Consider the following 72,089-nt stretch of genomic DNA (forward strand, 5'->3'; position numbering starts at 1 on the left):
TGATCACAGACATGCAAGCCACGTTCCAATGAGAACAGGGATGTGGTTGATACAGGGCTGGTAGGAGAGAAGGCTTTTTTGTTAAAGACCAGGAATGCAATGATGGATCAAGGGCCTTCATGCAAAGGAAGCTTCTTGAAGAGCCTCCCTATAATCCGTCCTTCTCATGGGACCACAAGCACCAAGGTTGATTGGTAGTACTACACTCAGGGATGAACCTGAGGATGAACCACCTAAAAAAGAGCAGGATGCCCCAAGACTCTTGCATCCCATCACAAAATCCAAAATGTGCCTGCCCTTTAAAATTATATCTCAGTCTTTTGGAGGTTTTGGAAAGTCTTTATGTTTTGGAAGAAAGACTTGGTAGTGTTTTAGGCCATCTCTAGAGAAGATGACCCCCATTATGAGTCATTTTAGTTAGCTTCATCCTAACTCTTTCCAACTTTTTCCTCCACTCCTCTTCCCACTCTCTTTTCTTCTTTCCTTCATTCAGTTGGTCAATGTATAATTACTGAGTATTTAATTATGTGCCTGATTATCCTGGGGCACTGGGGGATATAGCAATATATCTGTCAGAAATGACTGTGTTATATTGCAGTAACAAAAAATCCCAAGAACTTAATGTGTTAAAACAGCAAAGGCTTATTCTCCCCATGCTTCTTATCCATCGAGGATTGCAAAAAGATATGCAAAAGCAGGAAAATAAAAAGGGTGTGTTGATTATGTTCTATATACCAATAGAGTATCAGCACCTCTACCCACATTATCTCACTTAATTGTCACAGTAGCCCTACAAGATGGGAAACTTAGGCTCAGAGAGAAATTGGTAACTTACCTAAGTTGAGACCTGCCACATAGAAGATGCTCTATAAACATTAGCTGCTTCTTATCATTGTTCGTATTATTATTATTATTATTGAAAAGGAGTGAGAGGGGTTTGGGGCAGTATATTCCACACAGGTGGAACAGAATGTTCAAAGCAGGGAGGAGAGCTCAAGTTAGGAGTGCTCTAAAAATGGGAAGGAGATCCCCTGGGGTAGAGAGCCTTCAACTCTTAGGAGGTCTGGGGCCCCTTTGAGACTCTAATGAATATCATGGACCCACACCCGAGAAACCTGCACATACGTACAAAGTTTGCACAGATCTTCAGATTTACAGATACACAAAAGCCCATCCATAGATTCCAGAATAATAAATATTAATGGTGACCATATAACGCTAACTATGTGCTCAACTCTAGTGTAAACACTTCACACAAATTATTTCATTTCATCCTTAGAGCAACCCCAAGAGGTTCCTTCTTCATAGACAAGAAAACTGAGAGTGAGAAGTTAAATAACTTGCCAAAGTTCACACTGAAGTGCGAGAGGAAGTGACGTTGCTGGGATTTGAACCAAGCTGGTTCTAAAGAAAGTGCACCCACCCACCACACCCCATTGCCTCTCAAGACTCTGCGTCCAGAGGAATACTGAGCTCCGCTCCTGCATCCAAGGAAGAGACCTGCTCTTTCTAGAGCAGACACTCTGACCAATCAAACAAGAGCATGAGCCACCTGTCCCTCTTACCTGACACCTGCAGACCAAGACCCTTTCCCAGCATGACCATGAGGCCATCCTGGGTGAGAAATAACTGGTTCCAGAGGTGTTACTAAGACCCAGGCAAACTCTTTGAAATAACGAGCTGCCTCACTCAAGCAGAAACTTCCTCCCCACAGTATCCTCATCCCCTCTGCTGAGGAGTGTGCAGAAATTCCTTTCCACCTCAGAGTATCAGATGTATTAATGGCTTAAGCTCTCACTCACACTACCCCTTCAGGTATGCTACCAAATCGTCTCCATTAAGCCCAGCAGTATAACAGGGTAACAGAGAGGAGAGGCCCAGAACTGTGGGAAGGCCTCAACTAGCAGAGACAGGTAGCATACCCACAATTAATTATACACATTTATTGGAGAGCTGGTAAGCAAATCAACGTCATTGATGATTTATTCCCTAATTTGCTTTGAGCATGCACCTCATAAATCAATAATAGAAAATGGCATTAAAGCACTGGTGTTAACTGTCAGCAGAAGGCAGTGTACCGATTCTTTTAATTAAAAGAATGTGTGTGGTGAATACGTCCATGTGTTATATTAGATATGGTACATTTTTAAATTGGTTTTTCACATCAAAAGAAACACTGGGAGTTTGGAAGAGGATGAAGAACTGTAAATTCACAGTAAGCGGCAGGAGTCCTGGCATTCCTGGGTAATGTGTGGTAATTTGACATGTAGTCCCATCCAAGAGCATTCTGGGAATGGAGATAATGTTCTCTGGCTCCTGGCCAGGCTAAATGAATCCTGAATAAGAGCCACTGCTGACACCTCATCAGAAAGATGTAGAAAACAATGAGATGTGGCACCGTATTCTTTAGGGTACCAGATAAAATTGATTCTATCTTTCCCAAGGAAGTATCTATGGATTATGGACATTAAGTGGTTACTCAAAATTAAGATAGCCTAGGTTAGCAATGTTTCCCCCTCCCTCCAAAGTTCTGAAGATTAGATAACCTTTTTAGATCAGACATCAACAAAAATTAATATTAAAAATCCCACTATTTGTCCAGGTGAAGCAGAGAAGAAGCCATGTCAATATAGCATGAATTTCCATTTTAGTCTTGTCTGAAAACACCAGCTATTGTTACAATGTAAGGTACATGGAGGAAATACACTTATAAAAGAGGAAGCCTGTTACTTGTGTGCAGAGACCCCCTTGTCTCAAGCAGAGTATAGACCGATAGCCAGTCAATGCTTCTAGCCAAAAACTAATCAGGCTTCCATGAGGAAGAAGTGTGGGTAAGAGGCATTGTAGCTGACTAGATATGAGTACAGGCTTTGAGTCAGGTAGACATGGGTTGAAATCTTGGCTCAACTAAATACCCGGTGTGTGAAGTGGAGAGGAGCCCTTTAGTCTCCCAGTGTCTCTGTTTTTGCATCTGTAAAAAGGGCATAAGAATACCTACAACTTGCAGGTTGGGTGTAGGATTACAAAAGGTGATGCATGGAAATCAATTAGGAGAGTCTCTTGGCCCATGGTAATGCTCAATACATGGTAAAAAATAAAATAAAATAATAAAATAAAATACAGCAAAACAAACATTCAAACATACAAAACCAAAGGTGGTGGTAGGGAGAATAGATGCACATTACAAAGCCACACCATGAGGTGATGAATCAGCAAGCCTGCCTGAGGATAAAGAAATGTATTGGAGTTGTTGGGTTAGAAGAACGGAGAAAGAGGCTGGGGGAGGGAATAAAATTTCTAAATAAAAGACCACATGACTTTGGGGTGCTCACTTCCCATCTTGAGCCTCAATGCATAGGCAGTAAAATGGGAGCTTTAGGCTGGATGATCCCTGGGTCCCTCCTACCTCTAAAGGTCTAGGAGTGTATTAACCAGATATCACAACAGGCTGAGGAATTCCCAGCTTCCAAGGGGTAATACGTTCTGTCCCTGCATTAGATCAGTGTTAGGCACCCATTTCTTACACTAGATTCCTTTCCAAAGTCTCACCCTTCAAACTAGGACTAGGAATGGGCCAGGAGGCCAGCAGAGACATACTGTTCCCATTAGGGGATAAATGCTGAATTTAGTTTCTTTGCTGCTCAAGAGTTGTAGAAATGGGAGCCCTAATGAATATTCAACAACCAGCTACAGTTCTGTATGTGCGCATGCCTGCAAGTACACCGTGTGCTGTTGAGGATGTCAGGAAGAAATAGGCAAGGCAAGAGAAAGAGCTGGCAAGGTCCTCTTAAGTAACTACTTTGCCTTGTTCTACACAATCTTCTCTCTGCCTGGAATGCCCTTTCTACCCTTCATCTCTCTTTCTCTGCAGAAATTCTACCATATTTCTTTCAGGGTCTCAAGGAAATGGCTCCCTCCCCAAGAAGTCACTCATCTTTCTCTCAGATAAATGCAGTCTCTCCCTAATGTCCGTCTACAGCACATTGTACTTCTCTGCTGGCATTCGTTGCATCCTCATTTGTTACAGCTCCTGCCCAGACACCTCCTCTAGGGTCCAGACATTTATCCAACTGGCTGCTCTATGGCAAACCTGGAGCTCGTGATAGCTCCCTGCAGAGTAGAGTGGTTAAGAACTCTGGAGAGAGACAGTCTGGCTCCGTGATGCCTTACTGAGTGATCTTAGGCAAGTTAGTTAATTCCTCATGTGGTTTCTCATCTGTACAATGGAGATAATAGTACCTCCAATTTGGATCTGATCCTTTGTTAGCGTTCTTGTGGTATCCTGTACTTCTTTCCTTTGTGGCACATATCGCAAATGTAGTTAAGTCATTGATTAGGTAGTTAATGCTTTAATATATGTCTGTGTTAGAATACAAGCTCTGTCGAGGCAGAGACCATATCCCCATTTTCACTGCTTTATTTCAAGTCTCTAGAAGTTGGTTGAATGAAGGAAGGAATGAATGAATGGACATATGTATGAATGAATTACGTACTTGTCATATTCTCTGACCAGATGATTAGTCCCATGAGGAAAGACTGCATCTTTCTGATCTTTATACCCTTCACAGTATCTAATGTGGAATAGGTGTTGAATATTAAGAAGAATTGAATTGAAGGGCCAGCTCTGTGGAGGGGCAAGTACACTCTGGGGAGCAGTGAGAACCCCCCCCCCGATAAATCCTCAGTGTTATTCTGAGGTAGACCAGTTGTCTCACTATTTTTGTCTCAGCTTCTCCACCTGTGAAAGCAGAGTAATTGGCCCATGATATGCAAACACCAGATCACCAGACCTCGGGCTGTCAGCTCAGAACCTAGGGCAAACCTTGTCCAGTTCCCATGACATCGTTGAACAAAATCATGGGGCAGGGTGGACCCCACCCTTACTTTAGGTCGCTGGCATGAACACACAGCAGAAATCAGGGTTTGGATTGTCCTTGCTTGTTCAGTGGAGTTGTAGCCTCAGCCACACTCATAGGGTTTTATAAAAGATACTTGTGTTGACTTATACTATAGGCCATTGCTTTAAGTAAACCTACCTCAGACATACTCAATCTGAGAATCTGGGCATAAAGTACATGGATTTTAAAATTGGGGTCCTTCTAAAAATTCTGGATCTGCCACATCCAAACATTTGGAAGTAAGTTGATATTTATTATTCTCTTCTATAACTATATAAAGTACTGAATCTGAGATCTGCAAAAAGTCTAAAAGATCATATACATACAAAGTTACAAATATATGGGTGTAGATACATTTTCATTGAAATATGCATTCATTACCCACCCTATACAAACATGGTGCTATGTGTGCCAAGAAGTACAAATACAAAAATAAACATGAAACAGACCCAACTCCCAATGATCTTACTGATAAGCAGGGGAAATGGTATCATAAGAATAACTCATATCAATTAAAGTATCTTTGGATGCAAGTAACAGAAACTGCTAATTCATAAAGGCTTCAATAATTTGGAAATGTAGCAGCAAGTCAAAAGGTGGGGTAGGTTTTAGAGTAGGGTGAGTTTGTGGCTGACAACATCATCAAGAACCCAGATCCTTTCCATTTCTCTGCTCTGCATCTTCAGTGCTGCCTTCTTCCTCAGTGTAGGAAGTTACTTAATTCCTCTGTCCTGATTCCGGATGTAAGATCTGGACATGGCAATTTCCTGAAGCAAAAATGAAGCCATCTCTTCTGTTGTCTCCTTTGTAGAAGAAAGGATACCTTTCTCATAAACCCCCTCTCACATCTCATTGCCCAGACCTGGGTCACATTCCCATCCCTACCCCAACCACTGGCAAAATGGATATGGGACCACCATGGTGAGGATTTATTCCTGAGGCTATGGATATAGTCAGTGTTCCTAGAAACACGTGGGAGAGGTAGACACCAAAACAAAATTGAGGCTCTGGAACTCAGGAAAAGGGGAGGCTAGAAGGCAGGAGGGCAACCAAGAACATCTGCTAGAATGTTTAATGTTAACTTGGCATTTTATGGTATTCAAATCTTTTTCATACACATTATCACTTGAATACAACCTTCACGAGCTCAGGGATCTTCTGTATGCTTTGTTCTAGGATGTAGCACAAACATATAGAAAGTACCTGACACATAGTAAATACTCAAGAAATATTTGTTGAATGAGGGAAATATTGACCACATTATTGCACTTCATTTCACAAATGTGGAAATAGAAGTTGAGAGTGATTATATGGATTATCCAGTCGTCTAGCTATAGAATGTCAAAAAAAGGATTTGAACTTGTATTTGCTAGACTTCAAATCCAGTGTTTATTTGAATCACTTTGGCTTAGCTGCCTTATTTATTAGAGAGGTACAGATAAAGTGTTCTGGAATTTCCAAGGATGTAGGTATTAATTCTCACTAGGACAGTTAGGAAACTTCATGGAGAAGACATGTATAATTTCTATCTGGAGTTCAAAATACACACATTCATAGAGATAATAACAAATACCTTCTTCTAGCTGGGATCAAGCCCAAAATTCTAACTTTTCATGCAATAGTTACAAGTATATAATCTGTATATAAGCAAAATAAAAACATTTTTTCTTCTTTTTCTTTTAAAATCTTTGTTCTATTTTCAACTACTGTATTTAATAGCAACCCACTGGATTTTTATCAGCTTCTACCTTGACATGTTAACATTTACCTTTAGTTATAATGTGAGATTGGCTTCATGATCTGGAGTGGTGTGCCTGGACCATTTCATTCACCAATATAGTCATTCAACAACTATTTATTGAGCACGTCATGGGCCATGCACTGTTTTAAATTGGGAGGACACAGCAGGGAACAACACTGGCCAAGCATCCACTTGTGTGTTATGCCAGGTGGTGGTGGTGGGAAGAAGAATGAAGCAGTGGAAAGCAATAGAGGCCCAAGGTGGTAGAGGAATAATAAGGGGATGCTTTTTCATACACAATAGATAGAGACAGCCTCTCAGCTAAGGTGATATTGGAGCACACTTGAGTGAAGTGAGGGAATGAATCCAGCAGTCATCAGGATGAAGAACATTCTAGAATAGGAGAACAGGAAGCACAGTTCCTTAGACAGCAGAATGCTTGATGTGTCTGAGGAACAATGAGCAGGTCAGTGTGACCAGAACAGAAGGAGTGAGGGGTAGAATGATGGCAGGAAGTGAGGTCAGAGGTCCCTAGAGTGTGTAGCTGCAGGTTCATAGACTTGGCAGGGATGGTAGAGGAGTATGTATGGCTCCTCAAACCAGCCTCATGGAATTCCATCTAGGGCAGAGGACACAGCAGCAAAGGCCATCATATGATATCCACATGCACAAATGAGATTACTCCCAGCTCAGCATCTGAGAGAAGCCATGTGACATAGTGGTTAGGAGGCTGGACTGCGGAGTCAGAAAGGCCTGTGATAGAATCCAGATTCTCTGTCCTGTACTTGCCATACTTTCTCCCTGGGCAAATTATGTAACCTCTCTAAGTCTCAGTTTTTTCATCTTAAAATGTTATCATCATTCACTTTACAATGACTCATGGGGATGTAATGTACAGCATAGGAAATATAGTCAACAATATTATAATAACTTTGTATGGTGACAGATGGTAACTGGACTCATGGTGGTGATCATTTCATAATGTACATAGATATCAAGTCACTATAATATACACTTGAAACTAATAGGATATTGTGTGCCACTTATACTTCAAAAAAAATATTATAATACCTAACTCCTATTGCTGTGAGGACTAAGCAAAATAATGCATGCAATGCAATTAAAACAGTGTCTGGCATGTAGTAGGTGTTCAGTTAAAGCTCTCCATTGTTATTACCATCATTATTACTGCTATTATTCACTGGCATTTATTCAACATGACAGACACACTCACTAGGTTAGGTTCTTCCCAAGGCAGGCTAACTATTCAAAACTGAAAGGAGGGGCCGGCCCCGTGGCTTAGCAGTTGAGTGCGCGCGCTCCGCTACTGGCGGCCTGGGGTTCAGATCTCAGGTGCGCACCGACGCACCGCTTCTCCGGCCATGCTGAGGCCGTGTCCCACATACAGCAACTAGAAGGATGTGCAGCTATGACATACAACTATCTACTGAGGCTTTGGGGGGAAAAAACCTGAAAGGAGTCTTCCCAGAGACATAAACCATTGCACTTGCAGAAACAGCAATGATGTCACTTAGTGAAAGTCTGGCAGCCACACAAGGCAGCCGAGAAGCTGGCTTTCCTCCACGTGAATGAGCAGAGGACAGCCCACATGAGGCCAGGCTGGAGGCGAAGAACAAAGCACCCTCTTTGACAGCCCTAGGTGGCTGCCTGGGCTTCCACCCCAACACGCTCTTTCATGGCGCTCTCTCGGCATCCCGAGAGCATACTGTTTTCCCCACATGTTCTCTGAAGAGCCAAATATGGCTGGTCCAGACTGCACACCTGGGCCTGTGGTTTAGGCCACGGTGGAGGGCAAAGGAGCAGGAGCTACTGTCAGGCCTTGGACGGATGCAGGAGACCTTGATGTAGAAGAACCCAAGGCTGCCTGACTGCAAAGCCTTCTTGCCTCCCTACATTGTCTCCAGTAAGGATGAAGGGGACACATTTGTCTTTCTTAAGCTGGGTCCAAGGAGCTTCACATTGATGGGGTGGGAAGGGAGATAACGTGGAGCAATCAGGGTGTCAGAAGGAGGGAAGGGAGGATGGCGCAGGCATGAAAGATACAGAAGGGGTGCTGAGGGTTGCTGTTTAGCCACACGTTGGGGCAACACAGAGGCAGGGAAAGGCATCTCATTCTACTTCCTGGTCCCAGGCCCTTCCTTTCTGACCGAAACAGGGGAAAGCAACGTGTTTTATTGCTGTTGCCCTGTACAGTGTAAAAGCGCATTTCTCAGGCAGTCTTTTATGAAGACTTTCCTGTGCATCAAGCCCCATGGCAGTCCCCTGGACTCGCCCCAGCCAAGGCTCTTGTTCCTGCTACACAGAGGCTCAGCTTCCCTGATCCCAAGCCAATTCTGACTTTTGGTGGTTTCTTTTTGTTGCATTTTAACAAATATCTGGGATCTCCTGCAACAGGCAGGCACAGGGCTAGGCAAAAGGATGCGAAGGTGCAAAAACCAAGCCTCCACTTCCACATCTCCCACAGTCTAGCCTCACTCCTCCTAGCTGCACTGACTCCCACCTCCCACAAACACATGCCCTCCCAGTTCAATGCGCTTCTTATTAAGCTCTGAGTTCAACTTTGCGCTACCACTCGCCAGCTGTGTGACCTCAGGCAGGAAACGTCTTCTCTTAGGAATTGTTTTCTCATCTGCAAAATGGGAATAATCACTTCTGTCCTGCCCACCTCACCATGAGGTTATTGTGAATCCTTAAGACAACAGTCAAAGAAGACTTTGAAGAAATTAGGCATTATATAAAACCCAGACGCCAAAAGAGTCTTAAAATTCCTTGGCTGGCGTGAATAGCAAACATGGGAGGATTTAGGGATGATGGGATGGCCCCCCAAGAAGGCACCAATGGTGAGGTTCTAGAAGGCCACAGTAAAATTCTCAGCTTTATTCCCAAGTGTTGATTAAATTCCTTGGCCACACATAGGGACTAAAAGACCATCCAGAAGCAAAACAAGTAGCCCAAGCACCCACACGACTTCCTTCCTGTCTCTCCTCAAGTGACTTGTTGTTACGGGAACCTGGTTTCCTCTTCTTGTCCAGGAAACTCTGTTTACAAAAACTAGCTCTGTAAGGAAAGCGAAAAAGAAAGCTCTTTCCACCAACTGGTCTTGGAATTTCACGAGGTTACCCTTCCAAGCTGGACCAAAACAGGCCGTGACTCATCGTTTGTGTTTGGGGGGCCCCACTCCCCGTGTATCTTCCCAGGAGATCACATCCTGCATGATTACCAGTAAAAAGCACACTGTACGGATGAGTCTATAGGAAAAAAAATTAGGGAAAAATTCCTTTTGGGAAACTCAGTCCTCACCTTACTTGCTTATAATATCTAAGCCCCACTGCAGGCTATTCTCCGCAACCTTATCCTGGTCTAGCACTGTCATGCTCTTCCCACTGTGTCTGCTCAGCCGAGTCAAATTTTCCTTCAATGCTTCCCTCTTCACCTCAAGTCGACAAATTCCTGGCTGTATGACCCTATACACAGCTCTTCAAGCTTTAGTTTCCTGACATAATATGGGACTAATAGTGGCAGGAATAGCCTATATTGATAGAGCACTTTGTATTTGCCACATATTGATTCATTTCATCCTCCAAAGAAGCCTATGGTGGGCAGCTGTTACTGTCATCGTTTTACAGATGAGAACACTGAATCACATGAAGGTACGTAATTTGCCCAAGGTAACACACAAGGGGCAGAGCCAGGATCGAAATCCGGGCAGTTTGGCCCATGGTTTTAACCGATACACTACGGCCACCTACTCAATTCATCAACATGTTTTGAGGGTTAAGTAGATAACTGGAAAATGGTAAGCATTTCATAAATATTGTCATATTATGGGATGAAAATGTATGTCAAAGTACCCGTTACAGCGCCTGATTCATAGCAGGCCTTCAAATTACATTAGTTCCCTTCCCTTCATCCATCTTCCTAAAGGAACCCCTCCACCACGATCTTCCCCTCAAGTTGCCCAGAATGTGCTGTTTGAAGGTTACTCATGAGAGAGTTACAGTACTTGACACATTTTTCCTGGAAGTTGAGTCCTCTAAGTAATGTGAAGTATTACTTCACAGGGGAGATCTGCCATTTTCTAGACAGTATTTGAGTTCAAAGGCCCTCAGCCATGGGCACACGTACCATCAATGCAACACAGGGTTTCTAGAACAGCTTCTAAGAAGCCATGATTCTCGGCGAGAAAGCAGGGTTTTTGCAGTCCATGAGGGCCTCACAACAGAGTAACGTTCCTGTCCTTACCCGTCGTCCTTTCTTCTCTTGCTTCTCACCAAGGAAGGAGGAGAGGTCTACCTAATGATGAGACTCAGAGACGAAACTGGGCATGCTGCTCTCAGCCTCTTGGGATTCTCTCTTATCTGATTTGCCCATGGAGAGAATGCATTCTGTGGTTGTCCAGCTATGCCAGTGACCATGAGGATAAGTATCTAATTCAGGGAGAGCATTGAGGTACTGCTGTATCTATATCTGAGCAGGGCCAGTTCAAGTTGTCTTAGTAACAAAAATGTATGTTAACCTCTGTGATAGACATTAGTGCTGTTCACCAAATATTTCCTCTTCTTCCCTTTCTGGGCGAAGGCTTGGAGGGCACTTCATGGACCTCTTGTCACAGGCCAGATCATGTGACTGGTTGTGGCCAATATTTTGGGAGTAGAAGTGACATGTGTCGATTGCAGGATAAAAATTTAAAAGTCTGTTCAGTGAGGTATGTCAATTATTTCTCAATAAAACTGGAAAAGAAAAGAATTTAAAAGGTGTTGCAGACTTCTGATTTCTGGTCTGGCATGTAAGGAGCTTAGAAGTCTTCAGTCTGTCCTAACAGTAAATAAAAATCTGAACAAACTGAAAAATCAACAGTTCTTCTTAGGTTTGTCAAAGTGAAGTCACAAGGGAAACTGCTGCCCCCAGAATTGGAGACACAGGCAGGTGGATACAGAGAAGTACAATTTGCTGGAGCAGAAACTTCCATGGGAAACAGTGCCAGGTAGGAAGACCTGAATTATAATTGACAAATTGCTGGAGGCTCAGTGTAGACAAACCTGAGAGATAAAAACTCCATGGGAACCCAGCATACATAGTTGAATACATTGTTTCTATTATTATTTTGAACAAACTTATCTATAGATCAATTAGAAATAAGACAAAATTTTTTATTTTACCTTCATCTATTCATTCTTCAGTGCTCTTCCCTTTTTATGGAGATCTGAGCTTCTGACCTATATAGTTTTCTTCTCTCTGAAGAACTTTTTTAAACATTTCTTGCAACACAGGCGTCCTGGCAACATAGTCCCTCAACGTTTGTTGTCTGAGCAAGTCTTTATTTCTTCCCACTTTTGAAGGATAAGTTCACAGAATACAGAATTCTAAGTTGGTGGGTTTTGTCTCTCAACAATTTGAATATTTCACTCAACTTTCTTCTTCTTTGCATGATTTCTGAGGAGAAGTCAAATGTAATTTTAATCTTTGCTCTTCCATAGGTAAGCTTTTTTTTCCTCTGGCTTCTTTCAAGATTTTTTCTTCCTCTCTGATTTTCTGCAGTTTGAATGTGAAATGCCTAGGTGTAGATTTTTTGGCGTTTTTCTGCCTGGTGTTCTCTGAGCTTCCTGGATCTGTGGTTTGGTGTCTGACATTAATTTGGGGGAAGTTCTCTGTCATTATTGCTTCATATATTGCTTCTGTTCCTTTTTCTCTTTCTTCTCTTTCTGATATTCCCATTACTGGTATGTTACACCTTTTGTAGTTGTCCCACAGTTTTTGGATATTCTCTTTTTTTTTTTTTCTGTCTTTTTTCTCTTCGTTTTTCAGTTTTGGAAGTTTCTATGGACATATCCTCAAGCTCAGAGTGTCTTTCTCAGCTGTGTCCAGTCTACTAATAAGCTCGTCAAAGGCATTCTTCATTTCTGTTACAGTGTTTTTGATCTCTAGAATTTCTTTTTGATTCTTTCTTAGAATTTCATCCCTCTGCTAACATTGCCCATCTGTTCTTGCATGCTGTCTGCTTTATCCATTAGAGCTCTTAGCATATTAATCATAATAGTTTTAAATTCCCTGTCTGAAAAGTCCAACATCCCTGCCATATTTGACTCCAGTTCTAACAATTTTCAGTTTCTTCAAAATGTAGGTTTTGCCTTTTAGTATGCCTTGTAATTTTCTGTTGAAATTGGACATGATGTACAGGCTGAGAGGAACTACGGTAAATAGGCCTTTAGTAACGTAGTGGTAAGGCATGAGGAGAGGGGCAGCATTCTATAGTCCTGTGATTAAGCCTCAGTCTTTTGGTGAGCCTGTGCCCCTGGACTGTGAACTTCACCAGTGCTTCTCAGTTTTTTCCCTTTAGGTGGGAAAGGTGGCTGGAGGGGGCTGGAGTTGAATATTCCCTTTCCCCAGGTAGGCTAGATTTTGATACAACCATGACAGGTTAGGCTCTGGTAAATAGTTTTTCCTGAGGGCAGACCTTATTAAGAAGAACAAAATGCTCTGGCATATTCAAAATGGTTCCTTTTTTCCTCCTCCTGCTAGAAGCATGAAATTTTTCTCCTATTCTCCGGGAAGAGTTCCTGGAGGTTAAACTCACAAAAGTGTGAGGGTTCTCCTATGACTATATGTGTATATATAGATGTTTATGTATGCTTATATATAAGTGAAATGAATCACAGCAAGGAGGAATTAGGATTATTTTGTTATTTGCACTATCTGTGAAGTGATATAGTGTTATTTGAACTTGAATTTGCATTAGTTGTAAATGTATATTGCAAACTCTAGGGCAATCACTAAAAATAGTTTTAAAAAGTATAATTGATACTCTAAGAAAAGAGAGAAATGGAATCATATAAAATTCCCAAGTAAAACCACAAAAGACAGAAGACAAAAGTGTGGAAGACAAAAATAGGAACAGAGAACAAGGGCAAGAAACAGAAAACAGTAACCAACATGGTAGATATTAATTCAACTATATCAAGAATCACCTTAAGTGTCAATGGTTTGAATACACCAATCAAAAGATAGAGAGTGTCAGAGTAGATCAAAAAACAAGACTCAACTCTATATTGCCAAGAAGAGGCCCTCTTTAAATATTAAACACACTTATAGATTAAAAGTAAATGGATAGGGAAATATATAGCATGCTAACACCAATCGAAAGCAATCAAGAGTAGCTATATTAACTTTAGACAGAGCAGATTTCAGAACAAGGAAATTTATCAGGGAAAAAGAGAGGCATTTTTTATGATAAAGAGGTCAATTCTCTAAAAAGATGTAACGATCCTCAATGTGTATATATGTAACTACAGTCCATCAAAACACATAATGGCAAAAATTGATATAAGTGCAAAGAGAAATAAAAGAATCCACTATTATAGCTGGAGACTTTGACATCCTTCTATCTGAAATGAACAGATCTAGCAGGCAGGGAATCAGTAAGGACATAGTTGAACTCAACAGCACCATCAATCAACCAGATATAATTGACTTCTATAGACTGCTTCATCCAACAACAGCAGAACACAGACTGTTCTCAAGCTCACATGGAACACTCACCAAGACAACCATACTCTGGGCCATAAAATACAGCTTAACAAAATTAATAGAATAGAAATCATACAATTTCTGCTCTCAGACCACAATGGAATTAAACTAGAAATCAATAACAGAGATATAGTTGGAAAATCCCAAAATACTTGGAGATTAAACAATACACTTCTAAGTAACACAAAGGTCAAAGAAGAAATCTCAAGAGAAATTTAAAAATATTTGGAACTAAATGAAATTACAACTTATCAAAATTTGTGGGATGCAGAGAAAACAATCCTTAGAAAAATATTTATAGCACTGAATGCATATATTAGAAAAGAAGAAAGGTCTAAAAATCAGTCATGTAGGTTTCCACCTTAGGAAACTAGAAGAAGAGCAAATTAAATCCAAAGTGAGCAATACTCTACCCTGAGAATCCTATCTGCCTTGGCCTCCCTAAGGTCCAATCTCTCATTCCTCAAGTCAAGGAGACTCCTGGACTCTGTTTCAGTTCCTCCTCTCTATGCAGCCTCCTGGAACCTTTCTCCAGGCAGTAATCTGGGGCAATCACTGATTTCTCTTCTTTCGGGGATCATTGTTCTGAGTTGCCTGCTATCCAATGTCATGTACCACCATTGTGCCACCATATTGTCTGGTTTTCAGTTGTTTAACAGGCGACGGTAAATGCAGTATCTGTTAGTCCATCACGACCAGAGATAGAAGTCCTATCATTGCTACTTCAAAGCCCCCATTTTCACTTTCTTTGTCACACAATTAGCAGTTGGGTTGGCCTCACTGAAAACAGGCTACTTTCTGTGTGAGAGTCAAAGCTATGAACCACAGGGACTCAAATGTTTTGCCTGTCTGGTTTCTCGTGTATCATCAACAACTCACATTTCGCATGTGCTTGGCCACGTGTGCCATGGCGGAAGCTGCAGGCCAAAGGCACTGGTAGCAAGATAACCTGTAACAGCTAGCAATTACAAAATATATTCAGGATCTGGCCCAGTTTGATCACAGCAAATATATTAAGCACTTGCTTCTATTACACAGTGGCTGTGTGTGTGTGTGTGTGTGTGCGTGTGCGTGTTGAGGCTTAGAGGTGGGTGGCAGGAAATCAATGCAAAAATTTCCACACCACCCACCATTTTATAACCTACTTTGTGACATGTGCCAAATAACTTAAAATACATTGTGACTTTTAATCCTCACAATTACCGTGAAAAATAAATGCAATTCTTATGTTCACTTTACAGAAACTGTCTTCAATGGCAAGTTTCTCAAGGTCACGCAGTGGGGCTGTGATGAAGCCAAGTTTTGAACACATATCCGGCTCTCTTCAAAGCCTCCCGCACTTAACCACTCTGCTCTTCTGGCTTTTAATTTTTCACTTCCTGGACTGCCTAGAAAGATGGCTAACACATGGCTGGGCCTCAATAAATACTTTTGCATTTACCGAATCTTACAATAGATTACTGTCAAAACTATTTTTAAAGTACTCGTGTCCTCAACACTTAACTCAGTCACAGTGCCTAGCACATAATAAATGTTTAATAAACAATTTTTGTTTTAATATGCAATATTACATCTAAATAGGACATAGTGCTATAGAGCATGACTTGACTCATATTTAATAATGGGTGGCATTTTGTATCCCTATTTGCAAGCATTATTTGTCTATTTTAATATACTGTGCTGTTTTTGTTTTATAAGGAAAGACACAACATAGCTGAGTGGAAAAGAATACTTCCTTAGACCAGTTCTTTCTTCTTAACCAGGGAAGTCTAATTACTCAGCCCAAGAGGCGCTAACTTTGATACCAGCTATCTCCTCCTTGCACAGATAGAACGTACAATAATGTTGAGAGAACAAAGAGCCTCCTGAGTGTTGACAAACCTAGGGCAAGGAGAAAGGAGAAGGGCAATGAATCTTGTGTTTGCTTCTCCAGGGTCCATTCACCTTGATCCTGTCGAGAGCATTGGGACTGTTTTGTGCGTAACTAACCCTGCCCCACTCTCACGCTGTGTCCCTGGAGGTTCACCCCATCCTCTTCCACCACCACCCCCAAGCTGCAGGAGTGGGCATACGACCTCAACTTGACCTTCTGATCTATTACCCAACTTTATGGCACAGTGATTTGTTTTGTTTTATGTTTTATCAGAACTAGTCCAACGTGGCTTAATTCTGGGAACTTCAGTGGAAATATCGGGAAAGAAAAGTTTTCTCTTTTCTGGACTGGAACTTGACAGGATAGAAGATTGGAACTGCTGACAGTCATCTTGCCACACCAAGAGAGAGCTGGCCTGAAGATGTCACTGATGCAGAAGAAAGTTGTAATTTCTTTTTTTTTTTTTTTTTTTTTTTTTTGCATTTATTTTTTTTTATTGCAGTAACATTGGTTTATAACATTGCAAAAATTTCAGGTGTACATCATTGTACTTCTATTTCTGCATGGACTACATCATGTTCACCACCAAAATACTAATTACAACCCATCACCACACACACGTACCGAATTATCCCTTTCACCCTCCCCTCCCCCTTCCCCTCTGGTAACCACCAATCCAATCTCTGTCCCTATGTGTTTGTTTATTGTTGTTATTATCTACTACTTAATGAAGGAAATCATACGGTATTTGGCCTTCTCCCTCTGACTTATTTCACTTTGCATTATACCCTCAATGTCCATCCATGTTGTCACAAATGGCTGGATTTCGTCATTTCTTATGGCTGAGTAGTATTCCATTGTGTATATATACCACAGCTTCTTTATCCATTCGTCCCTTGATGGGCACTTAGGTTGCTTCCAAGTCTTGGCTATTGTGAATAAGGCTGCAATGAACACAGGGGTGCATGTACCTTTGCAAATTGGTGTTTTCAAGTTCTTTGGATAAATACCCAACAGTGGAATAGCTGGATCATATGGTAGTTCTATCCTTGATTTTTGAGGAATCTCCATACTGTTTTCCATAGTGGCTGCACCAGTTTGCACTCCCACCAGCAGTGTATGAGAGTTCCCTTCTCTCCACATCCTCTCCAACACATGTTGTTTCCTGTCTTGTTAATTATAGCCATTCTGACAGGCGTGAGGTGATATCTCATTGTAGTTTTGATTTGCATTTCCCTGATAGTTAGTGATTTTGAACATCTTTTCATGTGTCTGTTGGCCATCTGTATATCTTCTTTGGAGAAATGTCTGTTCAGGTCTTCTGCCCATTTTTTAATTGGGTTGGTAGTTTTGTTGTTGAGATGCATGAGTTCTTTATATATTTTGGAGATTAAGCCCTTATCAGATGTATGGTTTGCAAATATCTTCTCCCAATTGTTAGGTTGTCTTTTCGTTTTGTTGATGGTTTCCTTTGCTGTGCAGAAGCTTTTTAGTTTGATGTAGTCCCATTTGTTTATTTTTTCTATTGTTTCTCTTGCCCGGTCAGATGTGGTGTTTGAAAAGATGTTGCTAAGACCAATGTCGAAGAGCGTACTGCCTATGTTTTCTTCTAGAACTTTCACAGTTTCAGGTCTTACATTCAAGTCTTTAATCCATTTGGAGTTAATTTTTGTGTATGGTGTAAGGTAAGGATCTACTTTCATTTTTTTGCATATGGCTATCCAGTTTTCCCAACACCATTTGTTGAAGAGACTTTCTTTTCCCCATTGTAGGTTCTTGGCTCCTTTGTCAAAGATTAGCTGTCCATAGATGTGTGGGTTTATTTCTGGGCTTTGATTCTATTCCATTGATCTGTGTGTCTGTTTTTGTTCCAGTACCATGCTGTTTTGGTTACTATAGCTTTGTAGTATATTTTGATATCAGGGAGTGTGATACCTCCAGCTTTGTTCTTTTTTCTCAGGATTCCTTTAGCTATTCGGGGTCTTTTGTTGTTCCATATGAATTTTAGGATTCTTTGTTCTATTTCTGTGAAAAATGTTGTTGGAACTTTGATAGGGATTGCATTGAATCTATAGATGGCTTTAGGAAGTATGGACATCTTAACTATGTTAATTCTTCCAATCCAAGAGCACGGAATATCTTTCCATTTCTTTGTGTCTTCTTCAATTTCTTTCAGAAATGTTTTATAGTTTTCGGTGTACAGATCTTTTACCTCTTTGGTTAAATTTATTCCTAGGTATTTTATTCTTTTTGTTGCAATTGTAAATGGGATGGTATTCTTAATTTCTCTTTCTGCTACTTCATTGTTAGTGTACAGAAATGCAACTGATTTTTGTATGTTGATTTTGTATCCTGCAACTTTACCATATTCGTTTATTACTTCTAAAAGTTTTCTGGTGGATTCTTTAGGGTTTTCTATATATAAAATCATGTCATCTGCAAATAGTGACAGTTTCACTTCTTCCTTTCCAATTTGGATCCCTTTTATTTCTTTCTCTTGCCTGATTGCTCTGGCTAGGACTTCCAATACTATGTTAAATAGGAGTGGTGACAGTGGGCATCCTTGTCTGGTTCCTGTTCTTAGAGGGATAGCTTTCAGTTTTTCACCATTGAGGATGATATTAGCTGTGGGTTTCTCATATATGGTCTTTATTATGTTGAGGTACTTTCCTTCTATACCCATTTTATTCAGAGTTTTTATCATAAATGGATGCTGGATCTTGTCAAATGCTTTCTCTGCATCTATTGAGATGATCATGTGATTTTTGTTCTTCATTTTATTAATGTGGTGTATTACGTTGATTGATTTGCGAATGTTAAACCATCCCTGCATCCCTGGAATAAATCCCACTTGATCATGGTGTATAATCTTTTAACGTATTGTTGTATGCGATTTGCTAGTATTTTGTTGAGGATTTTCGCATCGATGTTCATCAGTGATATTGGCCTGTAATTTTCTTTTTTGTGTTGTCCTTGTCTGGTTTTGGTATCAGGGTAATGTCAGCTTCGTAGAATGAGTTAGGAGCTTCCCCCTCCTCAATTTTTGGAAGAGTTTGAGAAGGATAGGTATTAAGTCTTCTTTGAATGTTTGGTAGAATTCACCAGGGAAGCCGTCTGGTCCTGGACTTTTATTTTTGGGGAGGTTTTTGATTACTGTTTCGATCTCCTTACTGGTGATTGGTCTATTCAAATTCTCCACTTCTTCTTGATCCAGTTTTGGAAGGTTGTATGATTCTAAGAATTTATCCATTTCTTCCAGATTGTCGAATTGGTTGGCATATAGTTTTTCATAGTATTCTCTTATAATCTTTTGTATTTCTGAGGTGTCTGTTGTAACCTCTCCTCTTTCATTTCTGATTTTACTTATTTGTGCCTTCTCTCATTTTTCTTGGTGAGTCTAGCTAAAGGTTTGTCTATTTTGTTGATCTTTTCAAAGAACCAGCTCTTGGTTTTATTAATTTTTTCTATTGTTTTTGGTCTCTATTTCATTTATTTCTGCTCTGATTTTTATTATTTCCCTTCTTCTACTGATTTTGGGCTTTGTTTGTTCTTCTTTTTCCAGTTCCTTTAGGTGCATTTTTAGATTGTTTATTTGAGATTTTTCTTGTTTGTTGAGATAGGCCTGTATCGCTATAAACTTCCCTCTTAGAACCGCTTTTGCTGTATCCCATAAATTCTGGCATGTCGTATTTTCATTTTCGTTTGTCTCCAGGTATTTTTTTATTTCTTCTTTGATTTCTTCGTTAACCCAGTCGTTGTTCAGTAGCATTTTGTTTAATCTCCATGTATTTGTGGCTTTTCTGATTTTCTTCCTATAGTTGATTTCTAGTTTCATACCGTTGTGGTCAGAAAAGATGCTTGGTATTATTTCAATCTTCTTAAATTTATGGAGACTTGTTTTGTGGCCTATTATGTGATCAATCTTGGAGAATGTTCCATGTGCATTTGAAAAGAACGTGTATTCTTCGGTTTTTGGATGGAATGCTCTGTATATATCTACTAGGTCCATCTGTTCTAAGGTGTCGTTTAAGGCCAATGTTTCCTTATTGATCTTCTGTTTGGATGATCTATCTGTTGGTGTAAGTGGAGTGTTAAAGTCCCCTACTATTATTGTGTTACTGTCTATTTCTGTTTTTATGTCTGTTAATAATTGCTTTATATATTTAGGTGCACCTACATTGGAGTGCGTAGATATTTACAAGTGTTATATCCTCTTGTTGGATTGTTCCCTTGATCATTATGTAATGCCCTTCTTTGTCTCTTTTTACAGTTTTTGTTTTAAAGTCTATTTTGTCTGATATGAGTACTGCTACCCCAGCTTTCTTTTCATTGCCATTTGCGTGGAGTATCTTTTTCCATCCCTTCACTTTCAGTTTGTGAGTGTCTTTAGGTCTGAAGTGTGTCTCTTGTATGCAGCATATATATGGGTCTTGTTTTTTTATCCAGTCAGCCACCCTATGCCTTTTAATTGGGGCATTTAGTCCATTGACGTTTAAAGTAGCTATTGATAAGTATGTACTTACTGCCATTTTTTAACTTTATTATTTTTTTTTCCTCAGTGTTTAAGTAGTCCTTCTCTGTTCCTTACTTCTTCTATACAGAATTGATGGTCACTTTAGTTTGACCTCTGTCTGAAAGCTGTACTCTTTAACTACCCTCCTCCCTCCTTTTATGTTTTTGATATCATATCTAACCTCTTTTTTGTGTATTTGTATCCATTACGTTCTAATCATTGAAATAGATAATTTTTCCTATTTGTGGTCTTCTCTTTTCCCCTTAAATCAGTCCCTTTAACATTTCTTGTAACACTGGTTTCTTGGTGACAAACTCCTTTAATTTTTGCTTATCTGGGAAAATTTTGATCTCTCCTTCCATTTTGAACGATAACCTTGCCGGGTAGAGTATTCTTGGCTGTAAGTTTTTTCCTTTTAGCACTTTAAATATATCGTGCCATTCTCTTCTAGCCTGTAAGGTTTCTGCTGAGAAGTCAGCTGATAGCCTTATGGGGTTTCCTTTGTATGTAACTTGACATTCTCTTGCGGCTTTTAGGATTCTCTCTTTATCTTTAATTCTGGACATTTTGATTATGATGTGTCTTGGTGTGGGCCTCTTTGGGTTTATCTTGTTTGGGGCTCTCTGTGCCTCCTGTACCTGGATGTCTGTTTCCTTCCTTAGGTTAGGGAAGTTTTCATCTATTATTTCTTGAAATAGATTCTCTGCCCCCTTGTCTCGCTCTTCTCCTTCCGGGACACCTATAACACGGATGTTAGTGCGCTTGATGTTGTCCCAGAGGTCCCTTAGACTGTCCTCACTCTTTTTAATTCTTTTCTCTTTTACCTGTTCACCTTGGGTAATTTCTTCTAGTCTTTCTTCCAGCTCACTGATCCGTTCTTCTGTATCCTCTACTCTGCTTTTGAGTCCCTCTAATGAGTTTTTCATTTCCAGTATTGTATTCTTCATTTCTGATTGGTTCTTTTTATATCTTCCATTTCTTTGTTGACATTCTCACTGAGTTCATCTATTCTTCTCCCCAGATCAGTGAGCATCCTTAACACTCTTAGTTTGAACTCTCTGTCAGGTAGGTTGCTCATTTCTGTTTCACTTAGTTCCTTTTCTGGGGTTTTGTCCTGTTCCCTTACTTGGAATGTATTCTTTTGCCTCCTCATTTTGCCTCTTTCCCTGTGCTTGTGTCTACGTATTAGGTAGGTCAGCTACGTCTCCTGCTCTTGGATAGGTGACCTTATGTAAGTGATGGCTTAGGAGGCTTCCAGTGTGCTTCCCTCAGTTCTCAATGTTCCAGGGTGGCCCCTATGTGGGCTACGTGTGTCCTTCTATTGTGGCCTGTTAGCTCTCCCTATAGGCGCCCAGGGAGGCTGAGTTATGCTCCTGGCCAGCTGTTGTAATGCTCAGCTGCTTGTAGTTGTTGTGGGCCCTTCAGTCTCTTTATCAGGTGTGGGGAGCCCCAGCACAGTTGGCTGTAAGTTCTAATACCACATTTGTGTTGCAGTATTTCTTTTAAGTGAGTAGGCCCCCAGTGTGGCAGGTTGTTAGGCTCAGGGCCTTAGAATTGCTGTAAACCTCTAGCCTATTAGGTCTCTTGTCAGCTCTCTGAGGATTGCAGCTGGGTGGGGCTGGCCTCAGGCACAGGAGCACCCAATTGTTTCAGGCTTTGGAAGGTGGGGCAAACCTCCTATGTGGGTCTTTGAGAAGCACAAGTCTTCTGCAGCTGACAAGCCCTGCCGCCCAGAGGTCCACACACACAGTCAACACAGTCCTGCCCCGTGTGAGTGCCCCGACCTCCCCAAGCGGACCCAGTCTCTCCACGGCGGGAGCCCCACACACTCTGCCACCACCCCACACTCTCCACCCGCTCCTTGTGCACACCCTGCCCAGCTCAAGTCAGCTCAGTTGCCAGGCTGCAGAAAATCCAGTCACCAATCTATGCAGGCCCACACGTTGCCTGAGGGCTTGTTGTTAGGTGGGGCCAGTCTCTAGGGTGGGCTGCCTGCCTTGGCTGAGCTGGATTAAATCGGTGCTCTAGCGGGTGGAGCAGACCCTGGGCTAGCAGGTCTCAGGGAAAACTCCAATGGCGTCTGTGTCAGCACGCTCACACCAGGCCACAACAATGGCCGCCGCCAATGTCCCAGTCCCTGGAGAGGTCTCACCCCTCACCGAGATGCACTCAGGGCCTATTAGGTGAGTCTCTTGTCACCAAAGCAGTGTGCACCTTTCTTTCTGGTGATTTTAGGATGCTTTCTGGAACGGGTGAGTTTGTGCGCGGGCCCTTTAAGAGCCAGTTTTAGTTTCTTTGTGAACCGGGTTTTCTGGGGGTGCTCCCCAATGCTTTAGTAGCAGGCAAGGTCAGATATTATGCCACTGGTGTCGATTGTGCTGGGTCCACAAAATGCCCACAGCGGGGGTGCTCCCCGGCTCAGGGCCCCGCGCCTCCAGGGAGGCTGCGTACCTGTGAGCTGCTCCCGGGCGGCCGTGACGCTGGCGGCTTGTGAAGGCGGCGTTTTCCTCTCCGGAAGGGAGTCTCTGCCTCTTCCACCCCAGTTAGGATTGTCCGTTGTTGCAGGAGTTCCTCTCATCCAGTTTTCAGTTCTGTCTCAGGGGTAATTTTTCCACGAGTAGTTGTAAATTGGCTGTGTCCACGGGAGGAGGTGAGTTCAGAGTCTGCCTACGCCGCCATCTTGACTCCCTGTAATTTCTAATGATAGCATTTAGGCCTGTAGAACCAGCCTCTCTTGAACCAAAATCTACTCAAAATCATACAAGTGGCCAACATATTCCCTTTTATGCTCAAGCCAGTTTGAGTTTCTGTCATTTGCAACCCAAGAGTCCTAAGGAGAAGGGAACCAAACAGTTACTGTGTCCCACTTGCCTGGGGAATATCACTTCACTTAATTGTCACAACACCCTTAGGAAGTATGTGTCTTCCCCCACTTGATAAATAGGAAAACTAAGATCCAGAGAAGTTAGGAAAGTAGGCACACATGACTAGGAAGTAGTTGAACTTGGATTGACTCCTACCTCTCCCTGGCTCTGAAACCCAGGTCCTTTCCACTACTGAATATAGCAGGAGCAAATTTCTGTGATAAATCACCCTTTCTAGTGGGGTGTGTGGAAAGCACACTAAATGAGGGAGGCAGATTCCTGGCTTTTTTTTTTGTCTGGCTCACCATACCTTTCATATGAGCACTTTTCCTCTCTAAATCTCAGGGGTGGGGTTGTTTTCATTTTTGTTTTTTTGTCTATAAAACCATGGGGTTTGAACTAGATACTCATGATGCAAGTTCTTTGCAGCCCTAAAAAATGTAGAAGGCCAATTCTTGACTATTTTCTTGAAATTCCCAAGTTAGGTACTAGAAGAACCAGACGTCGAAGCAAGCCAATAGGCGAAGGTTCCCTCCGTGAACCTTCTCTCCTAATTTGGGCAAATGGATGAGGTATGTGTAACTAAAATTGCAAAAATAGCAAGCTTCCGGCCAAGTTCTACCCTCACTTAACCATACTCTTGGGGGTTGATTTCGGAGGGGCAGCGGATGTTGAATCCAGGGTGGAATTTGGCCTGATACGTGGATTCTTATAATTTCCTAATGATGTCAGTGCACTTATTTGAGAGACTGAGAAAGTGCTGAGTTTAGTCTATTCACTCCCATAAAGAAAAACTGGAAACCGCTGGGCTAGGGCCAGTGTCGACCAATGTTATAAAGCTAAGAACACTTTTGGCAGGGCAAAGTCATCCGGGAACAATCGTACCCAATTCATGTCGATTTATGGTTGTGGCCTTTCTTTCTGATTAATAGTTTGTTCTAAGATAGGGAATACCAGCCCTGTTCTTGTCAAGTGGCTCAGAGAAAATGGATCTGCTAAAAAGTTTCATCATCTGTTGATCCCAGAATCAGTGAGGTTATAGAAATTTCAACAGCAGCTCAGAGGGGCCAGAATGAAGTGCTTATTCAGAAGACAGTCAGCAAGCTATTGAAAAAATCTGTCTAGTTAATGCAACTCAAAATAGAGTTTTGGTTCTAATTAGACAGATAATAGCTTTGTATTTCTATGTCCTTTTGCCTTTGAGTTGGCCTCGATTAGGGGTTCTAGGCAGAGTTTTGATGATACTAAGATAGTATATGTCCAGGGGACCCAAGAATTCCAACATTATACTTTTATCCCCATCCCCTCCCCTAGGCAGTTCCTAAAATGATAAAGTAGAGTGGGTAAGAATAGAATGGAATGGATGAGGTATACATAATTAAAGGCAGGTGACCTAGGTTCAAATCTTGCTACCCTCACCAGTGAGAAAACCTCAGGCAATTTTTCACCTGGAAAAAAAATGGAATAATAATAGTACCTTCTCACAGGGTCATGATGAAATAAAATGAGTTACTTCATGCAAAACACTCACTGTTTTGCGCATAGTATGCACTCAATAAATGCTACCTATTAATCCTGAATATGCTATACACGTAGGAAACAAGACTAAATGCATACAAGTAAAACTTCATTTTTATTGGGACCAATGAATGGTAGAGCCAACATGGCACTCTGGTAAAACTGAGGGCAGCTTGCAAGCTAGGCTAGTTGCCTACAAAGGTCCCTACCTCCCAATGCACCTCTTGGATATTATCACCTTCTAGCTGGGCCATGTGATCCAGGGGACCAGAGTTTTCATGACAACTTTTAGGAAAGCATACAAAGAAAAGGAAAGATGGGATAAAATAGTCAGACACTGAGGGGTCTTGACTCAGCTTAGTGATACCACAGCAAAGCAGCAGCAAGAAGCAGAAAAAAGGGTAGAAAATACAACTACTTGACATTTTAAAATATAATGACCATGTCCATTAGTAAATATAGCCTGGTCCATGGCCCAGAAGCTGGCCGATCAGATAACTCCTCCTCATCTAGAGGAGAATGGGAGAGGGGCAGGTAAGGAAACAGAAAGAGACATACACATCCTTCCCCACCCCCAGCCTCCCTTTCTTCAGTGATTCTCAAAATGTGGGAGGTGAACCATCCACCTCAGACTCACTTGGGATATTTGCTAAAATGCAGATTCCTGTACTCTAGGCAAACATACTGTGATGGTTCATTTTACATGTCAACTTGACTGGGCCGAGGAATGCCCAGACAGCTGGTTAAATATTCTTTCTGAGTGTGTCGGTGAGGGTGTTTTGGATGAGATCAGCATTTGAATCAGTGGACCTAGTAAAGCGGAGGCCCTCACCAATGTGGGTGGGCCTCATCCAATCTGTTGGGGGCCTGAATAGAACAAAAAGGTGGAGGAAGGGAGAATTCTCTTTCTCTGCCTGACTGGAATATCTCTCTGAGCTGGGACATCAATTTTCTCCCACACTCAGACACCATTGGCGCTCCTGGTTCTCAGGACTTTGGACTCACACTGGAACCATGCCACTGACTTCCTGGATCTCTAGCTTGTAGATGGTAAATTGTGGTATTCTCAGCCTCCATGACCATGTGAGCCAATTCCTTTATTGGAATACATATCTGTATATATATATCCAATAAATCTCTCTCTTTCTCTTTCTCTCTCTCTCTATAGGTATAGATAGATATAGATAGATATAGATATAGATATAGATATAGATATAGATATAGATATATAGATTAGATAGATATATAGATAGATGATAGATAGATAGATAGATAGATAGATAGATAGATATAGTTCTGTTTTTCTGGAGAATCCTAACTAATACACATACTGAAACTGAATCTTTTGGGGTGAAACTCAAAATCTATATCTTACAAGTTCCCCAAGTGAACTGAAGTTTAAGAATCATTTGTCTAATTCACTATGAAGTCATTAAAGAGTGGAGGTGCTGTTGTAAAATGCTTTTAAGTAGTCACATTTGGGCAGGAGGGATTCTTTAGTATGAGGGAGAAGCTATCAGGCCTGGCAGCTCTTCCTTACAGTCAGGGTAGAAATACCACTGGGCCAACTGGTTTGGATTCTGGTCTCTATCATGCGCTCGGCCATTTGAGAGTCTGGACACATCACGGGGCTTGCCTGCTTCTCAGTTTCCTCCTTTGTCAACACAGAAAAGAAGCTCTCTTTCTTTCTTCATAGGGTTCTTATAAACATGAAATGAGCCTATGTGTGAAAAAGTTTTTAAAACTTGTATAACCCAGGAAATTATTTATTCCTGTGAACTCAGAAATAACCACCCTTCCCCACTGCCCCTGCAGTTATGGGGAATCAGAGGTTTGTGTTTTCTCCTCAATAGGCTCTCCACAAAGATCATATTCACCAGATAATTGCAGACTTAATTTATTCAACTGGTGGATTCAGTCGCAGGACGGGTGCCCATAAATAATGGAAAAGTACCCCATCATTTCAGGCAAAAACTTTTTAAAAAAAAATATATCAGGGGGCCTGCCCCGTGGCTTAGCAGTTAAGTGTGTGCGCTCCGCTACTGGCGGCCCGGGGTTTGGATCCCGGGCGCGCACCGACGCACCATTTCTCCGGCCATGCTGAGGCCGCGTCCCACATACAGCAACTAGAAGGATGTGCAACTATGACATACAACTATCTACTGGGGATTTCGGGAGAAAAAGGGAAAAAAAGGAGGAGGTTTGGCATGGATGTTAGCTCAGGGCTAATCTTCCTCACCAAAAAAAAAAAAATTTGTTTTTAATTAAAAAAATATATATCTTTTCTTATCAATATCATTAAATAGTTACCACATTTTCACTCTATCAACCTTTCTCTTGAGCCTCAGGCCTGGACTTCCAGTTGTGTTCTGGTTTTCTCCCCTTGGATACACCTCTGCTCAGCCCCAGAACCTCTGTGTGTCCCAAAGGACACATCCTCCCAGTACCACCAGCTGAAGAACCTAAGGTCAACTTGGACTCCTCCACATCCAATCACTCTCCATCTAGAGAGAGTGTCTCACTCACAGCTTGTTTCTTCTCTAAACCCCCACCACTGCCCTCATGCTGGCTCCCATCTATCACCACTTTGGCTCAGGCTCATGGCTGTGCAGTAGTAAAAGTGTTGTAAAATAAAGTCTAGAGAGTCGGCTCAGAGCTGAGTCGTTCTTCAATAAGTGAGCATAACAATAAGACAAAAGACATCATTTATGTTGACGCATATGTGCTTGTTAGTTGACAAGACCCAGGAGCAGATATTAGAGGTCTTCTCCCTACGGAACTTCTGCTTTGGCACACACTTAGGGAAGCTTCTGGCTGAAACTGAGAGTAGCATCTCCCCTGGGATCCCTGAGATACACTGAGTGATTTTGCTTGTTTATCTCACCATCGTTGTATCCTTTCCAGAAAATAAACTACATTCCACAGAGATCTTAGGGGTTATATTTTTGTCCCACAACAACCCCCTAAGGATGCAGGGCAGGAAGCTAGAAGGAGCTGCTCCACAGTGGAATCCCTGAGCCACTATGATGGCCCTGGCCTGCCTCCCTCTGGACTTCTGGTTGTACAAGATGAATGACTCTCTTGCTTTAAGCCATCACTGGTCAACATTTCTGTTGCTTGCTACCAAATGCAACCTTGGCTGAGAGTAAAAAGATGGAGCCGGAATTCGAGCCCAAATCTGTCTGACTCCAACACCTGTTCTCTTAACCACTACTCTATCCTGTGACTTATCCGAGGCAAGAGTTGTGCAAATGAAGAAATGAGATGTCCTAACATGGCCAGAGAAGGCCCAGCTGGCAGCTGACATTCTGCAGCCCCTGCTTCGAGATTTCCAACCTGGAGAGCCCCTCTGGGAGGCACCATCCATAGCCAGCCCTCTCCAACTTCAGTGCAACTTGAAGCATGCTAGGAGATACTTCAGTCATGTCTCAGTGATGGGGCTGGAGTAAGACACTGATTTGGTTTTCAAAACCTGCCAGGGTCTCTTCCTTTCCTGGGCTGTTCCCCAGGCCTTCAAACCTCCACCTCTGCCTCAGGAACTTCTACAAAACCAGGACCTCAATAAATTGAAGGCACAGCCTCCATCACCATTTGAACCAGATGGTCCTTCCACTCTGGGGGACAGAAAAGAATCTTCTTTGCCTCGTGTCCTAGGAAACAAGAGGCCCTCATCTCATTTGATCTGTATCCGAATCCTGCAGCCTGGCATCAAACTAGAAACATGGAAGAAAATAAAAACATAAAGTGAGCAATTACATATTAATCAGAACCTTGCTTCCAGAGCATGCCTAAGGAGTCAGAAGGAAAGAAAATAGCACAGCAGAAAAAAAGGAGGCTGGGAGGAGCTGGAGAGAGAGCAGGCAGCTGACTAACGACAAAGGAATGCACCATCAGCTTTTATCAGGTTTGACATGGAATCCGTCCTCTGCAGCAGGTCCCATTCCCCACTGTTTACATTTGTCACATCTCTTTTCCCTCCAAACAAAAGATGCTTGACAGTCTGAATGGATAATTTGTAAGGTGCCAGGGTTCCTCAACCATCCATGCATATACATTTTTGGATGGGGAGAGGCCAGGTGGAATACAGAGGCCACATTTTGGAGGCAATGAGACCATGAAACCCCTGAAACATGCCTAGAACAAAAGTAATGTATTGAGCCATTATCTCCATCGTGCAAAACTAAATTAATGGCTCTCTCACCCATCACAGAGGCCAGGATGCACCAAGACTTTAAGAATGAGGTGTGAAACATATCTGCAAGAAAATTTAGTGATTTTGACTTTCTGCCCAGACTAATAAACTTCTTCATGTTTGCAAAATTCTCATTTCAGTTTCAGTTGTCTTGGCCTCATCTATTACATGAAAAGTCAGTTCGTATTTCACCCCTCGGGTGGTTGAGTGGTTAGTAGTCCTCCGTTTTTGTAATAGAACTAAGAGGAAGTATGTGTGCACGCAGCATAAAGACAGGCTACAAGACTCCATAGAACCTTACATTCTTGGTTAGGGTTTTGGCCACAAAACTGGGCCTGATCAGGTTTGCAAATAATGTCAAACTGCTGATCAGCTACTTGTTTGTTTTTAATCAGACCCATCACAGGAGCACTAAATCTCCTTAATTTATCCAAGCAGCATATTTATTGGAGCTATTGTTCTGAGCAGACACAAGACATGACTAAGACAGGACTCAGGCCTTTAAAGGATGACAGTAGAGATAGGAAGAAAAAAGCAAATGCAGTTTTTTGTGTAAGTGCATGTGTAAATGTTTCTTGGAAATAACTCTTTAACTTGTACCAGATTCACAAAGGGATCTGGGATGCGGTAAAATGTTGTAAGGGAGAGAATTGCCTGGTAGGCTCTGGAGATAACTGGGATGCTTGAGTAAGGGATTCAATCTCAATGAACCTTGGTTCCCTCATTTGTGAAATAGAGATGACAACATGGACTTGGTACGAGGATGAAATAAAATAATGTATGAAAGCATTTAGTGTGGTGCCTGCACATAGTAGGTCATCAATACATGTTAGCTATCGTGAGGAAGAAGGCAGAGAAGAAGAAGGAGGAGAAGGAGAGAAGAAGGCATTGATATATGGAATTTTCTAAGAAAGTACCAGCCTTTGTGAGTCACAACTGCTCTGGGGCTGGAGAAATCAAAGAAGGCTGCTTGGAGGAAGTGAGATAGGATTTGGCCCTTGAAGAACAAAAAGATTCAAACTGAGAGAATTGGTGGGTGTTAGGGTTAGAGTTGGAGGCAGGTTAAGGAAAAGGATAGAAATCACATTAAGGGTAAGTTAAGGTTTACTCTTAGTGTTAAAGATCCAGGCGAGGAAACAGTAATATTGTAGCACAGAGAAATAGCAGAGTCCAGCCCAGCAAATGATGGCAAGGAGAACTGGCTAGGGCAGATGGCCCATGCTGCCTAAAAGTGGGTGTCAAGTTAGACAGAGAGAGTCTTGGATCAAAGCAAGCAGTTTCTCCAGTGTATTGTTACAGCAAGCTCCACAAGCCCACCTGCCCTGTTGTGCAGGTTTGCACAAGGCAATCCAGGTTAATGCCATATGCTCGTCATCGACAAGGGCCACGCTTTATTCATCTCAGTCTTCTCAGCTCTCAGCCCAGTGCTCCACATATCGTAGTAATCCAAATACTTGTCCCAAAGTCCAAGTTCAAGAAAAGTCTCTTAGAAACATGGAAAGGGAAAAATGTCAATCTATAGCAACAGCCTCTCCACTTCTTCTGCAGTTCTCACCCTCTACTCTCCTCCATAAGACCATATTCTCAGCTGCTCTTAACTTGGTGATATTTTCACCCAGGGAAGAGAAGAGAGGAAAAGGGTGTGCCTTCTCTTCTAAATCTTCTATTTCCCCTCCTAAAAACCACTTTCGAGATGCAGGTGGATGTAGTCAAAGGAATAAAGAAATGATGATCCTTCAAATACAAGCTCTGCTAAGTCTACATGCGTGGCTTGTGGTTACGTCTTTAAAACTCTCTCTGCCATATTGTCCTCATGTGTAAATTTGAGTATTAATGACTACTTGATCAGGCTGTTGTGAATTTCAAATAACATATTTATCCCAATAGTTACCATTTCTGGTGCTTTTCATCCATTCCTAAAGACCTGTGTATCCTTTTCCGTCAGATTGAAGAATTGCATTTTGCATTTCTTGTAGCGCAGGTCTGGTGGCAATGAATTTGCTTAGCTTATCTCTATCTGCAAATACCTTCATTCTGCCTACTTTATTGAAGGATATATTTGCTGGATATAGACTTCTAGATTGACATATTTTTTTCTTTTAACATTTTAACAATGTTGTTGCACTGTCTTCTGGCTTCCATGGTTTCTGATGAGAAGTCAGCCGTCATGTGAAATATTTTCTCACCTATGTAATGTGACGTTATTTTTCTCTGACTGCTTTTAAGATTTCTTCTTTATCTTTGCTTTTCTCTAGTTTGACTATGTTGTATCTGGATGTAATTTTCGTTGTCTTTATCCCGTTTCAGTTTGTTGAGCTTCTTCCCAGAATGTAAGGTTCATCGAGACGGGGATCTTGTCTATTATTTCATTGTTGCATCCCTCGTGCTTAGAAAAGAGCCTAGCTTTGCGCTATGAGGCTCAGAGTGGTGTACTTTTCCCAAGTCATGCGACTATTGGGTTGTGGGATTCAGAATTTGGAGGCAGTTCTTTTTGACTCCAAAGTCCCTGCTTGTGTTTCTATGCTACATGAAGGCGGGCCAATCTCACATTGTGTTTCTCACATTAGTTGATGTGCCTTCTTTACAGCTGACGTTTTCCAGTCAAGATGTTTGAGCCATTCTCTCTCTTACCCTACTTCCCTTAGAAACAAGACCTGACTTTAAAGTATTCAATTTGCATTGAATTAACAGTAGCCTTAAAATGAGATGAGCTATCTCTTCTGTACATGAAAATATTAGATTCTCTAAAAGGGACCTAGTATGAGTGAAATTCTATTCTAATGGAACTTTACTATGAGAACCAGCAGAACAAAAAGTTTTAAAACTATGTTAAAATTTATTTCTTCTGTTACCAAGAGGAAAACAAACATGTATGGAGCCATTTTTATTTGTCTCAAATGAACTTAACAGGCACCAATTTTTGCATAATGATTTTCTAAATAAATCAAATGAGTCCCATCTCTAAGATCTTTCACATAAGAGTACCAGGTACAAGAAGATACAAAAAATGAAATAGGCCATTGAAACATACTCCTGTATTTCTAAATCTCTGCACAAGTTTTCCAAATGCACTCATATGCACTGTCTCATTTGATCTTCTGACATTTTTGTGAGGAGTATGTGACATCTATTACTACTATTAAATCTACTTTTTACATTTAAAGCTTGGGCAAGTTATTACTAATAAGTAGAAGAGCTAAGATTTAGATCTAGACCTTTTAAATCTAAATTCTGTTTCCTTAAGTTTCACCGGGCTGCTTGAAGCCGTTGTACAGGATAAGGTAAAATATTTACTCTAGCTAAGATTAGAGTGAGTAATTTGAGAATCAGATGGGGGTAGTGCTACTGAATGTTCATATTTACATAAGGGAGATTGAATTGATTGGGAATACGTGTGTGTGTGGTGTGCATATGACATATAGACATGTATATACACAAACATATGCATATATTTTTATATATGTATACATACATACACTCACATATATGTCTGATATATTTGGGGATATGCCTATATACATACATATATATACAGTTGGAGAAATCTTCAAATAAGTATGAAGGTATCATATGCTGATTGAATGGGGAAGAGATGAATGGGAGAACTTTGGGAGAAGAATCGGGAAGCAAGAGGAAAGATTAGAAGTAAGAATTGAGAAATGGTCCCTGTTGCCAGTCAGTCCATTCAACAGGGATTTAAAGAGTCTAGCACTCAAGTCACCATTATCTCCACACCCATGGCCAACCTCACTCATTCATCATGGCACTCTTTCCCACTGAGTTTGGATACAACCACCGTCCTCCTCAAAACTGTGCTCCAAGAAGCCTTTGCCAGTAGACCAGAGATAGCCCCTGAAGAGCCTTCCCAACACTGCCTTAGGAAGTACTCACTGACTTTATTCTCAGCAGTATTTTTAATGGAACACAGTAAACCATGAGGACTTCCCATTTAGATTCATTCATTCAATCAATTACTGAGCAGTCAATACGCTGTGTCCTAAAGCTAGGACACAGCTTCTTTGGAAGCTCTTTGTTCTTCCTTCTTTGGATCTTAACTTAGATGCTACATCCTCCAGGAAACTATCTCATGACCCTATCGATAATATAGTAGCCCTCCCATTTCTTTATCTCAGCACCCAGTTTGCTTCCTTCATAGCATCATTTATTTGGTTACTGTATTTTCTGTCTCCCTCACTAGACTGAAACAGAGGGTGTGTCTGATGTGCTCTCCCTTATATCTCTAGCACAGTGCATGGGTTCAATAAGTACTGATTCAATGATTGCATGAGCAAATGAATGAACAAATGAACACTTCATGCCTGACCTCAACTGATTCAGAATCTAGGGCGAAAGGCTCTTCTGTGCACAAATAAACAATGTTATCAACACTTGTCACCAAGCTCAAACAGCACACTGAGCAAAATGCTATGGGAGAACAGACAGAGCAACTGGAAAACTTCCCAAAGAGATGATCTTTGAAGGGTGGGTAGGGATTAGCAAAGCAAAGAAGTGAGAAAGGATATTCAAGTTCAAAGGTAAATTTGAAATGATAGCACTGAGGATGAACCGGAGCTTGAGTGAGGCTGAGACAAAGGGAGATATCATTGGGGTGGGGATGGATGAGTGGCCTGTGAGGAGGCTACCGAGGCCAGAGGGGACCACATCAACAAAGGCTCCCAGCTGCTTTCTTCTTCTATCCTCTCCTGCCCAGCTCCTACCCCTCCTCCCCTCAGACTGCCTGGCCAGGAATCCTATTCATTTTTACAATGAATGTGCTTCTCTTTGGTAGACAGTCTAAGCCCAGAAATGGAATAAGATATCTTTGTGTTTATTTTAGTCTCACTTTAAGGATCTTATCTCTAGAAAATCCACCATCATGGCTCTCCGTAGCCGGACACGATAGGAAGAGCCACTTTCAAAAAAAAAAGGGGGCAATTATTTTTCCCAACCCTATTAAACTGTCATGAAGTTATTCCTTATTTACAAATGCAGATTCATTGCTTACAGTCCACAGGCTCCAAGCAAGGAGAGCAGAGATGAAATCTTGAGGTACACGACAGCTTTGGTGTCTGGACTTTGGTGAAAATTTTTCAGGGGTTTTATGAAGAATTAGCTTTCATACAAAACTTTATTAAATTCTGTCCCTGAATTCTTTCCCCTTTGGAAGGGACCTCTCAGCCATTAAGCCTGGAGAACAGCCCATGTCAGATGAATTCCAAATTAAATGTAGTGGAGGGTCTGGAATCCTCTGAGCACAGACAACAGAAGTCTCATTTAATGTGTATAGACGCTTGCAACAAAGCCCGACTCACTTATATCCCAAGAAGGGCACTCAGAGAGAATGATGGGGTGAGGCCTGGTCAGGGGTCTCACAAGCAAACACAAAGGCTGCAAGGAGAAAGCAAACACCACTCTCCCTCATGAAATTTTCTTTGGCCAACTGCGAAGGGAAAATCACTTAGAAATGCCAATTAGCCTCACTTCTTTTTGTCCATTTTAATTCCTTCTCCTTTATCAAATCAAGATCTATGATGGCTTAATCCCAGCTCAAACTCTAGGTCAAATATTTAGAGGCCAAAAGTGGTAAAGAAAAAGACTGAGTGAAACTCTAGCCTGGGACCCAAGTGTTTAATTTACCTTGATGTAATAACTACATTGGTAATACCCTGAAAAAAGAAATAGATGTTTTTGGACAAAAACAGCAGATCTCCCCACTTTCACCCCCCATACTTTTCCCAGGAAGTGGAAATAATTAATCCTCAACTGTCAGCAATATAGAGCAAATATTTGGGGGGGAGGGGGTTGGTCCTATTTTCAACAACAGTTTTTCCTTAAAATATAGCAAATATTAAACAACAAATAAGCAAACCACTTACTCTCTTTGCAGACCCAAGAAGCTTGGACCAAATATATTTGGTGTGTGAAATTTGATTTTAGCACAAGAGAACAATCTAGAAGGTCATGTGCAGAGGAGCAAGACTACATGGTTGAGAGCTCCTTGGAGGCAGAATCAAGCAAGACAAGATTCTTTAACTAAATCAGTATTGAGCTCTTTGTTGATAATTAATATATAGTACCCATTAGGATGTGTCTTCAACTCTCAGAGCCAAAACTTCTTCACATTTTAATGTTTCTGGAATTGCAATGCGTCTTACAATTAAAATGTTCCTTGACTTAGTGTAGCAGTGTTGCTTTTCTTCCTGAAAAGATATTATTAAGTTGAGAATAAATCTTATAATAGGTGACACTTGAATTTTGAAGAAATTATTATTATTATTAGGTGGAGTGAAGAAATGACACAGGGAGACATCACAAAGGGAAGGACTCTGCCTGATGGATTAGCAAATGGATAGTTAAGTGACAAGACCATGAAGGCCCTTGAGTGCAATGCTTAGGGTTTATAAAATTATGGTCTGAAATTTTTAATGTTTTTTGGGCAAGGGAGACTTTTATATACCTAGAGATATTTATGCTAGTGAGTGAGAGGAAGGGTGAGAGAATGGAGGAATGAGATGCTCGAGGAAGGGAGAATAGAGGCTATTGAAAACGTTCTGATGTGAGACAAGAGAATCTGGGAAAGATTTGAGGGATACATATTTGGAACATAGAATTGTCACAATTTGGTGACTACTGGATGTGAACTGCCTGCCTTGATTTCCCATTTCACACAGACATGGATATTGAGTTGCCTTGGTTAATATGAAGGTTGAGTGGAAAGCTCCAATTAGGCCTCCAGGTCATGGATCTAGTAATCCTTTGGAAGCCTTGTGCTCTGCAATGCATGCTAAATCTCTCAACCATTCAACCTGAGACCTCTAGAGCACAACAAGTATGCCTGTTATTATTAGGTGGAGTGAAGAAATGACACAGGGAGACACACTAGGCATCCTTGAAGACAGAAAAATGGTTGCCCATGCAGCAAAGACAAATCTTAAAGGTAGCATTGCCTGTGTCACAAGGAGGAGGTGCATAAAATGATCTCTAGAAAACTTTGCCTCCATCCAAACCTCACCAAAGGCAAGATCACATCTCAAGTTGAAGAGACTTCTTAGCTCTCAAGCAATTGATTATATAGGTCCATACCAAAGTAGGAAATCTCCTCACTCCATAGGTTATTATGATTTTCAAATAAAATTCAAATTTCTTAGCCACATATGCAACCCACCTTTCTATTTTCCACTGCTTTATGCACCTGTACTAATAATTATTAATAACAACTACCATTTACTAAGTACTTACTATGTACCAGGCATTTTGCTAAGCACTTTAGATTATCTAATTTTAACCCTCAGACTAAATTTATGTGATATATTTATCATTATTATTATCTTCATCTTATAGAGGAGGATACTGAGGGTCCCAGAGATTAGTCAACTTGTCTAAAGTCAAGATGTTCATAAGTGGCAGATCTGAGAATCAAATTCAAGTCTAGCCTACACTAGGACCAACCTTCTCATAGAATACAACTAAAAAACTCTGGAAAAAATTTTAAAACAAATATTTGAAGGCAATACGGAGTAATTAAAAGCAAAAAGATATTGGAGGGGAGGGAAGTTGACATTGAGACAAACTAAAACTCCAATTGAAAGCCCAGTCTTACTGGCTCAAAGAACCAAAGAACAGAGTTTGGGGCAATCCCAGCCATTGGAAAGTGTGGGGGACATTCCTAGGAAAGAGAAAGCCTGAAAGAGGGAGCCCTAAATTCTATGTGTAAACCATGCCCCAACTCTCCGGCTGAGCCCTGAATCATGAATACATGAAGCAGACTCCAAGCAGACCAATGAGAATAAAAGATTCAACTGAGACTAGAGTTGCCACCCACAACAGGGAAAGCAATGTTTGCAGTTGGAGTCCAGCCAAGCTAAGTGCCCACTAGGAAAACAACAACAACAAAATCTAGTTTTTGGAAGAATATAGCCAGATCCAAATTCTCTACAACGGAGCATTCACAGAGCCCCAGATACAATCCAAAATTGTTCTACATACAAAGAAACAGGAAAATGTAATGTATTTTCAAGAGAAAAGGCAATCAATGAGGACCACCTTGAGATGACCCAGGTATTGGAATTAGTAGATAAAGTTTTTAAAGCAACTATTTAACTATATTCAAGAATATGAAGAAAAATACATCATAATGAATAAGAAGATAGTAAACCTTAGTAGAGAAACAGAAAACATAACCAAATGGAAATTCTAAAATTGAAAAATAAAATATCTGAAATAAAAAATTCCCTGGATATGATTAGCACCGGAAAATGAATATAAAAATAAATCAATGGAAATAATTTTGATGCAAAGAACAAAGAGAAAAATAATTTTCTAAAAAGGAGAGAGAGGAAGAAAGAGAATCTTGGGCACTATGAGACAATATCAAAAGGTCTAACATGAATATAGTAAAGTCCAAAAAGAAGAGCAAAAGAATGGGCAGAAAAAAATTTTTAAGAGATAATGACTGAAAATTTCCCAAATTAGTGAAAGACGTGAATTACAGGTTCAGGAATCTCAATAAATACCAAGTAAGATAAATACAAAGAAACACATACCTAGGAACAACATAGTCAGACTGATGAAATCAAATATGAGGAGAAAATCTTGAAAGCATCCAAAGAAAAACGGCACATTACCTAAAAGGAACTGTAATTCAACTGAGCAATAACTTTCCGTCTAAGGCCAAAAGACTGTGGAATAAAATCTTTTAAGTATTAAAAGAAAACTATTGTCAACCCAGATTTCTATATCTACCAAAAATATATTTTAATAACTAAGGCTAAATAAAGACATTTTTAGATAAAAGAAAACTAAGAGAATTCATTGTCAGGAGACTTGCACTACAAAAACAAAAAAACAAACAAGCTACAGAGAGTCCTTCAGGCTGAAGGGAAATGACACCAAATGTAATCTTTGATCTTCAAGGAGGAAAGAGTAGCATCAGAAATGGTAAATATGTGGGTAAATACAAAGGACTATTTTTGTCCTTTTAATTTGTTTAGGATATATAATTGTTTAAAGCAAAAACTATAATATTGTATCCTGGGGTTCATAACATATGTAGATGTAATACATGACAACTATAGCACAAAGGATGGGAGAGCGGAGAAGTGTAACAATATTAATTCTAATTATACTGTTACATGATAGGGATGTATAATAGTAATCCCCACAGAAATCACTAAAAAAAAATGCAAAGAGATACAGCTAAAAAGCCAACACATAAAATATTATTCTAAAAAACATTCAGTTAATCCAAAAGAAAGCAGGAAAAGAGCAACAAAAATCAAAAGGCACAAATAGAAAACAACTAGTAATATTGCAGTACCAAATTCAACCATATCAAAAATTAAATTACATATTAGTGGACTAGACTCCAATTAAAGGGTAGAGATTGCCAGAACAAATTTAAAATGCAAGACCCATCCATACACTGTCTACAAGAGACAAACTTAAACATGAAGACAAAGATTGAATGAACAAGAAAATATTCACCATGCAAACAGCAAGCATAAGAAGGCTAGAATGGCAATATTAATATCAGATAAAGTTGACTTCAAGACAGAGAACATTATAGAGTTTTGAAGAGGAACATTTCATAATGCTGAAATGCTCAATTTTTCAGGATGATGTGAACATCATCAATGTGTATGCACCTCATAACAGAGTTTCAAACTACATGAAGCAAAAATTGTCAGAAATAAAGAGATATAGAATTCCATAATGAGAACTGGATATTTTAACACATTCTTTTCAGAAATTGATAGAACTGGACAAAAAAATAAGTAAAGACATAGAAGATATGAATAACACTATCAACCAGCTTAACCTCATTGATATTTATAGAACACAGAACCAGCAACAGTAGAATGCACATGCTTTTCAGGAGCACGTGGTATGTTCAACAAGATAGTTCATATATAAGGCCATAAAACTGGTCTCAATAAATGTAAAGTGATTGAAGTAATGCAGAGTATGCTTTCGGACCACAATGAAATAAAATTGGAAATCAAAAACAATAAGATACAGAGAAAAAAATCCCAATATTTGGAAATTGAGCAACACACTTCCAAATAAACCATGAGCTAAAGAACAAATCATATGTCATGGGAAATGAGAAAATATTTTAAATTGAATGAAGAAACAACATATCAAAATTTGAGAGATGTGGCTCAGAGAAAGATTTATAGATTTTAATGTTTATATTATAAAAGAAAAAGAGTATTAGTTTGTTAGAGCTGACATAACAAAGTCCACAGACTGGGTTGTTTAAACAAAAGAAAGTTATTTTCTCATGATTCTGGAGGCTAGAAGTCCAAGATTAAGGTGTCGGCAGGGTTGGTTTCTCCTGGGGGCCTCTTTTCTTGGTTTATAAATGGCCATTTTTATCTCTGTGTTTTCATATGTTCTTTCCTTCATATCCATCCGTGTCCTAATCTCCTCTTCTTATTAGGACACCAGTCATATTGGATTAGGGCCTACCCGAATTACCTTATTTAACCTTAATTGCCTCTTTAAAGACCCCATCTTCAAATACAATCACATTCTGGGGTACTGGGGGGTTAGGACTTCAACATATGAATTGAGGGGCAACACAGTTCGGCCCATAACAAGAGGTCTAAAATCAATGTTCCAACCTAAGAAACTAAAAACAAAATAAAATGTTAAAAAAAAAACAAATAAACTTAGAGAAAAGGGTAAACTTAAAGAGGAGGAAAAAAATAATAAAGATAAAAAAAGAAATCCGTGGGAAAAAAGAAAACAGATCAACAATAGAGAAAATTAACAAAGCCAAAAGCTGAGCTTTTAACAAGGTTTAAAAGAACGGATAAATTCCTAGCAAGACTGATTGGGGGTGGGGGGAGGCGGGGAAGCACACCAAGTACTAATATTTAGAAATGCAAGAGGGATTAGCATTACAGACTTTACAGACATAAAAATGATAATAATGGAATTTTATGAGCAACATTATCCCAATGAATTTGACAACTTAAATGAAATGGACAAATTTCTTTAAAAATGCAACTTAAGAAAACTGATACAAGCAGAAACAGAAAATCTGCAGAGTCACAGGCTTATTGAAGAAATTAGATTTATTATCAGAGAACTTCCAACAAATAGAACTTTAGGTCCATGGTTTCAATGATGCATTACATCAAATATTTAAGGGGAAAAAAACCACTAATCTTATACAAACTTTTTCATAAAATTGAGGGAAAAGGCACACTTCTCAACTCGTTTCATGAGGCCAGCATAACTCTGATACAAAACCTGACAAAAATATTACAAAAGACAACATTACAGACCAATATTCCTCATGAACACAGATGCAAAATCCTTAGCAAAATATTATCAAATTGAACCCAGTAATGTATAGAAAAAGGAAAATACATCATATCCAAGTGGAATTTATCCTAGAAATGCAAGGTTTTAATATTCAAAAAGTAATCAATGCCATTCAACATATTAAGAGAATAAAAGAGAAAAAACATGGAGTTTTTTTGTTTGTTCGTGAGGAAGATCAGCCGTGAGCTAACATCCGATGCCAATCCTCCTCTTTTTTCCTGAGGAAGACTGGCCCTGCGCTAACATCTGTGCCCATCTTCCTCCACTTTATATGAGACGCCGCCGCCACAGCATGGCTTGCCAAGCAGCACGTCGGCGCATGCCCGGGATCCGAACCTGTGAACCCCCGGCCACCACAGCGGAGCACACGCACTTAACCACTACGCCACCGGGCCAGCCCCATGAAGGAGTTTTTAACAGGTTAAGATGAAGCATTTGACAAAATTCAACATCTCTTCATGATAAAAATTCTCAGCAAACTAGGAATAGCAGGGACTTTCCTCAGTCTCCTAAAGGACATTTATAAGAAACTGATAACTTAAATTACTTAATGGTGAAACAGTAAACACTTGGCCTTTAATATTTAGAAAAGAGAAGAATATCTCTCCCACCATTTATATTGAACCATTGTGCTGGAGGTCTAGCCATCATGAAAAGGCAAGGACAAAATAAAATGCATAAAATTCAGAGACCTAAAAGTAAAACTCTGTCTATTTGCAGATGGCATTATTGTACATGTAGAAAATTGTAAGGAATCTACAAAACAACTCAAAACAAATAAGTGAATGCAGTAAGGTCATAGGATATAAAACTACTATATAAAAGTCAAATGTATTTTTATGTACCAGCAGCAATTATAAAAGAAGTTAAAATAAAAACGATCAAATTTGCAAGAGTTAAAGAACATGAAATTTTATGTTTAAGAACATAAAATACTTCAGCATAAGTTCAAGAAAGGACATACAAGTCCTCTACACTGAAAACTACAAAACATGGCCAAGAGAAAGTACAGATGGCCTAAATAAATGGAGAGCCATATTGCGTTCAGGGATTGAAAGCCCCAAAAGTGTTAAGATGTCAACTATCTCCAAGTTGATTCATAGAACCAATGTGTTTTTTTGTTTTTTGTACACATTGCCAAGCTCCTTCTAAAATTCATATCCAACTCAGGCTTGAAAAAGAAGACGAAGTTAGAGGAACGGTACACACTTTTTTAAAAAAATCTGCCTGTTTCTTCAATACTAAACATACACCTGCAAAAACTGTGAAGTGTCTGAGATCTGACTGTACCTCAATCTAATAAGGTAGCTTGCCACAGCTTCTTGGATGCTGGCAGAGGTCACAAGACTCGGATTAGAGACAAAGGACAGTTTATTATTCACAGCCATAGCAGTAGCCAGAGTATCAGCCAGTCTGGTTCCCCAAGCCCCAATTCCCGCAGGGTGACGTGAAGAGGGCCAGGTGACTTCCGCACACATAGTGGGTTTGATTACAGTGAGGGAACCATTTTGGGAAGACCTTAGGGAACCCAAATCTTTTACAATGGGCAGTAAGGCTGCCTGACCTTTGCCCTGGAAGGAGACATTATCTTTCTTATACTAGACGGTAAACAAAGCTACCCCATGCTCTGGAGGGAGACATCGTATCTTCCAAGACTGTTCACAATACAAACACCCTTGACAAAACAGTCTGGAACTAATGCAGTCAGTGCTTGCTCATCAGATGTACAGGAATGTGAGAGAACATGCTGTCTCCCAACACCACCTATCTTAAAGGCCCAGCAATTCTATGCCTAGGTACTTACCCAAGAGAGGCAAGAACCTATTTCTGCTAGAACACTTGTACAAGAACGTTCATAACAGCTTTATTCATAATAGTCAAAAACTGGAAACAGCTGCGATGTGCATCAATAGGACCATGGATATATGAAATGTGGTATATGCATACAAAAAGATACTACTCAGTAATAAAATGGAATGAAGTACCAATGCAAGTAATAATATGAGTAAATCTCAAACGTGGTCCTGAGTGAAAGAAACCTTACTCAAAAAGAGTACAAAATATAGAAATCCATTTACAAAAATTCTAGAACAGGCATAACTAATCTATGATGGAAAAATATCAGAACGACAGTTGCCTCTGAGGGTGTGGGAGCAGGGAATGATTGGGAAGAGTCCTGAGGGAATTTTCTAGGATGATGGTAACGTTTTATACCTTGATGGGGCATTGGGTTACACATTCATCAAAACTCACTGAATGGTACACTTCAGATTTATGCATTTCATTGTATGTAAATTTCATCTCAAAAGGAAAATTCTTAAAAGAATCACAAATATTAAACTCTAGTTAATGGCTGCATCCAAAGGATTTAGGGGAGATTGTACTGATGTCTGCAACTTAGTGTGAAATGCATTAAAAAAAATGGATTGGTGGATAGATAGAAAGAGATAGATAGATAGATAGATAGATAGATAGATAGATAGATAGATAGATAGGCAAATAAATGGTAAAACAACTATAGTAAACTATCAATTATAGAATCTAGTAATATGTGTTCATTGTAAAATTATTTCAACTTTTCAGGATGTTTGAAAATTTTCATAATAAAATATTGGGGAAAAAATAAAAGATAGTGTGCACCTAGACAAAAGAGAGAAAAAAAAGACTTCAGGTCTGTGTAACTCCAAAATCCAGTCTCTCAGCTATTACATGTTATTTCTGCCTTATGAATTAAACTAAGCTGAGCTACTCTTGTTCCCCTATCAACCCCACGTTTTCTCACCTCTTTGCCCTTGATCATAGTGTTACGCCCACCTATAAAATTAATTCCCACTAATTTTTCATGAGCAAACCCTACAAACTTATTAGCAGAAAATCCATTCTCTTCCTTTCAACGATTCCCTCCTTTTCATTGTCCAAGAATACCAGGGACTTTTCCAGTCCAGAAGGATGTCAACCTGATTTCCCACTCAAGCTGACAGAGGGCAGTAGGGACTGATCTGTCTTCTGCCACTGTGTTGCTATTGCAGACTGCCCGGGAGGCCCAACACCTGGCAGCTGTGGCAACTCACTGTAGTCCCACCGGTCCTTTGGAGCAGGATGATCCTGGTCACTCAGGGTTAAGCTCTGACATGCTTAGGCTTACAAGACGGGAGCGCGGAGCCTCAGCTTTCCAGGCTTATTGGAAGTCTAAACCATCCCGGAAGCGCTGAGTCAGGATGGCTTATGATGTCTGCCAGCGCTTAGACCCGGAACTGCTGCTTCCTTTCCCTCCAGGGTCAAGCAGCTTGTCTTTACACCTTCAAAACACTGACTACACCCTTTTCTCCAAATTGCGGGGCTATATATCATCCTCCTAAGTGAGTAATAATAATCATGATACTACTACTACTAACAGTTCTTGGTGACTCAAAAGTGATTAATTCTTCCAAGAGAAACTTCCCAAGTGATTGTGAGATTCCCACGCCCACTCCAGCAGGAAAGATTGAGGGTGGGGGGGATTGGATGTGTGTGGGAGGTACTACCTTCAATGACTCCAAAAGCAATATTATGACACCTCTCACACTGAAAAATGATTTTTAAAATATAAATTTTAGCTTCTGATAGAGTATTCCATTACTAGTATATGAGCATTTTCAAATGTGTGTTAGTTATGACGATTAATAAAATACAAATTAATTTTAAAATATTGCTAATTCACAGTGACCTTTGTCATTTCCTACGTATCAATAAATGGATTTTAAATATCCAGCAACTCTCATGCATATGAGTGGAGCTGGGGGCAGGGATAATAACGCAAATTTTAGGATATTAAGATAGTGTTTATACTCAAAACGTTTGTGCTATTCATCTAATACTAATCCCTTTATTTCATCTCATAGCTTTATTCCCTTATTATTTTTTGAGTCTCTCCCATGTGCCAGGCACTGAACTGAGGTGCTGTACTTCCGGTGATGAGAAATATAGATGTTTTCCCTGGATTCAGGAAGCCAAAAGGCCAGCTGGGGCAGCCATGAATTAAGCCATCGCAATACGAGTGGTAAGCACCACTTTAGGGATATACAGAGTACTAAGGGACCTGTCATCAGGGGAAGCTAACTAACCGAGGAGAAGACTCTGCAAAGACAGCTATGTTTAAGTTCAGGCTTGAAGGATATGCAGGAATTAGTCAAGCAAAGAGGAAAGGAAAGTATATTCTGGAGTCAATTAAGGAACGGGCTTGGGTAATGGCTAGAGACAAGAGGAAGAAGGAAAAGTTGAAAGAAAGCAGCTCTTTGAGGTTGTGGTGCAGTGTGCAGGTAGACAGAGATGGGGAGAGATGAAGTTGGAGAGGACACAGTCCAGTAATGAGGGGTTTTAGGAGCCATGTTAACTTTGAGAACACTGAGTTCCAAGGTGGACCAAGAAACTTGCTCGAGGGTACGGAGTATTAGGCACAGAGCCAGTCTAGACTCCTGCCTCGTGGGATTTTAAACTAAAACCTGCCCATTGACTTCCCTAAGATAGGACTAAGGCCGGCCATTTCCACAGAATGAGGATGACGTGCAGGAGACCTGAGCCCAAACCTGTGTCATTGACTAAGTACAAACAGTAGGCAAGAATGTGTTGGTCCTTATCACCCACCTGGGACTGCTGGGGCTCATTAATCATAGTGACAGCTCCCTGGATGCAGTCAAAAGGATTATTTTTTTCCTGAATGCTTCTAGTTTAACCTGCCCGAGGCAAGACTTCATTTTACGACACCAGGATGAAGCCTTGTTGAAAATGATGAATGCTTTTTGGAAAAGAATAACATTTTGATAAAGGCCCTTCCAATCAGCCTCCAGGTTAGAAGAGAGTGGTTTTCCTTGCGTGTTTTCATAGTCATCTTACAAGAAAGCCAGTTTTATCTCTGGGCTCCAAATCAACTAACCTAGAGAGGCCTTTTATGATTAAAAATCAAATAAATAACTTGCTGTTTCTCTGGCTTTTCGTGAGTGATTATGGCTGGAGCTGCCACTTGGATTTCAACTTTCTTCCAAAATCATGTGTGTATCTCATTACGCTGGCTTCCGACAGCCCTCAAGACCATGATTTGAGTCTAAGCTACAAACAGGGCTTCTTCATTGCCCAGAAAACAGATGTTATACGAGCTTTGGCGGCCCTTTGTAGCACATTGTTATTTGATCTCTTTATTTTTGGCATTAGATTTGACCTTTTTCTCATTCATATAATTCTCCATTTTCTTGTTTGACAAATGCTTCAGCGTGAGGAGGAAGAACAAAGAAAAATGATGGAGGGAGGAGGGAAGAAAAGTGACTTCTGGAAAGCATTTGGAAACCTACTCACGAGAAGGAGAAAGATTTCCCTTTTTGTTGCCTAAGAGTGGAGGTGCCACCCATCCCAGATCTGTGATCTTCCAGGGACCCCCAGTAGCCTGAATTCCCCTTCGTGGGGTTACAGGGAGAAGAGGGGCCAGGGAGAAGCCCAGCTGAACAGGTCCCATGGAAGCCAACACTGGCAGAGAGCGACCCTCATCTCCAGCCCAAACTCCAGGCTCCTAACTGGCTTGCTAACTCCACTGGCCATCACTGTAAATGCAGATGAAGGTGGGTGAACAAAAACTGATGTCAGAAGCCAGGGTATGGGCTAAGGTTCTGCAAATCAGCCAGGAAAGTAAGTGCAAAACTGTGGGTCGAGACTACTAAAGGAGTGATTTAGAAGCGGGGACTGCTACCTTGTTTGCTTACATGGGGCAATCAGCAGGACATAGATATGCTCACAAGCACATGTGTGTGCATACCCATACACACACACACACATACACACACAGGTATACATAGAGTGCCTAAAATGCAACAACCAGCTAATAGATACCATGACTAACTAAGGATTGGATTGAGCCTGTTTTTAACCAAATCTGCTTCCTTTGCCACTTCTGTTTACAAAAAAATTAACTTATAAAATAACACTGCTAGTCACTATTAGCACACTAAATGCATTTTTTTTTTAAAAAGCTTTGACAGCTAAAAGGGAAACATGGCCTTCTATAGGTATATAGTCTTTATCCCAATAATTCCACTTTATACTAAGAATATAACTGAATATACCCAAAGATTTACCTACAAGAGTATTGCTATAGATTAAATGTTTGTGTCCTCTCAAAATTCACATGATGAAACCTAATCCCCAGTGTATAGTATTAGGAGGTGGGGCCTTTAGAATGTGACTAGGTCATGAGGGTGGGGCCCTCGTGATGGGATTAGTGCCCTTATAAAAGAGGCCTGAGAGAGCGCCCTTGCCCCTCTGCCATGTGAGGACACAAGGAGAGATCAGCAATCTGAGACCCAGAAGAGGGCTTTCCCCTAGCCATGCTGTCACCCTGATCTTAAACTTCCAGCCTCCAGAAACGGGAGAAATAAATTTCTGTTGTTTATAAGTCATCCAGTTTATGGTGTTCTGGTATAGCAGCCCAAATGGATGAACACAAGTATTAATGGCAAAGTAATTTATGATAAAAATATTCAACAATATAGGATTAGTTAAATCATGGTACATCATAAAATCAAATCTCAAGCTATTAAAATTACATTGTTGGAGAATATTAATTTATTTAAGCAGACAAGAAATATTTATGTGGCACTAACAATGTATGAAATGTGATAAACAGAGTGGATAAAACAGCAGTTTATAAAATTGTAGTCATAATATGCTTGCATTTTCTTAAAAATTTATAAATATGTATATAAAAATGTCTGAAAGGCAGCAAAATGTTAGCCAATGTTAGATTGGTGGGGTAATAGGTCATTTTAATATTTTATTCTTATTTATAATGAACATATATAACTTACGTAATCAGAAAAAAATTAATATAACTTTTTTTTAAATCCAAGCCAATTGTTTTGTTCACCCAAACACAATAGATCTGATATGAAAACCTACAAAAATTTTGATATTTAATGCCAAAGTGTCTTCCAGACAGATTGTCCCAACTGTACTCTCATTAGCAGCGTATGACAGGGCCCAATTCCCCATAATCTTAAACCTTAGGTATTATTGTTTTTTTAAAAAAATCTGTATCAATTTGATGGGAAACAAATGAGTAGTCACTCCAGTCTTTTCATCTGCCCGTCTTTGATTTTCTAGTGAGGTTTAATGTATTTTCATAGGACTCTCGGCCGTGTGTGGTTCTTTTGTGGATGGCAGGTCTACTCTTTAAGATTACAGAAACTTGCCCCCAGTTCAGGGCTGCTTAGATTCTGAACAGCTGAGCCCCCGTGTCCAGCCCTCCAGTGGTACATTCCAGCTTCACCCAAGCGTTAGATCATTGGTGCTCAGCCTTGGCTACATGCTGCAATGACTCAGGAAGCTTTAAAAATACCGAAGCCCGGGTCTTACCTCCGGAGTTTCTGATTTAGTTGGTATGGGTGCAGCCTAGGCTTCAAGATTTTTTAAAGCTCCTCAAGTCATTCCGATGTGCAGCGAGGCTGAGAACCATGGCTTCAGAGAGAGGCCCGGCTAACGGCATACTAATGAGCATCCGGAGAGGCAGGAAAATTGCCTTCCATGAGCTTCTGCACCTACTGGGAAGGGCAGGAAAATGAGGATGCATATAAAAGACAGAGATGAGGAGAGGAACAAATAGATTCATCTCCAGTGTCATCTCATTCACTTAACATATTGATTCAATAAATATTTGAGCATCTCCTATGATAATAATAATGGTGTGCATTTATTGAACCTTTACTAGGTCAGGCTCTCTTCTAAGCCCTTTACACGTAGTCCTTCCAATAACCCTAGGAGCCAAGTACACTCCTCATCCCCATTTTATAGGTGAGGAAACTGAGGCACAGAGAGGTTAAGTCATTTGCTTACAGTCACACAGCTTTAAGTGGTAGAGGCAGGATTTGAACACAAACAAGTGAGCTCTGGAGTCCATGTCATAACACTGTGTGCCAGATGCTGTCAAGGTAGTCAATATATCAGAGTAAACACAACAGGTAATAGTTCTTGCTTTCACATAGCTTAAAGTTTACTAGAGAATTAGGAGAGTAAATGACTAAACACACAAGATCTGGAGGAAAAGTACAAGATGCCATAAAAGAATATAAGCATACACTCATGTTCATAGCAATAGCCAAAAGATGGAAGCAACCCAAGTGTCCATCCATGAATGAATGGATAGAGACAAGTGGTATATACGCAATGGAACATTATTCAGCCTTAAAAAAGAAGGAAATTCTGACTCATGCTACAACATGGATGAACCTTGAAGACTCTACACCAAGTGAAATAAGCCAGTCACAAAAGGACAAATACTGTATAATTCAACTTATATGAGGAATAGAGTAGTCAAATTCTTAGAGACAGAAAGTATAATGGTGGTTATCAGGGACCAGGGGGAGAAGGGAATGGCAAATTATTATTTAATGAATATATAGTTTCCGTTTTGGAAGATGAAAGAAAGTTCTGGAGATGGATGGAGATAATGGTTGCATAAGAATATGAATGTACTTAATGCCACTGAAATGTACAGTCAAGAATGATTAAGATGGGAGCTGGCCCCATGGCATAGCGGCTAAGTGCACGCACTCTGCTACTGGTGGTCCAGGTTCAGATCCCATGCATGCACCAACGCACCGCTTGTCAAGCCATGCTGTGGCGATGTCCCATATAAAGTGGAGGAAGATGGGCACAGATATTAGCCCAGGGCCAGTCTTCCTGAGCAAAAAGAGGAGGATTGGCATAGATGTTAGCTCAGAGCCGATCTTCCTCACACACACAAACACACACAAAAATGATTAAGATGGTAAAGTTTATGTTATGCATGTTTTACCACAATTTTTAAAATTAATAATAAATAAAAATTTTTAAAAGAATATAACCAGAGGTCCCAAATTGATTGGGGAAGTTGTCAAGGTCTATTTCAGAAAGTGACATTTAAACTGAGACTTGGGGACCAGCAGGCTCAGCTAGGTGAAGAGTAGAGAGAGGCCATTCTGAATAGAAGGAATAGCATATGCAAGGGTCCTGGGGCAGTAAGAATGGTGGGGGGAACCTAGTGAGTGAGGGCAGCATGGTGCAGGATGAGGTCATGGAGGGCTTCACAGACCTCAACAAGGAGCTTGGAATTTATTCTAAATGCTTTGGGAAGCCACAGATGGATACCAAACAGGGTCATGACAAGATTTGCTTTATGTTTCATAAAAGTCCATCCATCTGCCTTAGGACAGTGGCTTGGAGAAGGGCAAGTTAGAAGACAGTCACCACAGTGTGAGTGTAGATGGTGTCACATTCGAGCTGAGGAAACTGAAGTTCAGAGAGGTTAAGTAACTTCCCAAGGTCACACAGCATACAGCTCTCAGAACTCAGAACCAAGGTCTCCAACTCCAACGCCTGAGTTCCTTACACTGTAGATTTAAAGAAAAGAAATTAGAATACCGAGGAAAGAAGATATCTCATTGTTCAGATCCTCTTGAGAGAGAGAAGCACCATGCCACTGCTCCTCCACAGATGTTTCATATTTATGGATGTGAAACCAAACAATTTGACTATAAAAAGGGGTGGAGAAGGGAGAAAGACAAACAGAGAGATGGAAAGGCAGAAAGTGAGGAAGGAAAAATGGGAGAAAGGATCATACCCAGGGACCCTGAAACACTTACTCTTCTGGTCTAGGTCCCTTCTGAACCAGACATCCGCACCTTTTCTAGGCTTACCCTAATCAGCCAGTTAAGATCCCAGGGCCAGAGGCCAGAGGGTGCCCAAGTAGCCATTTGAGGCCATGCATGGAGCAAACTGACTCAGTAGGAGTCCTGAGACCCACTGGCAGTTTCTCTGTGGAGAACATCAGGCTCCAGAACAACCTTCTAAAACTTGGGAGCCCTTGGGGTCTTGGGGCCTCATTAATTGCTTGGAAGACATGAATGGGAATAACGAAAAGGATTAATGATCACATCTCTTGAAAAGTAAGAAAAATCCCTGCCAGTGCCGAGTCCCCTCTCCCAAGACTAGGTCACAGCCCAATAAACACAAAGCAAAACCTCAATTTACTGCAACCCACCAGTCAGAAACCCTCCATTACGGGGCTCATGCACAATCCTCTACATGAGGGAAAGGCAAATCCTTTGGAAAGTAACAATTCGTATTGAGAGATTTATCCAAAACAACTTCCAGGGGCTCAAAGACTCTATTTAGCTAACGGTCCAACATAGAATCAGAGAGAGTGACAGCTGAAAGAGACTCCAGAAATTTCTCTTGCACAGCCCCCTCATCTTAGAGGCAGGATCTGTAGCATTGGCAAAGTGAGTGACACGTCCAGGTCACGTGATTTCTTACTGGTCGAACCATCCAGTGCTCCTTCTAATACATCTGTCTATGCCCCTCCGCTCCACATCTGCATTCGACCCACAGCGCTGTAAAACAGCAAAATCATCGACCCACACCCACACAGCTCCACGCTGCATGCAACACCATCTCCGCTGACTCTCTCGGCTCTCTGGAGAGGCAGAGGGGCAGAAAGGACAGGCCCGTGTCCTCGTTTGTCTTGGTAAGTGTTCTATATGCAGAGCCTGCCATGTCACAGGTCCCCGGGAATGGAGGCTGAGTTCATACAAACAGTGGCACTTCGTCCGTGGCTGACTCAAGCACCGGGAGCTGAGGGCATGACCCGGGCGATTTTCTCCTTACTCCTCACTCTAGACCTTTGGGGTGGGCCCTGTTATCATCCTTCTTTCACAAATGGAGAAACTGAGGCTTGGAGACTTTGGGTGACCTCCTGAGGTCATAGCTCTTCTCACAAGTGACAAGCCAACATGTAAGCCCACAAAGTAAGTTGGACGTCAGTATCTACTTTCTTAATACTACACAATTTTCTTTCTCTCTCTCAGGCGAAAGAAGAAATGTCCATTTGACAAATGAGAACCAGAGAGCTGAAGGCACTCTCCCAAGGTCACACAGGGTGCAAGGCATGGAAGTGAGGCCCCTGAACCCGTCCTTCAGCTCCAAGTCTGACGTCCCTCCCTCCACCCCTAGAGATCTGCAGTCTTAGCTTCTCAGTGAAGGAATCGGTTGAATCACATACCGTACAGTTGTTACAGTAGGAAAGTGGAAGAATCTACTTCCGGAAAGGCAGGGGTGGGTACAATGCGAAGAGCTCAGCTTCTAAAGGAAGACATGCCTGTGTGAGTCCTGGATGCTTCGTATTAGCTTGTTGACTTCGAGGTTTTTAACTTTCCAGGGTTTCAGTCATTTCATCAACAACATGTGGACAGTATTACCTCTCTCAAAGAATTTTGGAATGACCCACTGGCTGTGATTTATCAGTGTAAACAATAGTCAGTCCACATACACACACACACCCCTCATTATCTGCGACTCGGTTTAGCATGCTGTTTACCAACACAAACACAGCACTACCCCTCCCACCTGGACGACTTATGTCTTTCTACCTGAAGTTTCCTTATCTATAAATAGAAAGAACAATAAAACCTACCTCCTGGTGCTGTTGTGAAGACTAAACGAGTTGTTATATGAGAAACATTTAGAGCAGCAACTGTCACATTCTACATACGTGTTAGCTGCCTGTTACGTTCTATTCATGTAGATAGAGGCTTTAGCTTATATCTATAAAGACCTAAAGTTTTATATCTTTAGTTTTATATATACCTAAGGAAGGAAAGGGAAGCTTGTTGGAAGTGAGGAAGGAGAACGAGACAGGAGAGGCATGTGGAGAAACTGGAAGACTTACTTCGCACTCCAGGTCCATTGGTCTGGTTGGGCACCCAGTGGGGAGAAGAGATGGAGGTAGAAGCTGATGGGGACTTAAGGAGACGTTGGACACAAGCAGAGCTGCCTTGAGGGCCCACTTGCAAAGTGAGGCATACAGTTGGGGAGGAGGTCCTTCTCCCTGACTCTGCCAAAATAACCCAGCTCCCTTCCGGGAGCAGCCGGAAGTAGATTTGACACAAACAATGGCGGCAATAGCTGTAGAAGAGGAGGGAGAATTTTCCTAATAACTAAGCAGGCACTGGCCCATGTAAACGGAAGCTGGAGCAGAACAGAGGTTATAGAGTGACCTCTGGGGCTTTGGGCTCTGTCCTGCTGTTAGTCAGGGGAGGAATATTGAGGCGGTGGACGTTTGGACTGCAATTGTGGATATTGAGATAATGTGCTATTATCGGTATGCCTGTCACAACATAGCTGCACCACAAATAATAGGAAGGCCAGGAAATTTTTCCATAAGGGGAGCCAAAAGTATTTCTGATTAACCCTGAATAATGAAAAAAAATTGATCAAGATCATGTCCTCTGGGTAACTGAGTTTGTGCTGTAAATACGAGAGATTTTCATTCATTTGGGGGAAGCCAAGGAAGATAGAACGCTTCTTTTCTGTAGCCCAAGTTGACACACTGAACTTTTTCAAGCATGTGAAAAGTTGGAATTCAGCAAGGGCATTTTGACAGCCCTGAAATTTATGTCTGGCTGGGAGGAGATAGTACCCCACATTTTTAAACAGTTTTGGTCAGAGGAGAAAAATGTAAAATTGGTCCCTAGTTAATGAGGCCTGATCTTCCTTTTATGGCGCTCTAGTATGCAATTAAGGTTAGCTTCATGTAAACTGCCAGCGCGCTCAGACTTTTAACGGCCTTATGTATGTCAGGAAGGAAAATAAATAGTCCCCTGTTTGTGCTTTATGCAGGGAAATTATTGAGATAAACAGCTTGGGCCTGACAGGTGTGACTTCTTGCGGCTTAACGTGATGGATTTGCCAGTGGCCGCTGGAGCTGATAGCACCGAACTGTTGATGGAAGAAAAACATGGTGAAGATTCTGACAGTCATATAAGTGCCAGAGCCAGGCAGGTCTGACTTTTGACTGAGGCACTCAGACTTTCAGTGTTTGGGAGTATGGAAGGAACTAGAACGCAGAGGTGGAGGAGACTCAGAGTAGGCGGAATTCTAGAACTCCAGAGGAACTTAGAGATGAGGCCTAGAAATGTCCAGTGTCTACCCAGCTCTTCAAGACTGGACCCCCGGTCTCCCAGCCCCTGCTATTTCCACTATTCTAAACTGCTTCTAAGAACCCTGCAGAATCACGAACTAATGGGTTCAGACTTGAAAACCTGGGTTTGGCCCTGCTTTTGCAACTATCTCCTTGCCTCCAGTCACCCCCTTCTGTCACCTCCATTGTCATCCATTTTCTTCACCACCACCAGAATTTCCTAAAATGCAGATCTGAGCATGTCTCACACCCTCTCCCCCATTTAAAACCCTTCAACGACTCCTCTCTGCTATCAGGATAAATTTGCAACACAGCTGACAAAGACCTTCACAAACCCGGCCTATGCTTCCTTCTACAGCTTCATAATCCCCAATTCCCACCCACCTAAACTCTGAACTCCAGTCATTCTGAGCTATCTGCTCTTTCCCCCAAATGGAGGATTGCCAGGTAAAATATGCAATGCGGGTTAAACGTAAATTTCAGAGAGACAGTGAATAATTTTTAGGAAAAGTATGTCCCATGGAATATATTTATTCTAAAATATTGTTCTTTGTTTATCTGACATTCACATTTGACTGGAAGGCCTCTATTTGTATTTGCTAAGTCTGGCAGCCCTACTCCAATTGGACTATGCTTCTCCTCACCTCTGGGCCTTTTAAAAATGTGTCACCCTTTAGGTAGAACACCAAGTTTTTTGGCTGACTCATGAGTCAACCAAAGCTTCATGTTTGCCTTCCAGAGTGTAAAGTTGTGGCTGGGCCATGACTATCAAGCCAGCAACTGTATGTCCAAGCCCCTTGCATCCAACTGGGGCCAAGTGACTGGATCTCACCAGTGGAATGGGAGCATAGCATGCGTGTCACTTCCGGGCCGAAGTGGTTAAGAAGGAGGTGTATCTTCCCCTCCGTATTTCCTCATCTGACAGCTGGAAGTAAAGGACTCCAAGGTTCTAGGGGATGTTGGAACTGCAAGATGGAAGGAGTCTGGATCCCTGGATCACTGTGAGGAAGGCCACCCACAGACCAATCACACTGGCAGCTACATGAATGAGAAGTCAACTTCTGTCACGTTGTCACTGAAGTGTGGGGGTTTGTTTGTTACAGCAGCTAGCACTATGTTAGCTAACAGACCCATTCTTTCAGTCATAGCATTGATATCTGTTTCTCATAGTGGGTCCCTCCAACTGGATTAGTGGCCCCTCTTACGTGCTCCCATAACTCCCCCATTCTTATTCCTTCAGTGCCATCTGCTACGCTGTATTGCAATAAACTCTTTACTTGTCTATGTATTTTTCCTACTGAACAAAATGTTTCTTGGAGCTGGGGACTATGATTGCCTGGGCCACAGTTACATCTGCAAAGCATAGCATTGTTGAATGAATGACTAAGCAGAGTCTCTTCAATCCTGTTGGTTTGTTTTCTTATTCTTAAAATTGAGGTAGCAGACAAGTGATTTCTAAGATCCCTCACAAATCTATAATTCAAGAGTTATGAATATAACTGAAGTGGAAACCTGCTGTTTTTGACTTCCCAGAACCCCATTTTCCATTGGGGAATGGCTCTCCTTCTGTTCCACGTGGTTCTGAGGGACTGGGAACCATCGTGGTTCATGGCACCCACCCCCTGACCTTTCACCACCACAGAAGTGGGCAGATGGCCCAGGCTGGACTCTCGTGTTCCACTCTCCTGCCGTGGTGATTGTTCAGGGACGGGAACAAGATCCAATCCACTTCCTCTTCCTTAGTTCACATGTGCATGTGGAAACACAGAAGCTGTTTTTCCACTAGAGTTCCTGTGGTAGAAGGCTATATATGAGGGTCTTTTAGTGGCAATCTGCTCCATTATTAGAAGAGAGAGTGTGTCTACAAAAGGAAGCTAACACACAAAGGAAATTAGAGTCAAGAAATGAAGAAAAAGGGATCGGCCCGGTGATATAGTCGTCAAGTTCACGGGCTCCGCTTCGGCGGCCCAGTGTTCACAGGTTTGGATCCCAGGCATGGACCTACGTGCCGCTTGTCAAGCCATGCTGTGGTGGCATCCCATATAAAGTAGAGGAAGATAGGCACAGATGTTAGCCCAGGGCCAGTCTTCCCTGGCAAAAAGAGGAGGATTAGCAACAGATGTTAGCTCAGGGCTAATCTTCCTCACGAAAAAACAAACAAACAAAAGAAATGAAGAAAAAAATAGATCCCTGATAATATTTTCTAAGTTCCTGGATCTAGCTGTGCCTGAAGCCAACCATTTCTGGACTTCCCACTTATGGGAACAATAAACTCAGATTTTGGCTTAAACTATGTCTTAGATTCTGTCACTTACTTCCAAAAAAGTCTTAATTAATGTAAAAATAGTAGTCCTTTGTGGATTTAAAATAAAATATACCCAGAACCATATACTGTTTTGCATGGGGTACATATAAAATAAAGTTTATTGAACTGATAAGGATGAGATAACAATAGATGAAATGGGTGTCTTAATATTTAACACAAATCATAAAGCATGTGCCTGCACTATTGTCTATATAAGTGAAGGAACTAAGAAGTACTTTTTAAAACTTGAGTTGCATTCTGTAAGAGCAAACCTAAAGAACAGCCAAATAATATAATTTTAAAGATTTGGAGAGCCCTGGTTGGTAGGCACTTGCTCTTTCCTTATTTTCACACAATACTGGAGGAGGGTAATTTTTAAACAAAATTTCTGTATGGAAACCATGATGAGGCACCGCCAGTTTTACGACAATGCCCCAGCCACAAATCTATGCCACTCCTTGTCCCCAGTATAGCCAACTGATCCACGAGTAGAAATACCTCACCAAGCTGAGCAATCAGCTTCTCTCTACCAGAGAGACACAGACTGGAAATCGGGGCACTGGGTCTCATGGAGAGTGGGCCCAAGTAAGGAGAAACATAAACTTCTGCTTCTGTCTTTCAGGGTCAGTGCTTGTTTCTGCTTTTCTGATTCTTGATTGTTCTATTTATTCCTCCAATCCTATGAGCTTCTGAACACGTTTTTCCAGAGTGTTTTTCTTCAATTAGATAGCATTGGGTTTTGCTGCTGACAATTTCAGAAACTTCATTAATTCACTTGGGGTGAGAGAAGGGGACATTTTAAAGCGGATATCAGATAGCATTGCCCCTGAGGTCCATCACCCACGCGCTGCTGCCAGCATCCCGCTCCCGACTGGAGCGCTCCTCTGCCGTCTGCCATGTTGAAGGCCGGCCCACATCCCGTCATCACCGGTGCCCTGCAATCCAAGCCCCCAACTCCCCTCACACGTGTAATACTTTCCAGAGTTGCAATCTGCTAGTTATTCTTCATTGTAATGCAGAATAGTTGAGCTCTTCTGTTGAGCTTTTCTGTCTCAAACTTCTCCACCCAGAATAGGATGTTAACTTGACCTTTGTGTACTCCACCATTGTGTGTTTTTCACAAAATAAAAGACCAGCCTTACTCCAAAGATGAATTCTGCTCCTACCCTTACAGGGAAAATAACTGGTGGCTGCTTTAAAATATCAGTTTGTCCCTGCTTCCAGCCTTAAAGGTTTCAGAGCTACCGGAAGTCAAACTCGCAGGACCCCCTTTGCATAGAAAAATTCCATTTGCATCCCTTTCTTGGGACACCGAACGGCAACAAGAGAGGCACACCTGGACTTCTTGCCTCCTGATTTACTTACAAAGTTATTTCCCTCCCTTGAGAATTTGGTGCCACCTTTGATGCTCCCGGCTTCTCCCACAGGTCACCCCTGGCCCCGTGCAGCATCCTGATCTTTTGTTCCTCTCCAAGCTCCACCAGTAACGCAGAGCTAAGGAGAATAATCCAGAGGAGAAACGCTTCTCTCTGTCTCCAGACTCCTTCCAGACATCTGGCGTTCCTCACGCAGCTGAGGTGGACAGGCTGCGTGGTGACAGGCAAATAGAAAACAGGCCTCTGTTCGGGTGGTCTGCTGCTCGGTGTCCATTGTAGGCCAAGGAACAATAACAGCTGTCCAGCAAGGAGGCCAACACATCCCCAGTGCAGATAGTGACAAGGCAGTCCTCCCCTGAGGCTGCCAGCACACCATGCCTTCTTCCCACAGCATCACCGGACGGGCTGCCAAGAAGGAGGAGGGACTAGCTTTCTTCCCCAAGTAGGTCACATTGAGTTGGCCAACAAAAACCACGCAGAGGCCATGTCCACAATTGGACAGTCATCGTGGCCAAGGGGACAATCAATCTGCAGATGGGGAATCTCACTCAGGCATCCTGGGGTTTGGAAAAGAAAAGGAACCAATGAATGGCTCCTTGGCTGCCAGAGCGTGCCCCAGAGCCATAGTGTAGACAAGGTCAGGGCGGCGGCTCCTTTGCTCCACCAAGTGTTTGGAAATCACTTCATATTTTGAGCCACTTTCCTGACTGTAAACTGAGATGGTTGGACTGGATCTTGGAATCACAGAATATTAGAGAATGACTGGTGAGCGAAACTAACCCCTTCATACCACAGATGAATAAATGGAGGCTGATTCATATAGTCACCGTGTGTTTCTTGAGCCCTTCTATGTGCCCGGTGAAGTGTTAGATGCCAGGGAGAAAGCAGAGAGCAAAAGTAGATACAGCCCCTCCTCTCAAAGCAGAGAGCAAAAGTAGATACAGCCCCTCCTCTCAAGGTGCTTGCAGTACAGTGGGGGAGAGAGAGAGACATTGATTAAATAATCACATGTATAAATATTTAACACAAACTGATGAGTTCCGTGAAGAGGGACATAGTGTACTATGAACATATTTCAGGCAGACCTGACCTAGTCAAGGCAGCCCTACAGGGAAGTTCTTTCAGATCTAAGACCTGAAGGAAGGATAGGCTTTAACTAGATGAAAAGGGGGTGGTATGTGGGGCAGAAGACGCAGAGAGATGGCATATGCAAAGGTCCTGAGGCAGGAGAAAGCAGGGGACTTTCAGGAACACGAAAGCAGCGAGGGAGTGGAGGGCTAGAAAAGAGAAAGATAGGCAGACAGTGGAGCAAGAAGAGACCAGAGAGGGAGGCAGAGGTCAATCTAGGCAGGGCTCTAAAGGGTTTGTGTGGTAGGCAGAATTCTAAGACGGGGCACAAGATTCCAATGTCCTGAGATCCCCTCCCTTTGAGTCTGGGTAGACAGGACCTGTGACTATCATGGAAAATCACTCCCGCAATTATGTTACATTAAATAGCAAAAGGGTTTTGCAGATGTAATTAAGATTACTAATCAGTTGTCTTTAAGTTACTCCAAAAGAAGATTACTCTGAGAAGGCCTGATCTAATCAGATGAGCCCTTAAAATAGACAAGCAGCAGCAGCAGGCTCTCCTGCTGGCCTGGAAGAAAGGAACTGGCCATGTTGTAAGCTACCTATGGAGGGCACCATGTGGCTAGGGCCTGAGGGCAGCCTCTAGGAGCTGAGAGTAACCCTTGGGCACCAGCCAGCAAGAAAATGGGGACCTCTGCCCTACAGCCACAAGAAATGAATTCTGCTGATGACCTGAATGAGTTTGGAAGAGGATCCTGAACTCCAGCTGGGACCACAGCCACAGCCAACCCCTTGATTTCCACCTTGTGAGAGCCTGAACAGAGAACCCAGCTACCCTACGCTCAGACCTCTGACCCACAGAAACCGTGAGATAATAAATGGGTGTTGTTTTAAGTCCCTAAGTTCATGGTAATTTATTGTGTGGCAACAGAAACTAATACAGCTGTTTAAAGATTTTCCTTTAGAGCGTTAGGAATTCATTGGAGAATTTCAAGGGGAGGGTAACACAATCACATTTGATTTCTGGAGATTCCTTAGGCTGCTGTATGAAGAATGCATTGGAAAGGCAAGAGTCCAGTAAGAAGGCAAGAGATGATGGTGGTTCTGGTGGTGGCGATGGAGTTGGTCATAGAGAGAGGCAGACAGATAAAAAAGATAGGCAGACAGTAACAAAAGAAAACCTTCAGACTCTTATCTTTTAGAGATATACACTGAAGTATTTGCTTCAAAATAATCCAGAAGGTGGGAGTATAGATGAAACAAAATTTGCCATGTTTTAATAATTATTCAAACTGAATAATAAGTATATCAGGTTTATTATACTAGTATCTCTATTTTGTGTGTACATAAATATATTGATTTTTAGTTAAAATGTATACACAGTGAAAGACACAGATCTTAAGAGTACAGTTTGATGAATTTTGACAAAAGCATATACTTACATGACCCACATCCCCTATCACTCCAGAAAGTTTCCTCCACCCCCCTACCCAGCTAATCTCAGCCCTCTATCCAGAGTCAACTACTGTTGTTCTGATTTCTATCATCATAGGTTAGTGTTGCCTATTTGAGAACTCACATAAATGGAATCACACATGTTCTCTTTGGGGATTCACTTCTTTCACTCAGTGTAATGCTTTTGAGATTTACCTATGCTGTTGTGTGTATCGGTAGTTCATTCCTTATTATTGTTCATTATTCCGTTGTAGGACTAGGTTAGTTTGTTTAATTATTCTATTGTGGACAGACATATGGGTTATTTCCCTATTTTAGCAATTATGAATAAAGCTGCTGTGGAATAGGCTTGTGCAAGTCCTTTTGAGTATACAAGTTTTAATTTCTCTTAGGTGGATTTTCTGGGTAATTGGTACATACATGTTTAATTTTATAAGAAGCTGCCATACAGATTTCCAAAGTGGAAGTAACTGTTTACATTCTTGCCAGCAAGGTGTGAGAGTTCCAGTTGCTGCTTCTGGAGTAACTGGAGGAAAGCAGAGAAGGGAAGAGAGGGATTTCCCTGGTGATGGCCTCTACTTTCACAATCAAATAGATCCTAATGTCATCTGCTGAGAGTGAAAGGAGAAATGGGCATGTGAGGGGTTGTCAGAAGTGTGAGGAGAGTGATGGTTTGCAACAGTCACTTTAAGAAAAATGGAAGGATAAACTGCTGTGTTAGTATTACTGGGAACAGTGTAGAGATTCATTTGTGGTTGTTAACTCTGAATTCACAGTGATGTCACACTGCCTTGTTATGTCACTTTTTCCCAGCAGCAGACACGGTCACTTGAATTTTGGCGCAAAGAAACTAAATGTTTGGATTCATCCAGGGTCTGGGTGAGATATATAGGCGAGATAAACAGAAAGGCAAAAGAGTTATGGAAATGGTGAGCTAAAGCATATACACTGGCTTAGGTTGTATATTAGTAAGGAATTACCTTTGATTGTAGGTAAAAGATGCTGGGAATAATGGGATGTTCAACAAGATAGAAGTTTATTTCTGACTCACATAAAAGAAGTTGGAAGTAGACACTGCAGGACTTGTATCCTTGGTGTGTATCATCACTATGAAAAGGAGCATACATTAATGAACACTTTCTGGAGGGCAGAATTTGCCTCAACAGAATAAGGTCATATATGAAAAGTCCACAGCTAACATCATACTCAATGGTGAACAACTGAAAGCCTTTCCTCTAAGATCAAAAACAAGACAAAGATGCCCACTCTTACCACTTCTATTCAACATAGTACTGGAAGTCCTAGCCAGAGCAATTAGGCAAGAAAAAGAAATAAAAGGCATCTAAATCAGAAAAGAAGTGAAATTATATCTGTTTGTAGATGACATGATCTTAAATGTATAAAACCCTAAAAGCTCCACAAAAAAACTGTTAGAACTAATAAACAAATTCAGTAAAGTTGCAGGGTACAAAAGCAATATACAAAAATCAGTTGCATTTCTATATAATAACAACAAACCATCTCAAAAGGAAATTAAGAAAACAATTTATTAGCAATAACATCAAAAGAATTTAAAACTTAGGAATAAACTTGATTAAAGAGGTAAAAGTCTTGTACACTCAAAACTACAAAACACTGATAAAAAAATTAAAGACACAAATAAATGGGAAGACATCCTGTGTTCATGGATTAGGAGACTTAACATTGTTAAAATGTTCCTACTATCCTATCTGCTCTACAGATTCAATATAATACCCATTATGTATCAAAATTTTAAATATACTTTTTGATACCAAAATTCCCCATTTTGGAACTTATCCTATGGAGATAATCACACAAGCACATAAAAATGTACAATCATCACAGAATGTTTTAGAATAGGGAGAAATTAAAAACAATCCAAGTATTCATCGCAACAGTACAACGGAATATTATGGAGTCACTAACATGTTTATGAAGTTCTACATCAACATATTAAAATATTCACAGCAAATTATTGAGTGAAGCAGCAATTACAGAGCATAATGTGCAGTATCTTTCCACTTAACATAAATTTATATATCTCTATATAGGAATATTTGCCTATCCACCCAATTCCTGAAATTCTGAGTGGTAGGATTTGTGATTTCTTTACAATTTTCCATGATTTCTGTACTTTTTTGACAAAGAGCAAGAATATGTTTTGTAATCAGATGGAAAAACAAAGTGACTTTATTTTAGATCGAGCATGCAAGTGAGTGAGCAAGAGGAATGGCTCACGCAAGAAGCTTAACTGGAATGTGATTTTCAGTGAGGACAGCCCTGTAAGATAATGACACATGAGCCTTGTCATGCATGCTAAGGGGAGAACTACTGGGGAGATTAGCCAGATCTTAAATCTGCCTTCTCTCCAGCTCCACTCACCTCTGCCCTAGTTCAGCCTCAGATTCCTCATTTGTAAAACAGAATTTTAGTAACTGGCCTGTAATCAGGGAGATAACAGGTGGAAAACACCTGAACTTGAACCTAGGTAGCTCATGCAGAGGCTACACATCACCACTCTGCTATACAGCCCTGACTCTGCCCAGGAAAGCTGATGGACCCCACCTTGGCTCCCTCCCTCAACCTCTTACGGATTTCTAACATAGCGCCTGAAGACTTTGCTACAATCCTTTCTTTACCATCAGTCATTCACTTTAGACTTGTGCTGTCACACGTGGCTATTTACATTGAAATTAATCAAAATTAAACAACATTTTAAAATTCAGCTCTTCAGTTGCACTTGCCGCTTTTCAAGCACTCAATAGCCACACATAGGTGGTGGCTACCATATCAGAGAACACAAGCAGAGACTATTTCCACCATCATAGATAGTTCCGAGAGGCCAGGAATGGTGCCCAGTTCACCACTGGGTTCGCAGCAGCTGGTTGAGTATCTAATACCCTCACCGAGTGAGTGAGGAACTCGTGATTCAGTCCATCAAATCCAAGCAAACTGATGCTAGGTGGGAAAGGCATTTAGCAGGAGCTCACTTTTCAGTCAGTCCCAAAGACAATTATACAAATGGGTGGGTCAAGGGGAGAGTAGAGCATTCCGGATGGGGAAAAGACATTGATTTAGTGAGAAATGTGATTTAGGGAATTGGCACCATCACGCTATTGTTCTCAAGCTCTTTGCTCATTGCCAATTAAAAATCATCTCAGGCGGTGTTTTCTTATCAGACTTCCTCCCTGATTTAGTTTTATTGTGAGGTCTGCTCTGACTAATTGGGCTCCTGGCAGTTCAACAATCAGGCAATTTTTTAAGCCCTTTGATTCTAATTTGTGTCATTATTAATTTTTGATTGGAGGTGAAAGCATACACCCCAGAAAACTACAAGAAGTTTTCTAAGAGACTTTCAACCCAAATGCCCACTAGTTCAAATGTTCGTATAATCATTATCAAAGTGGGTGTGTCCTAAATGCCCCTGGCGTGTACAGAGGAGAAAGCTGAATTCTGTGGAGGAGCTTGTTCAATCCCCAGGCAAGAGATTCTGCACCAGTTACTGCCAGAGGCATAAAAACAGAGTTGGTCCCAAACTCATTCCAAGAATCACCTTTTTTTTTTTTCAAGTTTAATATTAATCCAGACTACATGGGGTTGAAACTCAGCTCTACCTCTTACTAGGTATGTGACATCTCCAAGCCTCAATTTCCTCTTCTGTAAAATGGGGATAATAGAAGCGTTACAAGTATTAAATAAGCTAATGTATGAATAGTGCTTAGTATAATACCAGGTACATAGTAAACATTACATAGGAATTTATTAAATACACAAACAATAGATAACTAAAGTATACAATGTTTTTCCCATATCTCCAAATATATTTCTGCAACTGACTAGTATGTGTTATTAAGTATTATTAAGAATGAAAGTAATAATCTTACTCATAATTATTACATTAACTATCATTTATTAAAAGCTCTTACTAAACACTAATCTTTACAATAACCTGGAAATCCATCACCCATCCACCACCTCACTACTACCCTGATCCAAACTGCCACCACTCCACGCTTGGAATAGTGCAGTAGCCACTTATCTGGTCCCCTAGTGTCCACTCTGACCTCCCATATGGCCTCAGGGTATCTTTTTAAATGGTAAACCAGATCCTGTTACCTCCCTATCTAAAACTCACCAGCGGCTACCGAGCAGGGCGGCAGAGCAGGGATTCAAATTTGTCATCAATAAGAAATTGTTTAGATAGTCACTACATCCCAAGCACCCTGTATCTTATACTGCCATTGTTCTTTAGTAGGGTGAGGAAACTGAGGTTCAGAGAGATTAAGTAACTTACCAAAGGCTGCCCAGCAAGTTAATGGCAGAGGTGGGGTTTGAACTCTTGTCCATCTGAATCCACAACTCTTGCTCTTAATCACAGTGATGGATGGGTGGCCTGTAATCACTGAACTATAGAGTGCAGGGACCTCATAACACAAGTACCCTCAGCCCATTCCCAGACGGGGAGCCTGGGAAGGATCAGTGTTAATCTCTTGATTGCCTTGCCCCCTTGAAAATGCCTTTCACAGAGAGGAGAGAGGATATGGGGGATATCCAACATTCTGTGTCCAATAACTTAGCGGGAGGCACTCTGAGGCATGGACACACCACTGATCTGTGTTTCTATTGCCCTTGCAGACAGACCAACTTGGAATTAAACTGTCTCAACCTCCAGTGTATGGTTTCTGCCATTTGGATGTCCACTAACCATCGATCAGTAATCAACTTCTCAGGCTGATATTATATACTCTTCATTCCTGAACATTACCAATAACTTAATTCCACTGTATGCATGGTTACACATGTATATAATTTTCTATTTAAATATTTGTGGCTTCATATCTAGTTTTATGTATTGTGTATATCGTGTTTTCATGTCTATGCCTGTAACTTCAGTTACTAGCTAAATGCTGACAACTCTCAAATTTATATCTCCATTCCAGACATCACTCCTAAGTTCCAGACCCATATATCCAGCAGCCCACTCAACGTCCCCACTTTCATGTCTCACAGACACACAAACTCAGTAAGTCCGAAACTAAACTCCTGATCTTCCTTCCAGAGCCCACTTATCCTCCCATGCTCCTTATCTTGGTAAATGGCAGCCACCGTCCAGCCTGGTCTTCAAGCCAAAAACCTGGAAGCCATCCCTGACACCACCTCTCTCCCTACCTGCCAGATCCATTCATCCCAAGCCCTGACAACTTTACCTCTTAAAATCATTCATTCATCAATCTACTCATGTATTTAACAACTGCTTATTCTGCAGCACTGTATGAAAAATGGTGATATAATGGTGAACAAGATAATTACGGTTCTTCCCTCTCAGAGACCATAGTCATAAACCACAACAGCACATTTTAGTGAATGAATGAATGAATATGCATACATGAAGATAGTTTTAGACAGGATAGAGACTTTACGTAATTTCACTAATGTGCAATTGCATACTTTGTACTGGATCTTGTCAATGACCGTCTATAGAGAGGTGGCGTGTACTGGCTAAGGGTCTGGACTAAAATTTGGTCAATAAGTTGATAAATACTTATTACACACCCATTGTCTTAATCTTCTCAGGTTGTTATAACAAAATGCCGTAGACTGGGTGGCTTACACAACAGACATTTATTTCTCACAGTTCTGGAAGCTGGAAAGTCCAAGATCAAAATGCCGGCTGAATCAGTTCCTGGTGAGAACCCACTTCTTGGTTTGCAGATAGCTGCCTTCTTGCTGTATCCTCACATGGTGGAGAGAGAGAGCTCTGGTGTCTCTTCCCCTTACAAAGGCATTGATCCCATCACGGGTGCCGCACCCTCATGACCTCATCTAAACCTAATTACCTCCCAAAGGCCCCACCTCCAAATGCCATCACATTGGGGGCTAGGGCTTCAACATATGAATTTGAGGAGGAACAAAATATTCAGTCCATAACTTCTGCTATATGCTAAGCATTGTTCTAGGCATTGGGAATTCCGCTAAAAATAATCAAAATCTCTGCACCCCCAGCATCTTGGAACACTCCTCTGTGTTTGGGAAACTCCCCATCTCGATGGGAGGAAGAAATTTCTCCCCTCTATAGAAGCCATATACTCACTTTCTTGAACTCCCTTGCAGCTAAGTAACCTGGGCTCAGACTATCAAAAGCCTCTGTAAACTATCTGATGCAAGGAAGGGGGCACCGGGAAGCATCTGTCTAAACAAGAGTGGTGACAGCTACGCCCATTTCCCAGAGGCAGCAGTGGGAGAGGCTGGAGCAGGAGCAGCCTCCTGGTGACTTGAGCAGTGTAAGCTGCTGAACTGATTCAGTGCTGTGATTTAGGATTTTGTTCCATGCCTGGTTCTCCAGGGCCACTCAATACTTTTTATGAAATTACTTCCTTCTTCAAACTAACCAATATTGGGTTCTGTTGTTTCCAACTAAGAATCTAAGGTGTGATGCCTGGGTTGAATCTCAAACTCTCAATATACTAGCTGGGTGTCTGTGGGAAAATTATTTAACTTTTTTCAGCTTTAGTTTCCTCATCTACAAAACGAAAACCATTCAGTGCAATAGCTCATGGGCTTATTGGGAAGGTTGGTTGTGATTTTCAGTAGGGCCTTCAGCTTTGATATTTCAATGTCCTCTTATGGGATAACCATCATTCTAAGAATTCAAGGAATGGGCTTCCCTTTCTCCCCCTCTGTGGTTCCTTCCACTACTTTCCTGGGCAGAAACCTCCTTCCTGAGCATCCAGTCAATTCCTCCAAATTTGGGAATGAAAACCAGGCCTCCCGTAAAGAAGACAGAATTCAGAGTCAGACAGACCTGAGTGTAAATCCTGGCTCAGCCACTTACCAACTGTACGGCCTCAGGAGACTCACTCAGCATTTCATATTCTTGAGCTTTGGACACCTTAATTACAGAATGAGATTTTTCATGCCTCTGCACACATCACCACACTCCAGACAACAAATAGCCCATATTGTAGATGTTATTGTTTGCCAGTGGTTTATCAGATAGTGGGAGAAAATATTCATACATCTGCTCCTTTGATATAGCGTATAACAGTTTGCTATGTATTTATACTATTATATTTGATCTTTACAACAACCTTGAGAAATGTATATAGGATAGTTATTTTAATTCCCATTTCATAGAAGAAGAAACTGAGGGTCAGAGAAGTTGAGTCCAAGTTGGTACCTTTTCTGCTGTAACCAAGCTTTAGGGGTAAGCCAGGTGTTTCAATTACGCATTTTGTCTATTGGACCAAAAGTTGTGACAACAAATTAAAGCTGCCTAGTTTTCTAGTATATTAGACATTAATGTTTAAAACACCTTCTCACTTTTGGAGGAACTCCCTACTATGTGATCCCATGAGGAAAGCCAAAGAAGACTCTCCTCTCTGGTACCTAGAACCAGGCCCATGACCTAAGACTGGCCAACAGGAATTTCCCACCCAGGCAGATGACCTAGGGTCAGTCGATTGGGTGTTCCAACTCAGGCCTGTGAATACTGAGCAGCCAATCCAATGACACAGAGACAATCAAGGGGTTTTATCCAGTGGCATCAAGGCTAGAAGCCTCCAGTGCTGGCAGCAGGGGTGACATAGTGGCAGCGTGCTAACAAAGGACTTTAGCTATGGCCTAACCTTCCTGGAGTATACACATTTCCTAAACTTGGTTCTCTGGTCTTCCATCAATTTTGGAATCTACTAAAAATCTTTTCAATACACGCATTTTCTGTTAAAATCTTTTGCTTGCATCCAATAACTCTCGTGATAACCTTCATGTGATGAAACATCCACGTGACACACTGAGACGTTCTCTCTAACAGACTTGGCCTCAGAGTAGGATTTATGGGTAGACTTGGTCCAGCATGGGCTCCATCCAAGCTCCAAAGTCTGGAAGGACAAAAGAACGTTGAGTCACCCTCGGGTAGGCCCATAATAAAGGCAACAAGGACATGGGCCAGCCCGTCTCCTGTGTCCTGTGGACTTCTGTCCACACTATAAATTTCATGGCCACATAGGCAACCTCAATACACAAATAATTCATTACAAACCAGGGCCAGTCTAGTAAGGGAATGGCTAAAACGATCCTGTGAAAGGGCATTTACAAAATGACCTTAATGAGAAGCTACCACTGAGAAGAAAACAGACACAGGCTTGAAGCAAAAGAAAGGCTAATTCACTTTCTAAGACTGTTTAAGAAGAACTTCCTTGTGCAGAATAAATGCTGTACGATTTCTGTAATTTCAGAGTCTTCAAATAAGTCCTGCTATGTGTCAAGAGGAAAAGACCCATAAAACTCTGCAAATAGCCTACCACGAAATCTTCCCAAAATATTAAAACCCACCACGTGTCTAGCAGGCCTGTTTCGTACATTGAGTCTCTTACCTTTCAAAACGATTCTGTAAGATCACTGTGATCATCTTTGCATTGTTTATTTTGCAGATGAAGGAACTGAAAGTTAAAGAGGTTAAGTGATTTGCCCAGGGTTACACAGGTATTAAGTGGCAGAGCTGGGAGTTGAGCCCTGGTCTGCCTGGCTCCAGAAGCCACATTCTTTCCACTAACCCATTTTGCTGTTTTCCTTCCCGAGGCGATTGTCAAGAGCCTTTGCCAAAAAGTGCTAACAACTAATATCTCTGACAGTGGAATGAACAGGAAGTCTCTCGGTGGCCTGGGTGACATGTGGGAGTGGCTGCCCATAAGATATGGGCTTGTAGGGATGGGTTGGACTGTCAGAGAGGCGGGGTGATTTCTGACTTGGTTGTTTTCCTCAGGAAGTTTTGGTGGGGTTATTAATTCAGGAAGGCTGAGGAAGAGAGAGAGAGTTCGAAGGGAGCAGGGAGAGAAGAAGAAAGAGAGAGAGAGAGAGAGAGCGGCTTTGCCCTCATTGATATCCTCATTCCTGCCTTGAATGGAGTTCATAGGCCCCAATCCAAAACAGCAGCTCCTCTCTGGAAGCAGCCGGTGCCCCTTCAACAAGCCCCTCACAGCACCACTCTCTCCCCCCACCTCAGAGGCTCTGTGTCAGGGCTCTGTCCTGACAGATCCCCTTCATCACTCTTGTCTCTCCACCGGAAAAGATCTTCTTTGGAGCTATATTAGGCAACATAGCTAGACATAATTTGGAAAAGGAAGTAGGAAATGGAATAACTTGTTAGCCTTGAACAGAACATCTGTGGAGGTGATTTAATTACCATGATTTGCTTCATTTCAGAACCCTCTAAGGGCAACGTTTACTCTGCCCACCAGAAGCCCAAAAAGAACACCAGAAGGAGCAGAGGTTGTGTGGAAAGAGTAGCCTCTTGAACGGGGAGCAGAGCTGTCCTGACTAAGGGCTCATGTTCCCTGAGGCGACAGCCACACGCCTCACTGACTATGGGTTGACTCTGACAAAGACATGGGAACGTTTGGCGGAGACAAGTTTTCCCCTCTCTAGGTATCCACTGCAATGAGGGGGGATTTCTCCTGACCACACCTGGCCTCTTGTCCCATCTGTCATTACTTCCTGGGGACACAGAGTGAGTTACCTGGTTGGCGAACAAGAGCCAATTATCTCTGTTTCCTGAATGAGTGGTGCTAACCTCTCAAAGATCCCCAGGAGGGGGCCTTGGCCTTTCTTCCTCGTCCATCTCTGTCTAGAGAAGGAGAAAGCGCTCCTTTGCCGACTCCAATCTGCTCTCAGGTTGGTTGCTCCGAAGTCCAGTTGGGGGGTTGGGGAGTCAGCAAGCGCACTTGGGCTCTCCCTCAAAGTGCTTGCTCCAGTCATAAAGGGGATAATTCAGCCCCATCTGCCTGACTCTTTTGTCTCGGTTCAGAAGCAGAAGGGGAACAGGAGATATTCAGTGAGCCCCTTCAAAACCCCAGCTCTCAAAAAATGACAGCTATTATTACTAATATCACCATTTTCTTATTTCTGAGGCAAATTTGTTAACAATGAAAACTTAGGATTTCCACCTCCATTGGTTTAGTAAGAGATGGCCCAATACTACTGCACGCGGCCTCAAGATCAGCACCTGTCCCCTCACTCCAACTCCTCTGCACTCCTCACCCCCAAACACCCCATCTGTCACTCCACACCCACATATCTTCCTGTCTTCTTAGCACATAAACTCTTCCCTCAGAAACAGGGTACCAAGGTCACTTACAATACAAAAAAGACTGTCATAAATAATGTCGAGATCCGCATTGTCCCACTGTCTTGGGCCAGGGCCTCATTAGGTCAGCTTTGCAAGAGCCTGCCAAGCATCTAGAGGAGGAAGGGTCTTACCCATGAGCCTGCTCGGTCCCCAGAGTGTTCGCAGACATTCCTAACTGATGATGTAAGGGAATTGGACAACAATGTGGCATCACGTGGTATTTGGGAATACGTATGTGCATGCACATAAAAGTGTATGTGTGTCTGCAGGAGCCCAGGTGTTTGCATTTGTCTGTCCCAGGTCTCTGACAAGCCCAGTGTGCCCAGTTTCCAACTAAGAACACACAGTCAGCAGCTTGTGAATTAGCAAGGAACTGGAGGGAGGATGTGATTGCTACAGAATGTCTAATATCCTGCTTGGGAGACAATCTGGTGATGAAAGGTAGGGGGACTTGAGGATGTGTTTACGTAACACTTTACATAACATTAAGGAAGAGGTGATAGTACAAAGAACATGGGGTACTGATGGAGATTATGGGGGGAACCTAAAACTTCCCAACGCCACATTGGCCCTTGGCATTGCCGCCACCTGAGGGACACTTTCCAAGGCAATTACATGTTGTCACTCATAAAGTTTGCATGTGTAAATGGGACCTCACCGTTCTTGCCCGTTCCTCTTTATTTGATGTGTCTCTGTCTGTGCTCTCTCCCTTCTCTCAACTCCTACCATTTTGTTTTTGCCATTTCTATAGAACCTCGGAATGGGTGAGATTTCAAGGGCAGTGATGGGTCTGAGTCACCTTGTACCCTAGCACCCAGCAGAGCCTGGCACAGGTTACATGCTCATGAAATGTTGGTTGTAGAAGAGAAGCATCTTGCTATCTCGAGCATGCAGCTCCTCTCCTAATCAACAACACATCATTTCAGACTCTCCCCAGTGGCTCCAGAGTGAATTGTCTGATATATAGCTCCCCTATATAGTCAAAAGCCTGGCTGAATTATTGATGCTCCAGAGAGAAAAAAAAATTTACCAAGGCTTCTCCAAAGTTTCCACCATAACAAAGAGGAGAGGAGGTAAAATTGTGTTCCATTTGGGAGTTTTCGGATGTAACCTAAAAAGCAGACCCCACCCTGCTATCCCATAGAATCACTACTTGAAGAGTTAACATCTCATTTCACCCTTGCCTTTGTTGAGAGGCAATAAAACAACCAATAATGCGTGGAATGTCTCCATATTAAAAGAAATTATTGCTATTGTGGACGTGATCCATTATGGTCCAGTGTCCTTTTGCTTTAGGCAAACTCATAAAGAGATAAAGTGAATCCACATGGTGTGGAATGGAAGGGAGACGCCATATGCTTGGCACAGCAGAAGCCAAGGAGACCCCTGTTGATGGCAGAGGTTGCTCTAGTAGCCAGGGAGAATGGCCAGTACACAGCAATGACAATACATAATCAGAAAGGGATAGGTGGCCACAGAAACGTGAGAAGACCACCAATCCAGACAGAGGAAGGAAGGCTTCCTGGAGAAAGTGATAGCTAAGCGAAGAACATGGAGACTGCATAGGAGTTAGCTGAAAAGGGGATGGGGGTGGAGATAAAAATTCCTGACAAAGGCAAGAAAGAGCATGGCCCATTTGGGAAAAAGGAAAGTGTTTCATTATATCTGGAATAGAGGAGGCGAAAGATGAAATCGAAAGTGTTATAAACTGGGATTCTCAGAATGGTCAGAAACACTTAAAAAGTTTTTTTGTCCAAGGGCAAAAAGATGACATTGAAGGGTTTCAATAGAGGAATTATTTAACCAGATAGACATTTTCAAGGTATTTCCCTGGCAGCAATGTGGACCGTGGATGATGGGTGGGGCAGAGGGGATGCGGGGAGACCTAGAGATATGGGGTTGCTGTACTGGAAGTTAGGTTGTAGTGGATTAGACTAGGGAGGTGGCAGGGCAGATGGAGAGAAGCAGATGGATCCGAAAGATATTTTAGAGATAGAATGGATAGGACTTGGTGACTAGTTGGGTTTGGGACTGAAAGAGAAAAAGTAGTCACGGTTGCCTCCCAGCTTGTGATACTCACTGGGCCATGACTCTTTGTGGGCAGGGTCACCATGCGAGCTCAAGGACAGGACTTATGCCGGGCATGTTCTCCTGCCCTTCCTACACACTAGCCTGAGCCAAATCCATCTCATTGGCTCTGTTCCAGCTTCACCATATCCGCCACTGGATGGATAAACAAGCGGGCTTCATTTACAGATCTATCTTGGCTTTGGAGGAGGCAATA

General features: G+C 41.6%; 1 long non-coding RNA gene across 3 annotated transcripts; it reads left to right on the forward strand.

Moving 5' to 3' along the window:
- The first annotated feature begins 22,539 nt into the window (after positions 1-22,539).
- On the forward strand, positions 22,540-52,169 carry LOC147913741 (uncharacterized). 3 transcript variants are annotated; one of them, XR_015556367.1, is made up of 5 exons: positions 22,540-22,753; positions 23,916-24,006; positions 44,385-44,517; positions 45,724-46,066; positions 51,344-52,169. It is a non-coding gene; the product is annotated as an uncharacterized LOC147913741 (long non-coding RNA). The 3 variants fall into 3 exon arrangements; XR_015556366.1 differs by having other exon boundaries at positions 23,920-24,006; XR_015556365.1 differs by lacking the exon at positions 22,540-22,753 and having other exon boundaries at positions 23,192-24,006.
- Positions 52,170-72,089: the final 19,920 nt, after the last annotated feature.

The sequence above is a fragment of the Ceratotherium simum genome, chromosome 25, assembly GCF_057802395.1.
Source record: "Ceratotherium simum simum isolate JZ-2026a chromosome 25, ASM5780239v1, whole genome shotgun sequence".
In the NCBI taxonomy this organism is placed as follows: domain Eukaryota; kingdom Metazoa; phylum Chordata; class Mammalia; order Perissodactyla; family Rhinocerotidae; genus Ceratotherium; species Ceratotherium simum.